Below are 72,089 nucleotides of genomic sequence, written 5' to 3'. Positions count from 1 at the left end.
TCTGTACCGGTACCCCCTGTATATTATGTACCGGTACCCCCTGTTTATAGCCTCCACATTGACTCTGTACCGGTACCCCCTGTATATCATTGACTCTGTACGGTACCCCCTGTATATAACCTCCACATTGACTCTGCTGTTTATAGCCTCCACATTGACTCTTATAGCCTCCACATTGACTCTTGGTACCCCCTGTATATGGCCTCACATTGACTCTGTTACGGTACCCCCTGTATATAACCTCCACATTGACTCTGTTCCGGTACCCCCTGTTTATAGCCTCCACATTGACTCTGTACCGGTACCCCCTGTATATGGCCTCCACATTGACTCTGTACCGGTACCCCCTGTATATAGTCTCGCTATTGTTACTTTAATACTCTTTAATTATTTGTTACTTTATTTCTCATTTTTTAACTTTTTTTTAACTGCATTGTTGGTTAAGTGCTTGTAAGTCAGCATTTCACTGTAAATTCTACATTGTAGTCGGCAGATGTGACTAAGATTTGATTTGATTAGCCTCATTATTCATTATAGATTTTGATTTGATGGTCCTGAAACATGATCTCTGCAACCGCTAATAACCTGCTTGTCGTCTCTATCCGTCCGCATGGCCCTGAAACATGATCCCTTGATAACCTGCCTGTCGTCTCTAGCCGTCCGGATGGGAAACATGATCCCTGCTACCATTGGGGGCCAGAGCATGGCCCTGAAACATGATTTTGACTGGGCTGTCCGCATGGCCCTGAAACATGATACCTCCTCAGCCTGCCTGGTAGGGATGGCTGAAACATGGCCTAAGAGCCTGTGGATGAACCGGTGGCCCCTTGGTGTAGGGCCTAGCCGATCATGGCCCTGACATGATCCCTGCTACCGCTAACAGCCTGCCTGTCGTCTCTATCCCTGGCCCTGAAACATGACTCTGTTCCGGTAACAGCCTGCCTGTTTATAGCCTCCATGGCATTGATGATCTGCTACCGCTAACAGCCTGCCTGTTTATAGTCCCATCCACATTGACTCTGTACTAACAGCCCCCTGTATATGGCCTCCACATTGGCCCTGACTCTGTTCCGCTAACAGCCTGCCTGTATCTAGCCTCCCGGATGGCCCTGAAATTGACTCTGTACCGCTAACAGCCTGCCTGTGTTTATAGCCTCCATGGCCCTGAAACATGACTCTGTACCGCTAACAGCCTGCCTGTTTCTAGCCTCCACATTGAAACATGATCCCTGCTACCGCTAACAGCCTGCCTGTCGTATATGGCCTCCTGAAACATGATCCTCTGCTACCGCTAACAGCCTGCCTGTCGTCTCTAGTCCGGATGGCCCTGAAACATGATCCCTGCTACCGCTAACAGCCTGCCTGTCGTCTTAGCCGTCCGGATGGCCCTGAAACATGATCCCTGCTACCGCTAACAGCCTGCCTTCGTCTTAGCCGTCCGCATTTTGAAACATGATCCCTTTTAACAGCCTGCCATTGTTGGCATTGAAACATGATCCCTGCTACCGCTAACAGCCTGCCTGTAGCCGTCCGGATGGCCCAGCATTTCAGCCTGCCTAAATTCTAGCCGTCCGCATGGCCCTGAAACATGATCCCTGACTACAGCCTTTGATTCCGCATGCCCTGAAACATGATTAGCCAGCCTGCCATTGAAACATGATCCTTATAGCTAACAGCCTTTTGATTTGATGGTCCTGAAACATGATCTCTGCAACCGCTAATAACCTGCTTGTCGTCTCTAGCCGTCCGCATGGCCCTGAAACATGATCCCTGCTACCGCTAACAGCCTGCCTGTCGTCTCTAGCCGTCCGGATGGCCCTGAAACATGATCCCTGCTACCGCTAACAGCCTGCCTGTCGTCTCTAGCCGTCCGGATGGCCCTGAAACATGATCCCTGCTACCGCTAACAGCCTGCCTGTCGTCTCTAGCCGTCCGCATGGCCCTGAAACATGATCCCTGCTACCGCTAACAGCCTGCCTGTCGTCTCTAGCCGTCCGGATGGCCCTGAAACATGATCCCTGCTACCGCTAACAGCCTGCCTGTCGTCTCTAGCCATCCGCATGGCCCTGAAACATGATCCTGCTACCGCTAACAGCCTGCCTGTCGTCTCTAGCCGTCCGGATGGCCCTGAAACATGATCCCTGCTACCGCTAACAGCCTGCCTGTCGTCTCTAGCCGTCCGGATGGCCCTGAAACATGATCCCTGCTACCGCTAACAGCCTGCCTGTCGTCTCTAGCCGTCCGCATGGCCCTGAAACATGATGATCCCTGCTACCGTCCGCATGGCCCTGAAACATGCCTGCCTACAGCTAACAGCCTGCCTGTCTCTAGCCGTCCGGATGGCCCTGAAACATGATCCCTGCTACCGCTAACAGCCTGCCTGTCGTCTCTAGCCGTCCGGATGGCCCTGAAACATGATCCCTGCTACCGCTAACAGCCTGCCTGTCGTCTCTAGCCGTCCGCATGGCCCTGAAACATGATCTCTGCTACCCCTAACATCCACATGGTCTTACTTTCCATGCTGCCGGACAATCCTCTCCTCCTCTGCTCCGTTTCATGAACAAAACAAAAACATTAACAAAGGCGCTGGGGGGGTGGGGGAAACAGTAGCGCCGTTTCCCCGAATGTTGGTTTTTATAATTTCGGGCTCTATTCTAAATCTCATTCAATCTTGGCTTTTGTGGAAGGGAATTACATTTACATTTAGCTCTCACATCCCAATGGATAGACATTGCTATGCCTGTGAGGATTGTTGAGAAACTGTTCCTGAAACTGCATCTGAAACTGCATCTGAAACGGCATCATATGAAATATAACAGCAGCAGCCGAGGTAGGGTTGGCCCAAACACACACTTCCTGTACTGACACATGGGACACATAAACCAGCTGAAAATAATGATACACACACCCTGGTGCAGATACTCACACACACACACGATCTCATGTGGGTTGCTGCTGTGTACACGTTGTCACATAGGGGCAGTAATGTAACGATCAACAGACAGAAACCAGGGAAAGAAAACAGTGTGTAACTGTCAGAAGAGGGGGTGAAAGATGTCCTTCACATGTTAACAACATACACATTTCTTCCATACTTAAGTGTCCAAAACAGTCATGATTGATATCAATATGAGAAAAACGTTACCGGCTAACTCTCTGATCAGCAGTTTGACCAGTAGCTGAGGACATTTTCCACGAGACGGAATAGGGACTTCCCTCTATTTATATTAAAAAGGCCAATAGTTAACCAAGGCCAGAAGCAGAATAGTCGAATGGCTATTGTCCAGACCCCAAGGGTATGTCCACTCCATGGTTACCCCGAGGGTATGTCCACTCCATGGTTACCCCGAGGGTATGTCCACTCCATGGTGATATGGTTAACCCGAGGGTATGTCCACTCCATGGTTACCCCGAGGGTATGTCCACTCCATGGTTACCCTGAGGGTATGTCCACTCCATGGTGATATGGTTAACCCGAGGGTATGTCCATTCCATGGTGATATGGTTAACCCGAGGGTATGTCCATTCCATGGTTACCCCGAGGGTATGTCCACTCCATGGTTACCCCGAGGGTATGACCACTCCATGGTGATATGGTTACCCCGAGGGTATGTCCACTCCATGGTTACCCCGAGGGTATGTCCACTCCATGGTTACCCCGAGGGTATGTCCACTCCATGGTTACCCCGAGGGTATGTCCACTCCATGGTTATGTCCCTCCATGGTTACCCCGAGGGTATGTCCACTCCATGGTTACCCCGAGGGTATGTCCACTCCATGGTTACCCCGAGGGTATGTCCACTCCATGGTTACCCCGAGGGTATGTCCACTCCATGGTGATATGGTTACCCCGAGGGTATGTCCACTCCATGGTTACCCCGAGGGTATGTCCACTCCATGGTTACCCCGAGGGATGTATCCATGGTTACCCCGAGGGTATGTCCACTCCATGGTTACCCCGAGGGTATGTCCACTCCATGGTTACCCCGAGGGTATGTCCACTCCATGGTGATATGGTTACCCCGAGGGTATGTCCACTCCATGGTAACCCCAAGGGTATGACCACTCCATGGTGATATGGTTACCCCGAGGGTATGTCCATTCCATGGTTACCCCAAGGGTATGTCCATTCCATGGTTACCCCGCGGGTATGACCACTCCATGGTGATATGGTTACCCCGAGGGTATGACCACTCCATGGTGATATGGTTACCCTGAGGGTATGACCACTCCATGGTGATATGGTTACCCCGAGGGTATGTCCACTCCATGGTGATATGGTTACCCCGAGGGTATGACCACTCCATGGTGATATGGTTACCCCGAGGGTATGTCCATTCCATGGTTACCCCGCGGGTATGACCACTCCATGGTTACCCCGAGGGTATGACCACTCCATGGTGATATGGTTAACCCGAGGGTATGACCATTCCATGGTTACCCCGAGGGTATGTCCACTCCATGGTGATATGGTTACCCCGAGGGTATGTCCACTCCATGGTAACCCCAAGGGTATGACCACTCCATGGTGATATGGTTACCCCGAGGGTATGTCCACTCCATGGTTACCCCGAGGGTATGTCCACTCCATGGTTACCCCAAGGGTATGTCCACTCCATGGTTACCCCGAGGGTATGTCCACTCCATGGTAACCCCAAGGGTATGACCACTCCATGGTGATATGGTTACCCCGAGGGTATGTCCATTCCATGGTTACCCCGAGGGTATGTCCATTCCATGGTTACCCCGAGGGTATGACCAATCCATGGTGATATGGTTACCCTGAGGGTATGACCACTCCATGGTGATATGGTTACCCTGAGGGTATGTCCACTTCACTGGTGTAGTCACCCTGTTACCTGGTGGCCCATCAAGCCTCTCTGAGCACAGTGAGATCCACTACTAATGTGTTGCTTACTGGTCCATACAAAATACAATAGCTTCCACTGCTACTCATGTGGTTTCCCAGTTTTCCTAGTTTTTCCCCATGTAGGCGAAGGTAACTTTATACCGTACATGCAGTGCATTTGGAAGGTATTCAGAATCCTTGACTTTTTCCACATTTTATTACGTTACAGTCTTATTCTAAAATGTTGTCAATTATTTTTTTCCCTCATCAAACTACACGCAATACTCCACAATGACAAAGCAAAAACTGGTTTGTCAAATTTTTTGCAAATTTCTAAAAGAAAGAGAAATATCACATTTATGTAGCGACAGGGTAGCCTAGTGGTTAGAGCGTTGGACTAGTAACTGAAAGTTTGCAAGTTCATATCCCCCAGCTGACAAGATACAAATCTGTCATTCTGCCCCTGAACAGGCAGTTAACCAACTGTTCCTAGGCCGTTATTGAAAATAAGAATTTGTTCTTAACTGACTTGCCTAGTTAAATAAAGGTAAAATAAAAATGTTTTTAAGTATTCAGACCCTTTACTCAGTACTTTGTTGAAGCACCTTTGGCAGTGATTACAGCCTCAAGTCTTCTTGGCTATGACACTGCAAGCTTGGCACATCTGTATTTGGGGAATTTCTCTCATTCTTCTCTGCACATTCTCTCAAGCTCTGTCTGGTTGGATGGGGAGCGTCGCTCACAGCTATTATCAGGTCTCTCCAGAGATGTTCGATTGGGTTCAAGTCCGGGCTCTGGCTGGGCCACTCAAGGACATTGAGAGACTTGTCCCGAAGCCACTTCTGTATTGTCTGGTTATGTGCTTAGGGTCTTTGTCCTTTTGGAAGGTGAACCTTCGCACCAGTCTGAGGTCCTGAGCGCTCTGGAGCAGGTTTTCATCAATGATCTCTCAGAACTTTGCTCCGTTCATCTTTCCCTCGATCCTGACTAGTCTCCCAGTCCCTGCCACTGAAAAACATCCCCACAGCAAGATGCTGCCACCACCATGCTTCACCGTAGGGATGGTGCCAGGTTTCCTCCAGACGAGATGCTTGGCATTCAGGCCAAAGAGTTCAATCTTGGATTCATCAGACCAAAGAATCTTGTTTCTCATAGTCTGAGAGTCTTCAGGTGCCTATTGGCAAACTCCAAGCGGACTGTGGTGCCTTTTACTGAGGAGTGGCTTCCATCTGGCCACTCTACCATAAAGGCCTGATGTTTTGGTATCATTACCCAGATCTGTGCCTCGACACAGTGGGGTTATAAAAGTGGGTGGGGTTATATCCTTCCTGTTTGGCCCTGTCCGGGGGTGTCCTCGGGTGGGGCCACAGTGTCTCCTGACCCCTCCTGTCTCAGCCTCCAGTATTTATGCTGCAGTAGTTTATGTGTCGGTGGGCTGGGGTCAGTTTGTTATATCTGGAGTACTTCTCCTGTCCAATTCGGTGTCCTGTGTGAATCTAAGTGTGTGTTCTCTAATTCTCTCCTTCTCTCTCTCGGAGGACCTGAGCCCTAGGACCATGCCCCAGGACTACCTGACATGATGACTCCTTGCTGTCCCCAATTCACCTGGCCGTGCTGCTGCTCCAGTTTCAACTGTTCTACCTTATTATTATTCGACCATGCTGGTCATTTATGAACATTTGAACATCTTGGCCATGTTCTGTTATAATCTCCACCTGGCACAGCCGGAAGAGGACTGGCCACCCCACATATGCTCTCTCTAATTCTCTTTCTTTCTCTCTCTCAGAGGACCTGAGCCCTAGGACCATGCCCCAGGACTACCTGACATGATGACTCCTTGCTGCCCCAGTCCACCTGGCCGTGCTGCTGCTCCAGTTTCAACTGTTCTGCCTTATTATTATTCGACCATGCTGGTCATTTATGAACATTTGAACATCTTGGCCATGTTCTGTTATAATCTCTACCCGGCACAGCCAGAAGAGGACTGGCCACCCCACATAGCCTGGTTCCTCTCTAGGTTTCTTCCTAGGTTTTGGCCTTTCTAGGGAATTTTTCCTAACCACCGTGCATCTACACCTGCATTGCTTGCTGTTTGGGGTTTTAGGCTGGGTTTCTGTACAGCACTTTGAGATATCAGCTGATGTACAAAGGGCTATATAAATAAATTTGATTTGATTTGATTTGCCTCTGAGCTCTACGGACATTTCCTTCAAACTTATGGCTTGGTTTTTGCTCTGACATGCACTGTCAACTGTGGGACCTTATATAGACAGGTGTGTGCCTTTCCAAATCATGTCCAATCAATTGAATTTACCACAGGTGAACTCCTATCAAGTTGTAGAAACATCAATGAAATTATCAATGAAAAAAGGATGCACCTAAGCTCAATTTTGAGCCTCATAGCAAAGGGTCTGAATACTTAGGTTTTTTAAAATCCATTTTAGAATAAGGCTGTAACGTAACAAAATGTCGCAAAAGTAAAGGGGTCTGAATACTTTCCGAAAGCCCTGTAAATATACAACCGTCTATGATAGAATCAGAGAACAGAAACACTTTCACAAAGTATTTTTCCCAAAGTAAAAAATCTGAGGTTACAGCTATTTGTTTGATTTGCGGTCCATGGCAGCCTTGCTGGGGTAGGAATAATATTTGATCTGAAAAGCACTTCTCAGCCTCCTGTTCTTTCAGAGATCTGGGACTACAAAGGGTCAGCTTCTCCTGAGAACATTCTCACTGAAGAAATGTGAGGATAATTTTCTAACAAGATGTCAGCGTTATATTTGTATCTTTCACACCTGAACGGTTCAGAGACATCTTCATTCTGTCATCCTCTCTCTCTCTCTCTGTTCTCTCTCTCTCTCTTTTCTTTCTGGTAGCCCCCATGGTGTGCTTCAACAAAGCTTAGTAGATAGTTGGCAGACTTACAAACAGCCTTACAGACAGCCCTGCAGACAGACGGACAGAGACAGACAGACAGACAGACAGACAGACAGACAGACAGACAGACAGACAGACAGACAGACAGACAGACAGACAGACAGACAGACAGACTTACAGCCCTACAGAAAGCCCTACAGACAGCCCTACAGACAGCTCTACAGACAGACTTACAGACTTACAGACAGCCCTACAGACAGACAGCCCTACAGACAGACAGCCCTACAGGCAGGCAGACAGACAGACAGACAGACAGACAGACAGACAGACAGACAGCCCTACAGGCTTACAAACAGCCTTACAGACAGACCTACAAGCAGACAGGCTTACAAACAGCCTTACATAGAGACAGCCTTACAGACAGCCTTACAGACAGACAGACAGACAGACAGACAGACAGACTTACAGCCCTACAGACAGACCTACAGAAAGCCCTACAGACAGCCCTACAGACAGCTCTACAGACAGACTTACAGACTTACAGACAGCCCTACAGACAGACAGCCCTACAGACAGACAGCCCTACAGGCAGGCAGACAGACAGACAGACAGACAGACAGACAGACAGACAGACAGACAGACAGACAGACAGACAGCCCTACAGGCTTACAAACAGCCTTACAGACAGACCTACAAGCAGACAGGCTTACAAACAGCCTTACAGAGAGACAGCCTTACAGACAGCCTTACAGACAGACAGACAGACAGACAGACAGACAGACAGACACTGTTGTAGTTTTGTCTGACCTGTATTAATATTCTAAATGATTGGCTTATTATAGGCACCACTCCATTGAGCAACACTCGATATGTATTTAATCTATTAGGAAAGCCTAGAGGGTAAGTTCATGTAAAACAACCAAGGATATGAAAGACAAAGATTCATGGAAACAGAACTATTGATACATATCGTGCACTGTCATCACTCCCCATTGAGTGAATAGCTACATAACAGCCTAAGCACTAAGTAGATCTTGTCATTTATACTAACCCATAACACTGACAACATTGTAGCTGTCTGACAAAGGTTTCCTACTGTGGGCCTCTCTCATACCACAACATTCTATCCATCCCTTATGTCAATATCATAATACCAAGAACAATCGATCACTATGAATAGGAAGCTGGTTCAGAGACACCACCTTCCAATGAGTTCACGTCGTTACCAAAATAACTGCTGAGTAAAAAGCCATTGACCTATCATGTAGCATTTGGTATAAATGTGGTCTACACTTAGTCAGTCCGTATGTTAGCCTATGAAGCTACAACGACATAGTATAAATGCAAACAACTTATATAAATAGCCTGGCAATATGATAATAATTCATTTAGGTTGGTTATGGTTGGTTACCTTCCATGCCTCCTTCGCAGTGATGATGATTATGTTGCGCGTCGCTGCGGTCCGTGTAGTTGTAGTCCATTTGAGTTACTTTGGCATTCCATCCGAATCAAAAGATTTTGGTTGTGGAATGAGAACCTTCAGGGTTCCACCGGCAGCAAGTAGTGGCTGAAACCCGTCATGTTCTAAAAGATGGAAAAACCCGACTGAGCTCATTTCCGCTGGGGAAAGTAGCAGGCTGTTCGATTCTCCCTCTCTTCGCTTGTTCCTCATATCAAATCAAATCCATTTGTATTTGTCACATGCGCCGAATATAACAGGTGTAGGTAGACCTTACGGTGAAATGCTTACATGTCCGTAATCAAATATTCTGCTTTGTGTCGAAAATCGTTAAATAACTTGATTCCTCTTGGGCGTCAATTCACTATGTTGCATCAAGATACACTTTGACAACCATAGAAAGAAGGTTAATTTCAGATAAAATGGGAACCAACTCGTTCAAAACGACAAAACGCTAGAAAACGCGCTATTATTATAAAAGTGGATTACTGTAGCATGTGTCAATACCGTTATAATCCAACCGAAGAGGAATAAAGCCCTCCTTTATTCTGCCTGTTGATGCGGACCCGTTATGCGTCGTGGTGGAAGAAGAAAGAAACGTGAGGTGCTGCTTCCTACGTGAGATGGAATTTGACTCCTTCGCCTTCAGGCCGCCTTTTAAAAGGGCAAGACAAGAGCCAATAGCTGAGAATGCTGAGATATATTAGTTTACAGAAATGCATGGTTACTTGTATTGACTTAGAATAAATGAAAATAGCCTAATAATAACGTTTTAATAATATTGTTGTCGCCAACTGTATTATTGATGTATTCTAGTGCGCAACCAGACTGGTCTCATAGACTAGACATAGTCCATTTCATTCCCGTAGTATATGTTATGTTTGGTATGGTTCCATGAGATAAAAGGACCTGTTAGATGTAAAGTTCCCTGTTTAGGGGACCTGCGTAGTTACTGATTCCGATCGATATTTTCGCTGATAAATCGATCTGTGGACACCGTCTATCCAAAAGGCTCTCACCGACACAGTGGTTCAAAAAGCCAAGCTCGAGCGCTGTGAGACGGAGACGTTTTGATCAAGAGAGATCTTCAGAAAAAAAATAACATTTTCTCCAACACTAAACAAATATCCATTTTACAGTTATAAGGAATGTGAAACCTTATAGTTAGTCGTTTTATAAATTGGTAATACTATATTTAGAAAGCATGTCAGTCATTTCAGGCCTGACTCATACAGTTTTGTATGAGTTTGTAATGAGGTGCGTACTGGCGGCAGAGAAGTCAGGCGCAGGAGAGCGGAAACTGATTTACAACGGTGTCGTTTAATCAACATGAACCAGCGTCAACAGAACAATACAATACAATACAATACAATACAATACAATACAATACAATACAATACAATACAATACAATACAATACAATACAATACAATACAATACAATACAATACAATACAATACAATACAATACAATACATGGGTCAAACAAACCCGGTAATACCAGCATACCGTGCACAAGCAGTACAAGAAACAATTATGGACAAGGACATGGGGGGAACAGAGGGTTAAATACACAACATGTAATTGATGGAATTGGAACCAGGTGTGATGGAAGACAAGACAAAACCAATGGGAAATGAAAAGTGGATCAGTGATGGCTTGAAGGTCGGTGACTTCGACCGCCGAACGCCGCCCGAACAAGGAGTGGGACCAACTTCGGGCGGAAGTCGTGACAGAGCTGGAAATACATGATCACATATTTAATATTTTCACATTTGTATTATATTTGTACTATGTACTTGAGCTTGTGTCCTCAAAAGTGACTACACCTCAGCAATGTATTTTACCAGAAAAGTGAACGTTTTACCTTTCTGTGAGTATGCAGCATGACTAGTTATTGTTCATGGCTCTCTCATGATAAATAATTATTTTTGGGGATTACATAGATTACATTTTAGATAACATGTAGTTACATTGATCTGGTTTTAAGTAAGGGAAAAGCAAAAGGGTGGATGGGTGTTTAACCAAAAGGTTGCATGTTTGAAACTCATCACAAACAACTTTAGCAACTACTTAACATGTTAGCTAACCCTTCTCCTAACCCTAACATGTTAGCTAACCCTGCATCTAACCTTAACATGTTAGCTAACCATTCATCTAACCTTAACATCCTTAACATGTTAGCTAACCCTTCATCTAACCCTAACATGTTAGCTAACCCTTCATCAAACCTTAACATGTTAGCTAACCCTTTATCTAACCTTAACATGTTAGCTAACCCTTCATCTAACCCTAACATGTTAGCTAACCCTGCATCTAACCTTAACATGTTAGCTAACCCTTCATCTAACCTTAACATGTTAGCTAACCCTTCATCAAACCTTAACATGTTAGCTAACCCTTTATCTAACCTTAACATGTTAGCTAACCCTTCATCTAACCTTAACATGTTAGCTAACCCTTCATCTAACCTTAACATGTTAGCTAACCCTTCATCTAACCCTAACATGTTAGCTAACCCTTCATCTAACCCTAACATGTTAGCTAACCCTTCATCTAACCTTAACATGTTAGCTAACCTTAACCTTTTAACCTAACTCTTAACCTTACCCCTAACCCCTAGAGTTAACGTTAGCCAGCTAGCTAACATTAGCCACCTAGCGAACGTTTAGTCACAACAAATTGTAATTTGTAACTTAACATACGTTTTGCAAATATGTAACATATTGTACATTTTGTAAATTCATAACATATTGCACAAATTGCAATTCGTAACTCGTGTACGAATTGCAATTTGTAACACATCATACATATTGTAATTTGTAACGAAATGGATGATGAACCATCCACAAATGAATGCATACCATACGAAACGTAACATATCATACTACATGGGTTTCTCGGATTTACAAATGGAATAATAGGAAATGCTCTGAGACCCCGTTGGTGGAATAGGCATATGTCCAATTGGACGAGGACTCCTTATAAGTCCATTTAGAAAAAGCAACACCGTATCCAATAATGATTCCATGATAAGATATTTTTAAATACATTTTTGTCATGGAAACTTTGTCAAATTATGTTGCTTTATTCTGTCGATATCATTATGAATAACATAGGCTACTGCGGAAATATTGCCTTCAAGGCTTTTACTTCCCATGGAGAAAGTCTCCTTGCCCCGCCACAGAGTTTCTTTACGCTGTGTTCCATCCCCAGACCCCTCTGTCACCCAGCTTCACTGGTCACCGCCTCCCAGTAGTGTTTCTAGACAAGGGGTTTGACAGTCAGAGCAGTCAATTAGTCAGTCAGCCGACACAACAGTAGGTCTTTGTTACTGACCTTATCCTCTGTCTCTATATTGGGACTCTGGTGCCCTGACTGGGTTCAATGTCTAGTGACTGTCTATTTAAGGCAAAATGGCAGGCCCATGCAGTTCTAAGTCCTTGTCCTACATGGTTTAGAGCCACTTACTGTCGCCGGGCAGATCAAACCAACCAGCTGTCTGATCACCAGACCTAGACTCATGACCTCATATCCCATGGCAGGACACAACCTAGTCTCAGAGCAACTCGTATTGTTCTGTACGTAAATCGGTTAAGGTTAGGTTTAAGGTTAGGAGTTAGGTTAAAGGGTTAAGGTTAGTGTAAGAGGAAGGGTTAGCTGAAAGGCTTAAGGTTAGGGGTAGCTAACATGCTAAGTATTTGCAAAGTAGCAAAAAAGTAGTAAGTAGTTGAAAAGTTGCTAATTAGCTAAAATACTAAGGTAGCCCATGATGAGATTCAAACACTAAACGTTCTCATTATCCTTTCATTTCTGCGTAAAAAAACAGTTTAATGTAACTAAATGTATTTTTTTTAAATGAATCTATGTAATCCCCCAAAAGACTTATTTATCATGACAGTGACATAAACAATAACTAGTAATGTTGCATACTCCAAGAAAGGTAAAAATAGTTCTACATTGCTGAGGTGTAGTCACTTTAAAGAAACAAGTTTAAGTACACAGTACAAATATGATAAAAATATGAAATATTTTATATAATGTTTTTCCTATTCAACAAACCTGTATGAATAAGGCTTGACATGACTAACAGTTGAAGTCTGAAGTTTACATACACTTAGGTTGGAGTCATTAAAACTAGTTTACATACACTTAGGTTAAGTCATTAAAATTAGTTTTTCAACCACTCCACAAATTTCTTGTTAACAAACTATAGTTTTGGCAAGTCGGTTAGGACATCTACTTTGTACATGGCGCAAGTAATTTTTCCATTAATTGTTTACAGACAGATTATTTCACTTATAATTCAGTGTATCACAATTCCAGTGGGTCAGAAGTTTACATACACTAACTTGACTGTGCCTTTTAACAGCTTGGAAAATTCCAGAAAATGTTGTCATGGCTTTAGAAGCTTCTGATAGGCTAATTGACATAATTTGAGCCAATTGGAGGTGTACCTGTGGATGTATTTCAAGGCCTTCCTTCAAACTCAGTGCCTCTTTGCTTGACGTCATGGGAAAATCAGAAGAAATCAGCCAAGACCTCAGAAAAAAATTGTAGACCTCCACAAGTCTGGTTCATCCTTGGGAGCAATTTCCAAATGACTGAAGGTACTACGTTCATCTGTACAAACAATAGTACGCAAGTATAAACACCATGGGACCACGCAGCTGTCATACCGCTAAGGAAGGAGACGCGTTCTGTCTACTAGAGATGAACGTACATTGGTGTGAAAAGTGCAAATCAATCCCAGAACAACAGCAAAAGATCTTGTGAAAATGTTGGAGGAAACAGGTACAAAAGTATCTATATTCACAGTAAAACGAGTCCTATATCAACATAACCTGAAAGGCCTCTCAGCAAGGAAGAAGCCACTGCTCCAAAACCGCCATAGTGCTTTAAAAAAAAAAAATCAGGCTTAGGTTTGCAACTGCACACGTTTTTTTGGCAGAAATGCTCGGACATGTGAACTTTCATGTGCCTTAATGTCAAACGTCTACATCATCTGTAAATACGAATAAAATTGTTAAATTACGGACCTTGTTGGTTTAGCCATAGAGAAAGACAGCAACCTTCCCGCTAGCCTAGTGGTTAGGACAGTAACTGAAAGGTGGCTAGATCGAATCCCCAAGCTGACACGGTATAAATCTGTCTTTCTGCCCCTGAACAAGGCAGTTAACCCATTCTTCCTAGGCCGTCATTGTAAATAAGAGTTCTGAACTGACTTGCCTAGTTAAATAAAGGTTAAACAAAAAAACAAAACTAAGGGGACTAAGTGGACTTCAGGAAACAGCAGAGGGAGCACCCCCCTATCCACATTGAAGGGACAGCAGTGGAGAAGGTGGAAAAATTTAAGTTCCTGGGCGTACACATCACAGACAAACTGAAATGGTCCACCCACACAGACAGTGTGAGGAAGAAGGTGCAACAGCGCCTCTTCAACTTAGGAGGCTGAAGAAATTTGTCTTGTCACCCAAAGATTACCAGACAGGTGTAAAGGCTACTTTAGATTAACAGACTGATGTAAAAGCTACTCTATATTACCAGACAGGGGTAGTCTACTTTAGATAATCAGACAGGTGTAAAGGCTACTTTACATTACCAGACAGGTGTAAAGTCTACTTTAGATAATCAGACAGGGGTAGTCTACTTTAGATTACCAGACAGGTGTAAAGTCTACTTTAGATTACCAGACAGGTGTAAAGTCTACTTTAGATAATCAGACAGGTGTAAAGGCTACTTTACATTACCAGACAGGTGTAGTCTACTTTAGATAATCAGACAGGGGTAGTCTACTTTAGATTACCAGACAGGTGTAGTCTACTTTAGATAATCAGACAGGTGTAGTCTACTTTAGATTACCAGACAGGTGTAGTCTACTTTAGATTACCAGACAGGTGTAGTCTACTTTAGATAATCAGACAGGTGTAGTCTACTTTAGATTACCAGACAGGTGTAGTCTACTTTAGATAATCAGACAGGTGTAAAGGCTACTTTACATTACCAGACAGGTGTAGTCTACTTTAGATAATCAGACAGGGGTAGTCTACTTTAGATTACCAGACAGGTGTAGTCTACTTTAGATAATCAGACAGATAGGCTAATTGACATAATTTGAGCCAATTGGAGGTGTACCTGTGGATGTGGCCTTCCTTCAAACTCAGTGCCTGTCTACTTTAGATAATCAGACAGGTGTAGTCTACTTTAGATAATCAGAAGGTGTAGTCTACTTTAGATTACCAGACAGGTGTAGTCTACTTTAGATAATCAGACAGGTGTAGTCTACTTTAGATAATCAGACAGGTGTAGTCTACTTTAGATAATCAGACAGGTGTAAAGTCTATTTTAGATTAACAGACAGGTGTAAAGGCTACTTTAGATAATCAGACAGGTGTAGTCTACTTTAGATAATCAGACAGGTGTAAAGTCTATTTTAGATTACCAGACAGGTGTAGTCTACTTTAGATAATCAGACAGGTGTAGTCTACTTTAGATAATCAGACAGGTGTAGTCTACTTTAGATAATCAGACAGGTGTAGTCTACTTTAGATTACCAGACAGGTGTAGTCTACTTTAGATAATCAGACAGGTGTAGTCTACTTTAGATAATCAGACAGGTGTAGTCTACTTTAGATAATCAGACAGGTGTAAAGGCTACTTTAGATAATCAGACAGGTGTAGTCTACTTTAGATTACCAGACAGGTGTAAAGTCTATTTTAGATTAACAGACAGGTGTAAAGGCTACTTTAGATTACCAGACAGGTGTAAAGGCTATTTTAGATTACCAGACAGGTGTAAAGTCTACTTTAGATAATCAGACAGGTGTATAGGCTACTTTAGATTACCAGACAGGTGTAAAGGCTATTTTAGATTACCAGACAGGTGTAAAGGCTGCTTTAGATTACCAGACAGGTGTAAAGTCTACTTTAGATAATCAGACAGGTGTATAGGCTACTTTAGATTACCAGACAGGTGTAAAGGCTGCTTTAGATTACCAGACAGGTGTAAAGGCTACTTTAGATTACCAGACAGGTGTAAAGTCTACTTTCGATAATCAGACAAGTGTAAATCTTACTTTAGATTACCAGACAGGTGTAAAGTCTACTTTCGATAATCAGACAAGTGTAAATCTTACTTTAGATTACCAGACAGGTGTAAAGGCTACTTTAGATTACCAGACAGGTGTAAAGGCTACTTTAGATTATCAGACAGGTGTAGTCTACTTTAGATTACCAGACAGGTGTAAATCTTACTTTAGATTACCAGACAGGTGTAAAGGCTACTTTAGACTATCAGACAGGTGTAAAGGCTACTTTAGATTACCAGACAGGTGTAAAGTCTACTTTCGATAATCAGACAAGTGTAAATCTTACTTTAGATTACCAGACAGGTGTAAAGGCTACTTTAGATTATCAGACAGGTGTAGTCTACTTTAGATTACCAGACAGGTGTAAAGGCTACTTTAGATTACCAGACAGGTGTAAAGGCTACTTTAGATTATCAGACAGGTGTAGTCTACTTTAGACTCCCAGACAGGTGTAAAGGCTACTTTAGATTACCAGACAGGTGTAGTCTACTTTAGACTCCCAGACAGGTGTAAAGGCTACTTTCGATAATCAGACAAGTGTAAATCTTACTTTAGATTACCAGACAGGTGTAAAGGCTACTTTAGATTATCAGACAGGTGTAGTCTACTTTAGATTACCAGACAGGTGTAAAAGCTACTTTAGATTACCAGACAGGTGTAAAGGCTACTTTAGATTATCAGACAGGTGTAGTCTACTTTAGATTACCAGACAGGTGTAAAGGCTACTTTAGATTACCAGACAGGTGTAGTCTACTTTAGACTCCCAGACAGGTGTAAAGGCTACTTTAGATTACCAGACAGGTGTAGTCTACTTTAGATTACCAGACAGGTGTAGTCTACTTTAGATTACCAGACAGGTGTAGTCTACTTTAGATTACCAGACAGGTGTAGTCTACTTTAGATTACCAGGCAGGTGTAAAGGTTACTTTAGATTACCAGACAGGTGTAGTCTACTTTAGACTCCCAGACAGGTGTAGTCTACTTTAGATTACCAGACAGGTGTAGTCTACTTTAGATTACCAGACAGGTGTAGTCTACTTTAAATAGTGATAGAGAGACCCAGCCTCACACACACAATAATGCCTGAGAGTGTCTACTTCACAACACTTTTTGAACTTTATTGAAAAATACTAAATTAAGAGTGACATTTTACATGCTATATCTTGACGACCTTCAGATTGGGACAGCGGAGATTGTGACGACACTGATCAGAGTCAGAACAAACAGCAATGAACAATGTTTGAATGAAACAACAGTTGACACCAAATACCATAACAAACGCATTATCCAGACCAACATCAGATGTCACCACAGAACAATAACAAACCAGGGTACAACGTTGTGGAACTTTCAGATAGAAATGTACTTTGTAGAACAAACATGCCTCTTGAACATCTAGAAAAAGGAATCATCACATCTTTATAGATTTCTATCTGCAAAGTTCCACAACATTTTGCCTATTAAACATGACCCTGACTGCATAACAGGGCTCGGGGTGAAGTTTCCCCTAGGTACAGACCACGCCCATCATTTAACCCTACCCCTTTCCAGATCATTACACCCCACCTCCACCATTAAACCCCACCCCCATCGCTAGGCCAGTCCTTCATCCTGGTCCATCATGGCTGTCCTGCTTGAGAAGACGTCAGCCAGCATGTGTTTGGGGATCTCTGACCCCCGCACCTTCAGGGTATAGCAGGCATCCTCCACCTTGGACAGACTCTGTCTCAGCGTGTGGAGCTTCTTACTGACCTGGGATAGATCAATTCATTAAATTAGCCAATCAATCAATCACAAAATGTACTGCCCCAGCCAGACATAGAGTGAGCAGCTTCTTACTGACCTCATAAGGACCAGTGTTACCGATGTAGGAGAAACCATCGTGGATCTGACGCAGGAACATGGACACCTGGGATAGAGCAATCAGATGGATTTATAAAGCACTTTCTACATGAGGAGTTGTCACAGTGTTTTACAGTGACAACAATATCTAGATCCAGTCTGTCTGTCAGTCAGCCTTTTTACATCAGTAGTTGTCTGTGTTTTTACAGTGACGAGGCTTACAAAAGTCTGGTAACTTTACCAAAATTCCCAGAAATCCTTCTTGGATTATTCCTGGATTTCCTGCTTATTCCCTCCTGAGTCTGGGAATACTCTAACAGAAATTTCTGAAAAAAAAAAATTGCAACCCTAACACAGATACAGGAATATGCTGACCTGGAAGGGCGTGTCCATGTCCCCGTTCCCCACGCTACTGATACACATCCTCATCAGCTCACCTGTCAGGTCGGCCACGCCCAACAGGTAGTCTGTAGGGGTCACCTGAAAGGTCAGCACTTGGGGGGTTCCCATTGGCTGCTGGCCCTCTGGGGTGTCCTATAGGTCAGAGGTGAGTCACGGTTAGTTAGTGACTATACTTTCACATTCCTTATCATTATTCTGTCAGTAATACCACGCAGTCTGTCGTCCCTGAGGAACACTATGATACACTGACTGACTGTAGAGAGGAAAGAGCAAGCAGCAGATCATCTTGATATTGACAAACTTGGCTATATACACAATAACTTGGCTAAATACACAATAACTTGGTTATATACACAATAACTTGGCTAAATACACAATAACTTGGCTAAATACACAATAACTTGGCTATATACACAATAATTTGGCTCGATACACAATAACTTGGCTATATACACAATAACTTGGCTATATACACAATAACTTGGCTAAATACACAATAACTTGGCTATATACACAATAATTTGGCTCAATACACAATAACTTGGCTATATACACAATAACTTGGCTAGATACACAATAACTTGGCTATATAAACAATAACTTGGCTAGATACACAATAACTTGGCTATATACACAATAACTTGGCTAAATGCACAATAACTTGGGCTCTCAAGTGGCACAGTGGACTAAGGCACTCCATCTCAGTGCTTGAGGCGTCACTACAGACACCCTGGTTCGATTACAGGCTGTATCACAACCGGCCTTGATTGGGAGTCCCATTGGGCAGCACACTATTGACCCAACATCGTCCGGGTTTGGCCAGTGAAGGCCGTCTTTGTCAATAAGAATTGAATAATAAAAAAGGAAAATCCGAAACATACAATATAGTTGCAGTGAAGCTGCTCAACAACTACACCACACCAGTCATCTAACAGACTCCCATTCAGAGTGACACACAGAAGCATCCAGGGTCAATGCCCTGCTCAAGGGCATGTTGACCAATCTCCCACCACGCCAAAAAACGTGAACCCGAACCCTCCAAGATCCCCCCCACAGTTCCCCAATAGCTGTCCCTCAACCTTTCGAGAAAGGAAAGACAGGAAAGACCTGTGTGTTGTCCTTGTTAATGGAGACAAAGAAGAGCTCCAACTTCTTAATCATAGCCCCAATTGTGTCCCGCACATTGAATATAGTTGTGGAGACTCCCTGTAATCCTAGATTCAGATCATTCAGGTGATAAAAAAACATCACCCAGATAGGCCAGTCGTGTGAGAAACTCGTCATCATTCAAGCGGTCAGACAAGTGAAAATGATGGTCAGTATAGAGAACTTTAAGCTCATCTCTCAATTCAATACGTGTCAATATTTTGCCCCTTGATAACCAGCGCTCTTCTGTATGTTGTAAAAGCGTTACATGGTCGCTGCCCATATCATTGCATGATGTAGAAAATACACAAGAGTTCAGGGGTCTTACTGAAACAAAGTTAACCATTTTCACTGGTGTCCAAAACATCTTTCAAGCTGCCAGGCATTCCTTTGGCAGCAAGAGCCTCTCGGTGGATGCTGCAGTGACCCAAATGGCGTCGGGAGCAACTGCTTGCACGCGCGTTACCACTCCACTGTCTCCCTGTTATGGCTTTTGCACCATCAGTACAGATACCAACACATCTTGACCACCAAAGTCCATTTGATGTCACAATGATGTCCAGTACTTTATAAATACCCTCTCCTGTTGTCCTGGTTTCCAGTGGTTTGCAAAAGAGGATGTCTTCCTTAATTGACCCCCCATAAACGTAACGGACATATACCAGGAGCTGTCCCAGGCCCACCACGTCTGTTGACTCATCCAGCTGTAACGCATATAATTCACTGGCTTGTATGCGAAGCAATAATTGTTTCAAAACATCGCCTGCCATGTCATTGAAGCATCGTAAAACAGTGATGTTTGATGAAGTCATTGTCTGTATAGTTTTTGGGCCTTTTCCCCCCAGCATTGTCCCAGCCATATCTGCGGCAGCAGGAAGAATGAAGTCCTCCTCAATAGTATGGGACTTGTCTGTCCTAGCCACTCCTCCACAATAGTATGGGACTTGTCTGTCCTAGCCACTCCTCCACAATAGTATGGGACTTGTCTGTCCTAGCCACTCCTCTACAATAGTATGGGACTTGTCTGTCCTAGCCACTCCTCTACAATAGTATGGTGCTTGTCTGTCCTAGCCACTCCTCTACAATAGTATGGGACTTGTCTGTCCTAGCCACTCCTCTACAATAGTATGGGACTTGTCTGTCCTAGCCACTCCTCTACAATAGTATGGGACTTGCCTGTCCTAGCCACTCCTCCACAATAGTATGGGACTTGTCTGTCCTAGCCACTCCTCTACAATAGTATGGGACTTGTCTGTCCTAGCCACTCCTCTACAATAGTATGGGACTTGCCTGTCCTAGCAACTCCTCAATAGTATGGGACTTGTCTGTCCTAGCCACTCCTCCACAATAGTATGGGACTTGTCTGTCCTAGCCACTCCTCCACAATAGTATGGGACTTGTCTGTCCTAGCCACTCCTCCACAATAGTATGGGACTTGTCTGTCCTAGCCACTCCTCCACAATAGTATGGGACTTGTCTGTCCTAGCCACTCCTCCACAATAGTATGGGACTTGTCTGTCCTAGCCACTCCTCCACAATAGTATGGGACTTGTCTGTCCTAGCCACTCCTCCTCAATAGTATGGGACTTGTCTGTCCTAGCCACTCCTCTACAATAGTATGGGACTTGCCTGTCCTAGCCACTCCTCTACAATAGTATGGGACTTGTCTGTCCTAGCCACTCCTCCACAATAGTATGGGACTTGTCTGTCCTAGCCAATCCTCTACAATAGTATGGGACTTGCCTGTCCTAGCCACTCCTCCACAATAGTATGGGACTTGTCTGTCCTAGCCACTCCTCCACAATAGTATGGGACTTGTCTGTCCTAGCCACTCCTCTACAATAGTATGGGACTTGTCTGTCCTAGCCACTCCTCTACAATAGTATGGGACTTGTCTGTCCTAGCCACTCCTCTACAATAGTATGGGACTTGTCTGTCCTAGCCACTCCTCTACAATAGTATGGGACTTGTCTGTCCTAGCCACTCCTCTACAATAGTATGGGACTTGTCTGTCCTAGCCACTCCTCTACAATAGTATGGGACTTGTCTGTCCCTAGCCACTCCTCTACAATAGTATGGGACTTGTCTGTCCTAGCCACTCCTCTACAATAGTATGGGACTTGTCTGTCCTAGCCACTCCTCCTACAATAGTATGGGACTTGTCTGTCCTAGCCACTCCTCTACAATAGTATGGGACTTGTCTGTCCTAGCCACTCCTCCTACAATAGTATGGGACTTGCCTGTCCTCCTCTACAATAGTATGGGAGCCACTCCTCCACAATAGTATGGGACTTGTCTGTCCTAGCCACTCCTCCACAATAGTATGGGACTTGTCTGTCCTAGCCACTCCTCCACAATAGTATGGGACTTGTCTGTCCCTAGCCACTCCTCCTCAATAGTATGGGACCTGTCCTAGCCACTCCTCTACAATAGTATGGGACTTGCCTGTCCTAGCCACTCCTCTACAATAGTATGGGACTTGTCTGTCCTAGCCACTCCTCCACAATAGTATGGGACTTGCCTGTCCTAGCCACTCCTCCTCAATAGTATGGGACTTGTCTGTCCTAGCCACTCCTCTACAATAGTATGGGACTTGTCTGTCCTAGCCACTCCTCTACAATAGTATGGGACTTGTCTGTCCTAGCCACTCCTCCTCAATAGTATGGGTCTTGCCTGTCCCAGCCACTCCTCTACAATAGTATGGGACTTGCCTGTCCTAGCCACTCCTCTACAATAGTATGGGACTTGTCTGTCCTAGCCACTCCTCCACAATAGTATGGGACTTGTCTGTCCTAGCCACTCCTCTACAATAGTATGGGACTTGTCCTGTCCTAGCCACTCCTCCTACAATAGTATGGGACTTGCCTGTCCTAGCCACTCCTCCTACAATAGTATGGGACTTGTCTGTCCTAGCCACTCCTCCTACAATAGTATGGGACTTGCCTGTCCTAGCCACTCCTCCACAATAGTATGGGACTTGTCTGTCCTAGCCACTCCTCTACAATAGTATGGGACTTGTCTGTCCTAGCCACTCCTCCTACAATAGTATGGGACTTGTCTGTCCTAGCCACTCCTCTACAATAGTATGGGACTTGTCTGTCCTAGCCACTCCTCCTCAATAGTATGGGACTTGTCTGTCCAGCCACTCCTCTACAATAGTATGGGATAGCCACTCCTCTACAATAGTATGGGACTTGTCTGTCCTAGCCACTCCTCCTACAATAGTATGGGGGACTTGTCTGTCCTAGCCACTCCTCTACAATAGTATGGGACTTGTCTGTCCTAGCCACTCCTCCACAATAGTATGGGACTTGTCTGTCCTAGCCACTCCTCCTCAATAGTATGGGACTTGTCTGTCCTAGCCACTCCTCTACAATAGTATGGGACTTGTCTGTCCTAGCCACTCCTCCACAATAGTATGGGACTTGTCTGTCCTAGCCACTCCTCTACAATAGTATGGGACTTGTCTGTCCTAGCCACTCCTCTACAATAGTATGGGACTTGTCTGTCCTAGCCACTCCTCTACAATAGTATGGGACTTGTCTGTCCTAGCCACTCCTCCTCAATAGTATGGGACTTGCCTGTCCTAGCCACTCCTCCTACAATAGTATGGGACTTGTCTGTCCTAGCCACTCCTCCTCAATAGTATGGGACTTGTCTGTCCTAGCCACTCCTCTACAATAGTATGGGACTTGTCTGTCCTAGCCACTCCTCCTCAATAGTATGGGACTTGCCTGTCCTAGCCACTCCTCTACAATAGTATGGGACTTGTCTGTCCTAGCCACTCCTCTACAATAGTATGGGACTTGCCTGTCCTAGCCACTCCTCTACAATAGTATGGGACTTGCCTGTCCTAGCCACTCCTCTACAATAGTATGGGACTTGCCTGTCCTAGCCACTCCTCCTACAATAGTATGGGACTTGTCTGTCCTAGCCACTCCTCCACAATAGTATGGGACTTGTCTGTCCTAGCCACTCCTCCTCAATAGTATGGGACTTGTCTGTCCTAGCCACTCCTCTACAATAGTATGGGACTTGTCTGTCCTAGCCACTCCTCTACAATAGTATGGGACTTGCCTGTCCTAGCCACTCCTCCACAATAGTATGGGACTTGTCTGTCCCAGCCACTCCTCCACAATAGTATGGGACTTGTCTGTCCCAGCCACTCCTCCTCAATAGTATGGGACTTGTCTGTCCTAGCCACTCCTCTACAATAGTATGGGACTTGTCTGTCCAATAGTAGCCTGTCCTAGCCACTCCTCCTCAATAGTATGGGACTTGCCTGTCCTAGCCACTCCTCTACAATAGTATGGGACTTGTCTGTCCTAGCCACTCCTCCACAATAGTATGGGACTTGCCTGTCCTAGCCACTCCTCTACAATAGTATGGGACTTGTCTGTCCTAGCCACTCCTCTACAATAGTATGGGACTTGTCTGTCCTAGCCACTCCTCTACAATAGTATGGGACTTGTCTGTCCTAGCCACTCCTCCTACAATAGTATGGGACTTGTCTGTCCTAGCCACTCCTCCTCAATAGTATGGGACTTGTCTGTCCTAGCCACTCCTCTACAATAGTATGGGACTTGTCTGTCCTAGCCACTCCTCTACAATAGTATGGGACTTGTCTGTCCTAGCCACTCCTCTACAATAGTATGGGACTTGCCTGTCCTAGCCACTCCTCTACAATAGTATGGGACTTGTCTGTCCTAGCCACTCCTCTACAATAGTATGGGACTTGCCTGTCCTAGCCACTCCTCTCAATAGTATGGGACTTGCCTGTCCTAGCCACTCCTCTACAATAGTATGGGACTTGTCTGTCCTAGCCACTCCTCTACAATAGTATGGGACTTGTCTGTCCTAGCCACTCCTCCTCAATAGTATGGGACTTGTCTGTCCTAGCCACTCCTCTACAATAGTATGGGACTTGCCTGTCCTAGCCACTCCTCTACAATAGTATGGGACTTGCCTGTCCTAGCCACTCCTCTACAATAGTATGGGACTTGTCTGTCCTAGCCACTCCTCTACAATAGTATGGGACTTGTCTGTCCTAGCCACTCCTCTACAATAGTATGGGACTTGTCTCCTAGCCACTCCTCCCAATAGTAGCCACTCCTCCACAATAGTATGGGACTTGTCTGTCCTAGCCACTCCTCTACAATAGTATGGGACTTGTCTGTCCTAGCCACTCCTCTACAATAGTATGGGACTTGTCTGTCCTAGCCACTCCTCTACAATAGTATGGGACTTGTCTGTCCTAGCCACTCCTCCACAATAGTATGGGACTTGTCTGTCCTAGCCACTCCTCCTCAATAGTATGGGACTTGTCTGTCCTAGCCACTCCTCCACAATAGTATGGGACTTGTCTGTCCTAGCCACTCCTCTACAATAGTATGGGACTTGTCTGTCCTAGCCACTCCTCCTCAATAGTATGGGACTTGTCTGTCCTAGCCACTCCTCTACAATAGTATGGGACTTGTCTGTCCTAGCCACTCCTCCTCAATAGTATGGGACTTGTCTGTCCTAGCCACTCCTCTACCTGTCCTAGCCACACAATAGTATGGGACTTGTCTGTCCTAGCCACTGTCCTAGCCACTCCTCCACAATAGTATGGGACTTGTCTGTCCTAGCCACTCCTCTACAATAGTATGGGACTTGTCTGTCCTAGCCACTCCTCCACAATAGTATGGGTCTTGCCTGTCCTAGCCACTCCTCCTCAATAGTATGGGACTTGTCTGTCCTAGCCACTCCTCTACAATAGTATGGGACTTGTCTGTCCTAGCCACTCCTCCTATGGTCCTAGCCACTCCAATAGTACAATAGTATGGGACTTGTCTGTCCTAGCCACTCCTCTACAATAGTATGGGACTTGCCTGTCCTAGCCACTCCTCCTCAATAGTATGGGACTTGTCTGTCCTAGCCACTCCTCTACAATAGTATGGGACTTGCCTGTCCTAGCCACTCCTCTACAATAGTATGGGACTTGTCTGTCCTAGCCAGTCCTCTACAATAGTATGGGACTTGCCTGTCCTAGCCACTCCTCTACAATAGTATGGGACTTGCCTGTCCTAGCCACTCCTCCTCAATAGTATGGGACTTGCCTGTCCTAGCCACTCCTCTACAATAGTATGGGACTTGCCTGTCCTAGCCACTCCTCCTACAATAGTATGGGACTTGCCTGTCCTAGCCACTCCTCTACAATAGTATGGGACTTGTCTGTCCTAGCCACTCCTCTACAATAGTATGGGACTTGCCTGTCCTAGCCACTCCTCCTCCAATAGTATGGGACTTGCCTGTCCTAGCCACTCCTCCTCAATAGTATGGGACTTGCCTGTCCCAGCCACTCCTCCTGGGACAATAGTATGGGACTTGTCTGTCCTAGCCACTCCTCTACAATAGTATGGGACTTGCCTGTCCTAGCCACTCCTCCTACAATAGTATGGGACTTGTCTGTCCTAGCCACTCCTCCTACAATAGTATGGGACTTGTCTGTCCTAGCCACTCCTCTACAATAGTATGGGATGGGACTTGTCTGTCCTAGCCACTCCTCCTCAATAGTATGGGGCTTGCCTGTCCTAGCCACTCCTCTACAATAGTATGGGACTTGCCTGTCCCAGCCACTCCTCTACAATAGTATGGGACTTGCCTGTCCTAGCCACTCCTCCTCAATAGTATGGGACTTGCCTGTCCCAGCCACTCCTCTACAATAGTATGGGACTTGCCTGTCCTAGCCACTCCTCCTCAATAGTATGGGACTTGCCTGTCCTAGCCACTCCTCCTCAATAGTATGGGACTTGCCTGTCCCAGCCACTCCTCTACAATAGTATGGGACTTGCCTGTCCCAGCCACTCCTCTACAATAGTATGGGACTTGTCTGTCCTAGCCACTCCTCTACAATAGTATGGGACTTGCCTGTCCTAGCCACTCGGTAGCTCACCATATAAGACACTTCTAGCCCCTTCATATTAATGGTATCTGTTGCTTTTATACATGACTTACTACTCAAAAGTCGTGTTAATTCTCGCTCCAAAAAACTTCCGTGGTTTATTTGTCAAATTGTCATGTTTATTTTCTAAATGTCCGCGTAAGAGTGACGGTTTCCCGTGAGAGAGTAACGGTTAACGTGACTGGATGTTCATTATTTGACAAGGCTACTCGTAATTGACATTGTGTTGTTATTTCCCTGAGTACTAGATGGTTTCATTTGTTTTGGGCTATTCAGGCGAGAAAGAAAACTCACCCAAATGTATAGCCTCATTGGAAAATATAAATAAACTGTTAGAATTTTTATTTTAAAGAAAACCCCTTGAATGAGTAGGTGTTCTAAAACTATTGACCTGTAGTGTATCTCCACCAGAAGGACATTAGTTATACAGTTATCATAATTTACAATGACTTAGCCCAAGTAGTTGCTAAATCCGGGTTGACCATTGGCAGTAATGTGTCAACCATATCCAGACAGTATATCAGGTTCTTGGTATGCAGCTAGCATACTATGATTCATTATAATGTTCATGGTTCTTCCATGTCTATTCACTCAGTTCAATGTTACTCAATGTTCTTCCCTCTGATATAAGGGTCAACTAATATCAAGAATTGTGATATGATCCAGTCCACCTTTAGTGTAGCATGTTCATACCTCAGGCTCCTTGACGAAAACCAGCTTGGTGTTAATCTCCTCCAGGCTGATGAGAGTACGATGTCTGATGAAGTGATGGAACGACACAGCCTCCACGTACTCCTGGATACCTGAGGGAGGGAACAATGATCATTGACTACATAACATGTATCCACCTGAACACGCCCACTGACTCATGACTGTCCATCCCTGGCTAAACTAAACAGAATATGACATCAAAAGGTGCTAGAGTCTAAAGCCATCAGGCCTCTAAACAGGAACTACAACATGATCATTCACCTTGGAACAGAACCGTTACCAGAACCACAGAGGAATGACGAGATGAATAACATCAAACGATACCTGAAGGAAAGGCTGAGGGAAGCCCATTGGAACGAGCTGAGAGGGGAAACGAACCTGAAGGAAAGGCTGAGGGAAGCCCATTGGAACGAGCTGAGAGGGGAAACGAACCTGAAGGAAAGGCTGAGGGAAGCCCATTGGAACGAGCTGAGAGGGGAAACGAACCTGAAGGAAAGGCTGAGGAAGCCCATTGGAATGAGCTGAGAGGGGAAACGAACCTGAAGGAAAGGCTGAGGAAGCCCATTGGACGAGCTGAGAGGGGAAACGAACCTGACGGAAAGGCTGAGGGAAGCCCATTGGACGAGTCCCAGCTGAGAGGGGAAACGAACCTGAAGGAAAGGCTGAGGGAAGCCCATTGGAATGAGCTGAGAGGGAAACGAACCTGAAGGAAAGGCTGAGGGAAGCCCATTGGAACGAGCTGAACCTGAAGGAAACTGAGGGAACCTGAAGGAAGGAAAGGCTGAGGGAAGCCCATTGGAATGAGCTGAGAGGGGAAACGAACCTGAAGGAAAGGCTGAGGGAAGCCCATTGGAACGAGCTGAGAGGGGAAACGAACCTGAAGGAAAGGCTGAGGAAGCCCATTGGAACGAGCTGAGAGGGGAAACGAACCTGAAGGAAAGGCTGAGGAAGCCCATTGGAACGAGCTGAGAGGGGAAAGAACCTGAAGGAAAGGCTGAGGAAGCCCATTGGAACGAGCTGAGAGGGGAAACGAACCTGAAGGAAAGGCTGAGGAAGCCCATTGAACGAGCTGAGAGGAGAAACGAACCTGAAGGAAAGGCTGAGGAAGCCCATTGGAACGAGCTGAGAGGGGAAACGAACCTGAGGAAAGGCTGAGGGAAGCCCATTGGAACGAGCTGAGAGGGGAAACGAACCTGAAGGAAAGGCTGAGGGAAGCCCATTGGAACGAGCTGAGAGGGGAAACGAACCTGAAGGAAAGGCTGAGGGAAGCCCATTGGAATGAGCTGAGAGGGGAAACGAACCTGAAGGAAAGGCTGAGGGAAGCCCATTGGAATGAGCTGAGATTTGGGGAAACGAACCTGAAGGAAAGGCTGAGGGAAGCCCATTGGAAAGCTGAGAGGGGAAACGAACCTGAAGGAAAGGCTGAGGGAAGCCCATTGGAACGAGCTGAGAGGGGAAACGAACCTGAAGGAAAGGCTGAGCGAGGAAGCCCATTGGAACGAGCTGAGAGGGGAAACGAACCTGAAGGAAAGGCTGAGGAAGCCCATTGGAACGAGCTGAGAGGGGAAACGAACCTGAAGGAAAGGCTGAGGAAGCCCATTGGAACGAGCTGAGAGGGGAAACGAACCTGAAGGAAAGGCTGAGGGAAGCCCATTGGAACGAGCTGAGAGGGAAACGAACCTGAAGGAAAGGCTGAGGGAAGCCCATTGGAACGAGCTGAGAGGGGAAACGAACCTGAAGGAAAGGCTGAGGGAAGCCCATTGGAACGAGCTGAGAGGGGAAACGAACCTGAAGGAAAGGCTGAGGGAAGCCCATTGGAATGAGCTGAGAGGGGAAACGAACCTGAAGGAAAGGCTGAGGGAAGCCCATTGGAACGAGCTGAGAGGGGAAACGAACCTGAAGGAAAGGCTGAGGGAAGCCCATTGGAATGAGCTGAGAGGGGAAACGAACCTGAAGGAAAGTCTGAGGGAAGCCCATTGGAACGAGCTGAGAGGGGAAACGAACCTGAAGGAAAGGCTGAGGGAAGCCCATTGGAACGAGCTGAGAGGGGAAACGAACCTGAAGGAAAGGCTGAGGGAAGCCCATTGGAATGAGCTGAGAGGGGAAACGAACCTGAAGGAAAGGCTGAGGGAAGCCCATTGGAACGAGCTGAGAGGGGAAACGAACCTGAAGGAAAGGCTGAGGGAAGCCCATTGGAACGAGCTGAGAGGGGAAACGAACCTGAAGGAAAGTCTTCTGTCCCTAGTTATAAACAAGTTATCATCAAATAGGCATTGATTAAATGTTCAATATCCTCACCCACGTGGAAATTCTATAAGAGTAATATATATATATATATATATATATATATATATATATATATATATATATATATATGCCAATTATGTGATGATCTGACCGCATTGTCACCTATCAACACTTATTTTCAACTTCTGGTAGTGGGAATGACATAAGAAAGTAGTCAAGATGGCTTGAATGAGCCTCCACCATGTACAGTGCCTTGCGAAAGTATTCGGCCCCCTTGAACTTTGCGACCTTTTGTCACATTTCAGGCTTCAAACATAAAGATATACAACTGTATTTTTTTGTGAAGAATCAACAAGTGGGACACAATCATGAAGTGGAACGACATATATTGGATATTTCAAACTTTTTTAACAAATCTAAAACTGAAAAATTGGGTGTGCAAAATTATTCAGCCCCTTTACTTTCAGTGCAGCAAACTCTCTCCAGAAGTTCAGTGAGGATCTCTGAATGATCCAATGTTGACCTAAATGACTAATGATGATAAATACAATCCACCTGTGTGTAATCAAGTCTCCGTATAAATGCACCTGCACTGTGATAGTCTCAGAGGTCCGTTAAAAGCGCAGAGAGCATCATGAAGAACAAGGAACACACCAGGCAGGTCCGAGATACTGTTGTGAAGAAGTTTAAAGCCGGATTTGGATACAAAAAGATTTCCCAAGCTTTAAACATCCCAAGGAGCACTGTGCAAGCGATAATATTGAAATGGAAGGAGTATCAGACCACTGCAAATCTACCAAGACCTGGCCGTCCCTCTAAACTTTCAGCTCATACAAGGAGAAGACTGATCAGAGATGCAGCCAAGAGGCCCATGATCACTCTGGATGAACTGCAGAGATCTACAGCTGAGGTGGGAGACTATCCATAGGACAACAATCAGTCGTATATTGCACAAATCTGGCCTTTATGGAAGAGTGGCAAGAAGAAAGCCATTTCTTAAAGATATCCATAAAAAGTGTCGTTTAAAGTTTGCCACAAGCCACCTGGGAGACACACCAAACATGGGGAAGAAGGTGCTCTGGTCAGATGAAACCAAAATTGAACTTTTTGGCAACAATGCAAAACGTTATGTTTGGCGTAAAAGCAACACAGCTCATCACCCTGACCACACCATCCCCACTGTCAAACATGGTGGTGGTAGCATCATGGTTTGGGCCTGCTTTTCTTCAAAAATTTCTTCATCAATTTTCTTTAAAATTGATGGGAAGATGGATGGAGCCAAATACAGGACCATTCTGGAAGAAAACCTGATGGAGTCTGCAAAAGACCTGAGACTGGGACGGAGATTTGTCTTCCAACAAGACAATGATCCAAAACATAAAGTAAAATCTACAATGGAATGGTTCAAAAATAAACATATCCAGGTGTTAGAATGGCCAAGTCAAAGTCCAGACCTGAATCCAATCGAGAATCTGTGGAAAGAACTGAAAACTGCTGTTCACAAATGCTCTCCATCCAACCTCACTGAGCTAGAGCTGTTTTGCAAGGAGGAATGGGAAAAAAATTCAGTCTCTCGATGTGCAAAACTGATAGAGACATACCCCAAGCGACTTACAGCTGAAATCGCAGCAAAAGGTGGCGCTACAAAGTATTAACTTAAGGGGGCTGAATAATTTTGCACGCCCAATTTTTCAGTTTTTGATTTGTTAAAAAAGTTTGAAATATCCAATAAATGTCGTTCCACTTCATGATTGTGTCCCACTTGTTGTTGATTCTTCACAAAAAAATACAGTTTTATATCTTTATGTTTGAAGCCTGAAATGTGGCAAAAGGTCGCAAAGTTCAAGGGGGCGAATACTTTCGCAAGGCACTGTATATCTAGTATCAGCTACATTTATGCCTTTACTAAACTATGGGGATATTTTATATATGAATGCTTCCGCTCAGTGTTTGAGATCAATTGACACCCTTTACCATGGTGCTTTGATATGTATTTTAAAGTGCAAAACCCTTACGCATCACTGCACTTTGTATACCAAGGTTGGCTGGCCTTCTCTAGTCACTCGTAGGCTCAGTCACTGGTATACTTTTATTTACAAAGACATTTTGGGTTTACTACCTTTTTATTTGTGCATTTTTATTGTTCAGAAATGTGGTGGGTACTCTCTTCGTTCGCTTGACTTTATCCTGCTAACTGTTCCAAATGTCCGAAACTGAAATTGGTAAAAGGGCTTTTATGTACTCTGCGCCATCGGCTTGGAACGCCTTACAAAATACTTTTCAACTAGATGAACTTGTCCCGATTGGTGTTTTTAAATCACTGATGAATGATCTTGAGACTGATTCCCTGACCTGTCAATGTTTTTAATTTGCTGTTTTTGATTTTGTTATACTCTTGTGAATTCTATGGTTTTTACCAGATTACTTGTAGTTTTTCATGTTGTTTGTCTGTAATTTTTGTAATGACTTGGTGCTGCCTATCTTGGCCAAGACACTCTTGAAAAATAGATTTAAAATCTCAATGAGCCCTTCCAGGTTAAATGAAGGTTTAATAAAGAAATTATAATAATAAAATCTCACTAGGTCAGGATAATAAACCTCCCTATATCCACTAGCTCCAATATATCCATGACATTTGTGATTTCCTTTAAGTGCCCAAGGGTGATAGTTTGTAGTGTGACTTCCTTCACAGTCCATTGAGTTATTAAAACCGTATTTTAATCTCCCACCATAATAATAGAGTATTGGTGGTAGGTTTCATAAATAATTATAAACACTGCCGGTCAAACATATTTTAGTGATTGTAGTGGGTGTGTCTATATCATATTGTAGTGGGTGTGTCAATATCATATTGTAGTGGGTGTGTCAATATCATATTGCAGTGGGTGTGTCAATATCATATTGTAGTGGGTGTGTCTATATCATATTGTAGTGGGTGTGTCTATATCATATTGTAGTGGGTGTCTATATCATAATTTCGTGGGTGTGTCTATGTCATATTGTAGTGGGTGTGTCTATATCAAATTGCAGTGGGTGTGTCTATATCATATTGGAGTGGGTGTGTCTATATCATATTGTAGTGGGTGTGTCTATATCCTATTGTAGTGGGTGTGTCTATATCATATTGTAGTGGGTGTGTCTATATCCTATTGTAGTGGGTGTGTCTATATCATATTGTAGTGGGTGTGTCTATATCATATTGTAGTGGGTGTCTCTATATCATATTGTAGTGGGTGTGTCAATATCATATTGTAGTGGGTGTGTCTATATCATATTGCAGTGGGTGTCTATATCATATTGCGGTGGGTGTGTCTATATCATATTGCAGTGGGTGTGTCTATATCATATTGTAGTTGGTGTGTCTATATCATATTGTAGTGGGTGTGTCTATATCATATTGAGTCTGGTCTTCATTCACAAAATCAGGAGGTTAACTAGAAACCGGAGGACTGCGTGTCCTGCCGTTGTGTCCTCTGTGTCTGTCCGTCCGTCCGTCCATACCTGGTGTGAAGGCTCTATGGAACTGGTGCAGGTCCTCTCCTCTGAGCTCCTCAGCAATCATTCTGATGTTCAGTCTCACTCCATCCAGCTTCAGATCCGCTTCTGTGAGGACCTCCTCCACATCTGGGACACTGCAGGGACAATACATTCACATCAGGCTAGTCCATCTACTGTTAGGACAATACATTCACATCAGGGTAGTCCATCTACTATTAGTCCATCTATTATTATTATTATTATTATCTACTGTTAGGACAATACATCCACATCAGGGTAGTCCATCTACTGTTGGGACACTGCAGGGACAATACATTCACATCAGGGTAGTCCATCTACTGCAGGGACAATACATTCACATCAGGGTAGTCCATCTACTGTTAGGACAATACATCCACATCAGGGTAGTCCATCTACTGTTGGGACACTGCAGGGACAATACATTCACATCAGGGTAGTCCATCTACTGCAGGGACAATACATTCACATCAGGCTAGTCCATCTACTGTTAGGACAATACATTCACATCAGGGTAGTCCATCTACTGTTAGGACAATACATTCACATCAGGGTAGTCCATCTACTGTTGGGACAATACATTCACATTAGGCAAGTCCATCTACTGTTGGGACAATACATCTACATCAGGCTAGTCCATCTACTGTTAGGACAATACATACACATCAGGGTAGTCCATCTACTGTTGGGACAATACATCTACATCAGGGTAGTCCATCTACTGTTAGGACAATACATTCACATCAGGGTAGTCCATCTACTGTTGGGACAATACATTCACATTAGGCAAGTCCATCTACTGTTGGGACAATACATCTACATCAGGGTAGTCCATCTACTGTTGGGACAATACATCCACATCAGGGTAGTCCATCTACTGTTGGGACACTGCAGGGACAATACATTCACATCAGGGTAGTCCATCTACTGTTGGGACAATACATTCACATTAGGCTAGTCCATCTACTGTTAGGACAATACATCCACATCAGGGTAGTCCATCTACTGTTGGGACAATACATCCACATCAGGGTAGTCCATCTACTGTTGGGACAATTCATTCACATCAGGGTAGTCCATCTACTGTTGGGACAATACATTCACATTAGGCAAGTCCATCTACTGTTGGGACAATACATTCACATCAGGGTAGTCCATCTACTGTTGGGACAATACATCCACATCAGGGTAGTCCATCTACTGTTGGGACAATACATCTACATCAGGGTAGTCCATCTACTGTTAGGACAATACATCCACATCAGGGTAGTCCATCTACTGTTGGGACAATTCATTCACATCAGGGTAGTCCATCTACTGTTGGGACAATACATTCACATTAGGCAAGTCCATCTACTGTTGGGACAATACATTCACATTAGGCAAGTCCATCTACTGTTAGGACAATACATCCACATCAGGGTAGTCCATCTACTGTTGGGACAATACATTCACATTAGGCAAGTCCATCTACTGTTGGGACAATACATCTACATCAGGGTAGTCCATCTACTGTTGGGACAATACATCCACATCAGGGTAGTCCATCTACTGTTGGGACAATACATTCACATTAGGCAAGTCCATCTACTGTTGGGACAATACATCTACATCAGGGTAGTCCATCTACTGTTGGGACAATACATCTACATCAGGGTAGTCCATCTACTGTTGGGACACTGCAGGGACAATAGATTCACATCAGGCAAGTCCATCTAATGTTGGGACAATACATCCACATCAGGCTAGTCCATCTACTGTTGGGACAATACATTCACATCAGGGTAGTCCATCTACTGTTAGGACAATACATTCACATCAGGGTAGTCCATCTACTGTTAGGACAATACATTCACATCAGGGTAGTCCATCTACTGTTAGGACAATACATACACATCAGGGTAGTCCATCTACTGTTGGGACAATACATCTACATCAGGCTAGTCCATCTACTGTTAGGACAATACATACACATCAGGGTAGTCCATCTACTATTGGGACAATACATCTACATCAGGCTAGTCCATCTACTGTTGGGACAATACATCTACATCAGGGTAGTCCATCTACTGTTAGGACAATACATTCACATCAGGGTAGTCCATCTACTGTTGGGACAATACATTCACATTAGGCAAGTCCATCTACTGTTGGGACAATACAACTACATCAGGGTAGTCCATCTACTGTTGGGACAATACATCCACATCAGGGTAGTCCATCTACTGTTGGGACAATACATTCACATTAGGCAAGTCCATCTACTGTTGGGACAATACATCTACATCAGGGTAGTCCATCTACTGTTTGGACAATACATCTACATCAGGGTAGTCCATCTACTGTTGGGACAATACATCCACATCAGGGTAGTCCATCTACTGTTGGGACAATACATTCACATTAGGCAAGTCCATCTACTGTTGGGACAATACATCTACATCAGGGTAGTCCATCTAATGTTGGGACAATACATCCACATCAGGCTAGTCCATCTACTGTTGGGACAATACATTCACATCAGGGTAGTCCATCTACTGTTAGGACAATACATTCACATCAGGGTAGTCCATCTACTGTTGGGACAATACATTCACATCAGGGTAGTCCATCTACTGTTAGGACAATACATTCACATCAGGGTAGTCCATCTACTGTTGGGACAATACATTCACATTAGGCAAGTCCATCTACTGTTGGGACAATACATCTACATCAGGGTAGTCCATCTACTGTTGGGACAATACATCCACATCAGGGTAGTCCATCTACTGTTGGGACAATACATTCACATTAGGCAAGTCCATCTACTGTTGGGACAATACATCTACATCAGGGTAGTCCATCTACTGTTGGGACAATACATCTACATCAGGGTAGTCCATCTACTGTTGGGACAATACATTCACATTAGGCTAGTCCATCTACTGTTAGGACAATACATCCACATCAGGGTAGTCCATCTACTGTTGGGACAATACATCCACATCAGGGTAGTCCATCTACTGTTGGGACAATTCATTCACATCAGGGTAGTCCATCTACTGTTGGGACAATACATTCACATTAGGCAAGTCCATCTACTGTTGGGACAATACATTCACATCAGGGTAGTCCATCTACTGTTGGGACAATACATCCACATCAGGGTAGTCCATCTACTGTTGGGACAATTCATTCACATCAGGGTAGTCCATCTACTGTTGGGACAATACATTCACATTAGGCTAGTCCATCTACTGTTGGGACAATACATCTACATCAGGGTAGTCCATCTACTGTTAGGACAATACATTCACATCAGGGTAGTCCACATCTACTGTTAGGACAATACATCCACATCAGGCAAGTCTGTTGGCTTCTTATAGGATGGGCATGACATTTAAAGGAGCAACTTGCAGAAATCACTCCACCATTTCCTGCTTGCTAAAATTCTAATAGCAATCCTAATTTCAGGTTGAGACAAAACAAGCAAGTATAGTGTAGCGAATCATTGTACCATCTAAACCGCTGTGAAATATATTTTCTATTAGCAAAAATATAGTATTTTCAGCTGTTTGATGCTGGTGTACAAAACCGAAAGTAAATACACATGGTTATCAGATGTTATTGGTCACATGGTTATCAGATGTTATTGGTCACATGGTTAGCAGATGTTAATGGTCACATGGTTAGCAGATGTTAATGGTCACATGGTTAGCAGATGTTATTGGTCACATGGTTAGCAGATGTTATTGGTCACATGGTTATCAGATGTTATTGGTCACATGGTTATCATATGTTAATGGTCACATACACATGGTTAGTAGATGTTATTGGTCACATGGTTATCAGATGTTATTGGTCACATGGTTATCAGATGTTAATGGTCACATGGTTAGCAGATGTTAATGGTCACATGGTTAGCAGATGTTATTGGTCACATGGTTAGCAGATGTTATTGGTCACATGGTTATCAGATGTTATTGGTCACATGGTTATCATATGTTAATGGTCACATACACATGGTTAGTAGATGTTAATGGTCACATGGTTAGTAGATGTTAATGGTCAAGTACACATGGTTATCAGATGTTAATGGTCACATGGTTATCAGATGTTATTGATCACATGGTTAGCAGATGTTATTGGTCACATGGTTAGCAGATGTTATTGGTCACATGGTTATCAGATGTTATTGGTCACATGGTTAGCAGATGTTAATGGTCATGTACACATGGTTATCAGATGTTATTGGTCACATGGTTAGCAGATGTTAATGGTCATGTACACATGGTTATCAGATGTTATTGGTCACATGGTTAGCAGATGTTAATGGTCATGTACACATGGTTATCAGATGTTAATGGTCACATGGTTATCAGATGTTAATGGTCACATGGTTAGCAGATGTTATTGGTCACAGGGATAGCAGATGTAATTGGTTACATGGTTAGCAGATGTTAATGGTCACATACACGTGGTTAGCAGATGTTACTGGTCACATACACATGGTTAGCAGATGTTAATGGTCACATACACATGGTTAGCAGATGTTAATGGTCACATACACATGGTTAGTAGATGTTAATGGTCACATGGTTATCAATGTTAATGGTCACGTACACATGGTTATCAGATGTTAATGATCACATGGTTAGCAGATGTTATTGGTCACACGGTTATCAGATGTTATTGGTCACAGGGTTAGCAGATGTTATTGGTCACATGGTTAGCAGATGTTAATGGTCACATGGTTAGCAGATGTTAATGGTCACATACACGTGGTTAGCAGATGTTACTGGTCACATACACATGGTTAGCAGATGTTAATGGTCACATACACATGGTTAGCAGATGTTAATGGTCACATACACATGGTTAGTAGATGTTAATGGTCACATGGTTATCAATGTTAATGGTCACGTACACATGGTTATCAGATGTTAATGATCACATGGTTAGCAGATGTTATTGGTCACACGGTTATCAGATGTTATTGGTCACAGGGTTAGCAGATGTTATTGGTCACATGGTTATCAGATGTTATTGGTCACATGGTTATCATATGTTAATGGTCACATACACATGGTTAGTAGATGTTATTGGTCACATGGTTATCAGATGTTATTGGTCACATGGTTATCAGATGTTAATGGTCACATGGTTAGCAGATGTTAATGGTCACATGGTTAGCAGATGTTATTGGTCACATGGTTAGCAGATGTTATTGGTCACATGGTTATCAGATGTTATTGGTCACATGGTTATCATATGTTAATGGTCACATACACATGGTTAGTAGATGTTAATGGTCACATGGTTAGTAGATGTTAATGGTCACGTACAAATGGTTATCAGATGTTAATGGTCACATGGTTATCAGATGTTATTGGTCACATGGTTAGCAGATGTTATTGGTCACATGGTTAGCAGATGTTATTGGTCACATGGTTATCAGATGTTATTGGTCACATGGTTAGCAGATGTTAATGGTCATGTACACATGGTTATCAGATGTTATTGGTCACATGGTTAGCAGATGTTAATGGTCATGTACACATGGTTATCAGATGTTAATGGTCACATGGTTATCAGATGTTAATGGTCACATGGTTATCAGATGTTAATGGTCACATGGTTAGCAGATGTTATTGGTCACAGGGTTAGCAGATGTTAATGGTCACATACACATAGTTAGCAGATGTTACTGGTCACATACACATAGTTAGCAGATGTTTATGGTGACATACACATGGTTAGCAGATGTTAATGGTCACATGGTTAGCAGATGTTAATGGTCACATACACATGGTTAGCAGATGTTACTGGTCACATACACATAGTTAGCAGATGTTACTGGTCACATACACATAGTTAGCAGATGTTTATGGTGACATACACATGGTTAGCAGATGTTACTGGTCACATACACATAGTTAGCAGATGTTACTGGTCACATACACAGGGTTCGCAGATGTTAATGGTCAAATGTTAATGGACAACCGGAAAAATGGCGGACGGAAGACAGGGTGGTGCGGTAGGTACCGCTTCTCATTCGAATGCTGTAATTTTATCTAAACCATCAGGTGTACGCCGATCCCAGCTAAGTAACTCATGCAAAGAGTTAAAGCGCAATTATGTGTTTTATCTCCAGTACTCTGCCTTGATTGTCAGTTATGTAGCTGTTCTACTGATAATCTCTGCGTCCTTGCTGGGATGACACAATCAGTCTACTACCGGAGAATATCAACACCAAACACATTGGTTCACCGTTCCACGGGAGCGGACAGTACACAGCATACCATAATGTTCTGAATAATGGCCAAGTCTACCTCGCTTCTTATTCTACTGAACCGCTTAGGCGTAACAAACACAAGTCCAACATTTATCGGAAACTGTTAAACTACCTGTTCACTACCCTCCTGCTCTCCGGGGATGTACAACTCAATCCTGGGCCTAACGTCACAGAGCCAGTGATACGCACCGGAGTGGAGAGCGGTGGATGGCCTCGTCCACTGGTCGTCGCCGCTGTGGAGGTGGGTGAGTGCTATGGTCCTATGGTTTCTCTCGACTCACCCGACTCCAGGATAGATTTTGACTCTTCAAACATACCAGAGTCGCTATATGCGATCCCTGACTCTGCTTCTGGTACGCAAGCTATTTTAATTAGTTCCCCGCATCCAGTGCAGGCGGGAGGGATTGTTAATTGCGCTACCGAACTGGCCCTAATCAAAACGAAACAAAACGGCCTAAACCCAGCCGTCAGAAAACACAGAAAATTTAACTTTTTTCAGTGTGTCAATCACTCTCGAGTCATCTGGGACCCACGAGCTAAGCCCAAGGGACTACTAGGGGGCATCTTCACAGAACATCTCAGAGACATGGCTCTATAAACACTCTCCATAGTGTCATTCCAAAAAGTGATCAAATTCAACATCTACTCACAGACTCCAACCTTGACTTTCTCTGCCTCTCAGAGACATGGCTCTATAAACACTCTCCATATGCTGCTTTGATTGTGCCTGGCTACAATGTTTTCAGGAGAGACAGGATTGAAGGAAGAGGAAAACACAGAAAATTTAACTTTTTTCAGTGGTGTGATGATTTACCTAGGATAGGATAAAGTAATCCTTCTCCATATGCTGCTTTGATTGTGCCCCAATGTTTTCCTTGAAGGAAAATGATTTAGATGCACTATTGTAAAGTGGCTGTTCCACTGGATGTCAGAAGGTGAATTCACCAATTTGTAAGTCGCTCTGGATAAGAGCGTCTGCTAAATGACTTAAATGTAATGTAAATGTAAATGTACATTAAAGAACATATCCGATGTAAACAAATTGAGTGGTCATGTGATAATGAACTAGAATGTATCGGCCTGAAAGTTACACTGTCTCCCCAAATGTCTTTTACCCTCATTGGAATGTATAGGCCACCTTCCACCAAAAGTGTGTTTTTTGATCAGTTTAATACCATGCTTATGGAATGTGATTTTGGGAAAGAGGTCATCTTAATGGGAGATTTTAACATTAATTATGAAGACAAGTGTTGTAGGGAAACCCTCAAACGGATCACTAATACCTTTGACCTTACACAGCTAGTTAAAGGGCCAACCAGGGTGACTTGTTGCTCTGAAACACAGATTGATTTGGTGTTCAGTAATAAACCAGAGAGAGTGACTCAATCATTCAATATGGTTACTGGGCTGTCTGATCATAATCTGACACTTATAGCCAGAAAGCTGTCTAAGAGCAGGTTTAACCTCTCTACTGCTAGAAAGCCGGATCAACTCAGAATACCTAAGAGTGAATTAAACTATTTTGAAAAAGCAATTAAGGGAATAAACTGGAATGATCTCTTGTCCTATACAGACGTGGAAGCTGATAGTCAGGTTTTTCTATCCACAATCCAGACTACAATAAATGGCTTCCTAAAGAAAATCAAATCCAAACCTGGCCAAAAGAGCACTCTTCCTTGGCTAAATGGAGAAATCTGGAAATTGATGAAAGAACGAGATTATGCTCTAAAAATAGCCCTAAAATCTAAATTAGAGCATGACAGACGTAGGTTTACCATGTTGAGATATAAGATGATGAAAGAAATCAGACAGGCCAAGGCAAACTTTTTTATTAACATAATTGGTGAAGCAAAGGGAAATTCTAAATTGATATGGGAGAATCTAAAAAAGTTAACAGGGAAAGACCATAGTAACACTGCAAAAAGACTAGAAATCATGGTGAATAACAATCTAACACAGGATGCAGTCGAAATAGCAATAGCCTTCAATTCCTACTTTATTGACTCTGTCAGGGCACTGACACAGAACCCCTCCACCGGTTTCTTGGGCTCAGTGCTAGTGAATGACACTCAACCTGTCTTCATCATAAGGGAGGTTTCTGAGTCAAAGGTGAACAAGGTGATTAGCTCACTAAAGAACTCTAAAGCCAAAGATGTGTTTGGGATGGACTCTACCTTTCTTAAAAACTACAAAGAGTCACTCATTGGCCACATTACTAAGGTCACCAACACATCTATTGGTCTCGGTGTGTTTCCAAGGGTATGGAAGTCGGCCATAATAACGGCCATCTTTAAATCAGGCGACCCTGCTGACGTGAGTAACTACAGGCCCATTAGTATACTACCTGTGGTGTCAAAGGTTGTTGAAAAGTGTGTAGCAGAACAACTGACTGCCCACCTCAACAACAGCCCCTTCACATTACACTCCATGCAGTTTGGCTTCAGAGCGAAACACTCCACAGAAACGGCCAACTGCTTTCTTCTGGAAAATGTGAAGTCCAAGATGGACAAAGGGGGTGCTGTTGGGGCTGTGTTTCTGGACCTAAGGAAGGCTTTTGATACTGTTAACCATGAGATTCTCATCACAAAATTGTCAAAGTTCAACTTTTCCCCTGATGCCTTGAGATGGATGAAATCATACCTTGAAGGCAGAACTCAGTGTGTCAGAGTGAGCAATGAGCTGTCGCCCTATCGTAGCTATGATGTGGGCGTGCCCCAAGGGTCAATACTGGGGCCCCTCCTGTTCAGCCTGTACATTAATGATCTGCCTTCTGTCTGTACTGGGTCTGAAGTTCAAATGTATGCAGATGATACAGTGATATATGTGCATGCAAAGAGCAAACAACAAGCTGCACAAGAACTCACTACTGTAATGGTCCAGGTTACAAAGTGGCTCAGTGACTCGTGTTTGCATCTCAATGTGAAAAAAACTGTTTGCATGTTTTTTACAAAGAGGGCAACAGATGCTACTGAGCCAGATGTCTATGTGTCAGGGGAGAAGCTCCAGGTGGTATCCGATTTTAAGTACCTTGGCATCATACTTGATTCCAACCTCTCTTTTAAAAAGCATGTGAAAAAGTTAATTCAAATAACTAAATTCAACCTAGCTAATTTCCGATTTATACGAAATTGTTTGACAACAGAGGAAGCAAAACTGTGGAAAGTGTGGAAACACTTTGTTGCTTTTATGAATTTTGTCTTGCTGCTTTTTGCTCTATGTTGCTCTGTCTGTATGCTACGTCTTGCTTGTCCTATGTTGCTATGTCTTGCTTGTTCTATGTTGCTATTGTCTATATTGTAATTGTTTTTAATAACCTGCCCAGGGACTGCGGTTGAAAATTAGCCGGCTGGCTAAAACCGGCACTTTTACTGAAACGTTGATTAATGTGCACTGTCCCTGTAAAAATAAAAAATAAACTCAAAAAACTCAAATCAAATCAAACGTATTTGTCACATACACATGGTTAGCAGATGTTAATGCGAGTGTAGCGAAATGCTTGTGCTTCTAGTTCCGACAATGCAGTAATAACCAACAAGTAATCTAGCTAACAATTCCAAAACTACTACCTTATAGACACAAGTGTAAGGAGATAAAGAATATGTACATAAAGATATGTGAATGAGTGATGGTACAGCGGCATAGGCAAGATACAGTAGATGGTATCGAGTACAGTATATACAGTACCGAAATGTGGAACATTGTCTGTGGACCTATTTGGGCGGTAAGCAAATTGGAGTGGGTCTAGGGTGTCAGGTAGGGTGGAGGTGATATGGTCCTTGACTAGTCTCTCAAAGCACTTCATGATGACGGAAGTGAGTGCTACGGGGCGATAGTCGTTTAGCTCAGTTACCTTAGCTTTCTTGGGAACAGGAGCATTGATGACCCTCTTGAAGCATGTGGGAACAGCAGACTGAGATAGGGATTGATTGAATATGTCTGTATACACACCAGCCAGCTGGTCTGCGCATGCTCTGAGGGCGCGGCTGGGGATGCCGTCTGGGCCTGCAGCCTTGCGAGGGTTAACACGTTTAAATGTTTTACTCACCTCGGCTGCAGTGAAGGAGAGTCCGCATGTTTTCGTTGCAGGCCTTGTCAGTGGCACTGTATTGTCCTCAAAGCGGGCAAAAAAGTTATTTAGTCTGCCTGGGAGCAAGACATCCTGGTCCGTGACGGCGCTGGTTTTCTTTTTGTAGTCCGTGATTGACTGTAGACCCTGCCACATACCTCTTGTGTCTGAGCCGTTGAATTGAGATTCTACTTTGTCTCTATACTGACGCTTAGCTTGTTTGATTGCCTTGTGGAGGGAATAGCTACACTGTTTGTATTTGGTCATGTTTCCGGTCACCTGGCCCTGATTAAAAGCAATGGTTCGCGCTTTCAGTTTCACGCGAATGCTGCCATCAATCCACGGTTTCTGATTTGGGAATGTTTTAATCGTTGCTATGGGAATGACATCTTCAACGCACGTTCTAATGAACTCGCACACCGAATCAGCGTATTCGTCAATGTTGTTGTCTGTTGCAATACGAAACATATCCCAGTCCACGTTATGGAAGCAGTCTTGGAGTGTGGAATCAGATTGGTCGGAAATGATGTAAAATATATCACTAGCCACTTTAAACAATGCTACCTAATATAATGTTTACATACCCTACATTATTAATCTCATATGTATACGTATATACTGTACTCTATCATCTACTGCATCTTTATGTAATACATGTATCACTAGCCACTTTAACTATGGCACTTTACATACTCATCTCATATGTATATACTGTACTCGATACCATCTACTGTATCTTGTCTATGCCGCTCTGTACCATCACTCATTCATATATCCTTATGTACATATTCTTTATCCCCTTACACTTGTGTATAAGACAGTAGTTTTGGAATTGTTAGCTAGATGACTTGTTGGTTATTACTGCATTGTCAGAACTAGAAGCACAAGCATTTTGCTACACTCGCATTAACATCTGCTAACCATGTGTATGTGACAAATAAATGTGATTTGATTTGATATGAGATGAGCAATGTAGGGTATGTAAAAATGATATTGTTTAAACAATGGCATAGTTTAAAGTGGCTCGTGATACATTTATTACATCCAATTTTTCCAATATTAAAGTGGCTAGAGATTTGAGTCAGTATGTTGGCAGCAGCCACTCAATTTTAGTGGTGGCTGTTTAACAGTCTGATGGCCTTGAGATAGAAACTGTTAACCACTTATTAGACTCACTTTCAATGAGAATGATAGATCTGTAACTCACATTTCTATGTGCATTTGGTCAGGTCACCAAAAGAGCAACACATTGCAGCTTTAATCAATGCATCCACAAATATTTATTAGAAAAATAAACCTAGATGATATTTAACACTGCATTTGATTTTAAAACCATTAGAAGTGGCCAACTATATGAGATTCCTTTTTTTCTTCCACCTTGCTGCTGAGGACCCCCTTAAGGACCCTGGCAGACCACATTTTGTAGTTCAGACAATTTACCTGGTGACTCTGTGCAGTAGAAATATTGTCCTCTTGCTTTCAATGGTGATGTCTCTGCTGAGTTTGACCAGGCGCTCATGCTTGTCATGTTTGGTGTCTAGCTCCTGCTGGAACACTGGCATGGAAGAAATATCTGATTAGTAGTCGATATAAGAATATTTTGAAGGTAAATACACAACGCAGAGGATAAGAGAGGACAAATAGGGATTGGACAATAGGACAATAGGGATTGGCCATTGGCTCAGTTGTACTGCAAGGATTTCTGATTGGTCAACCCAAGGCTAGGGTGGGGGGTTATAAATGGCATCATGTTTCTTAGTTCTGTGGAAAAAAGCTGAGGAGAGGGGAGACTGAATATCTACCTCCCAGCATAACATGTATGATTTGTCCTCTCTAAATAAACCTAATTTTCTCCCCCTGATTTGCTTTGGGGATTGTGTTACTGAAGAATAACAGAAACTGCTAACAGCTGCATCTCTCTCTCTACCTACCACAACTATAATGTTATGATTCGTAGGCTGCATCTCTCTCTCTACCTACCACAACTATAATGTTATGATTAGTAGGCTGCATCTCATTCTCTACCTTCCACAACTATAATGTTATGATTAGTAGTGAAGAGAGAGGGGAGGTGAAGAGGGTGGAGGGGGAAGGAGTGAAGAGGGAGGTGGAAGGAGTGAAGAGGAGAAGGAGGAGGTGGAGAGGGGGGAGGGGAAGGAGTGAAGAGGGAGGAGGTGAAGGGGGGTGAAGAAAGAGGAGGTGAAGAGAGAGGTGAAGAGGGGGGAGGTGAAGAGAGAGGAGGTGAAGAGGGGGAGGTGAAGAGGGCGGAGGTGAAGAGAGAGGAGGTGAAGAGGGGGGTGAAGAGAGAGGAGGTGAAGTGAGAGGTGAAGAGGGGGGAGGTGAAGAGGGGGAAGGTGAAGAGGGAGGAGGTGAAGAGAGAGGAGGTGAAGAGGGGGGAGGTGAAGAGGGGGAAGGTGAAGAGGGAGGAGGTGAAGAGAGAGGAGGTGAAGAGGGGGGAGGTGAAGAGGGGGGAGGTGAAGAGGGGGGGGGAGAAGGAGGAGTGTACTCTGGGCTGAATGTAAATTCAGGTACCACAGAAAATGATCTAGTAGATACCTTTGAATGCAGCCATCACAGGTGATGTCAGGTTAGCTCCTGTGTCGCGGTCATCTGTTTTCTGACTTGTCTTCATCCTCCGAGGATACCCTTCACCTGAGGAGGGGCGGCAGGTAGCCTAGTGGTTAGAGTGCAATGGTCTAGTAACCGAAAGGTTGCAAGATCGAAACCCAGAGCTGACAAGGTACAAATCTGTAGTTCTGCTCCTGAACAGGCAGTAAACCCACTGTTCCTAGGCCGTCAAAGAAAATAATAACTTGTTCTTGACTGCCTTGCCTAGTTAAATAAAAATACATAAAAAGGAGACAGGGAGATTACAAATAGAATTTTATTTGTCACATACACATGGTTTGCAGATGTTAATGCGAGTGTTACGAAATGCTTGTGCTTCTAGTTCTGACAATGCAGTAATAACCAACAAGTAATCTAGCTAACAATTCCACAACTACTACCTTATACACACAAGTGTAAAGGGATAAAGAATATGTACATAAAGATATATGAATGAGTGATGGTACAGAACGGCATAGGCAAGATGCAGTAGATGGTATCGAGTACAGTATATACAGTGGGGCAAAAAAGTATTTAGTCAGCCGAAATGAGAAAAAAAATCCAGAAAATCACATTGTAGGATTTTTAATGAATTTATTTGCAAATTACGGTGGAAAATAAGAATTTTCCACCATTTTGTCTGTCATAGTTGAAGTGTACCTATGATGAAAATTACAGGCCTCTCTCATCTTTTTAAGTGGGAGAACTTGCACAATTGGTGGCTGACTAAATACTTTTTTGCCCCACTGTAATTTGGAATTTTTGTCTGCGTTGTCGTGATCGCTATTTCCGGTGGATTGCTGGGCATAACGCACCAAACTAATGGAGGTATTTGGATATAAAAAATATCTTTATGGAACAAAAGGAACATTTGCTGTCTAACTGGGAGTCTCGTGAGTGAAAACATCCAAAGATCATCAAAGGTAAACGGTTAATTTGATTACTTTTCTGATTTTCGTGACCAAGCTTCCTGATGCTAAGTGGAAATAATGCTATGCTATCGATACGCTTGTATTGGTTTCGCTGTAAAGCATAATTTCAAAATCTGAGACGACAAGGTGAATAACAAAAGGCTTAGCTGTGTTTCAAAATATTTCACTTGTGATTTCATGAATATGAATATTTTCTAGTAATATTTTTTGACTGTTGCGCTATGCTATTCGGGAGGGGTAGTTCTAATAGGTTTTGAATGCAAGTAAAACTAAATGCATGCTCTTCAATCGATCGCTACCAGCACCTGCCTGCCCGTCCAGCATCACTATTCTGGACGGTTCTGACTTGGAATATGTGAACATTTACAAATACCTAGGTGTCTGGTTTGACTGTAAACTCTCCTTCCAGACTCACATTAAGCATCTCCAATCCAAAATTAAATCTAGAATCGTCTTCCAATTTCGCAACAAAGCCTCTTTCACTCATGCTGCCAAACATACCCTTGTAAAACTGACTATCCTACCGATCCTTGACTTTGGTGATGTCATTTACAAAATAGCCCCCAACACTACTCAGCAAATTGGATGCAGTCTATGACAGTGCCATCCATTTTGTCACCAAAGCCCCATATACTACCCACCACTTTGACCTGTATGCTCTCATTGGTTGGCCCTCGCTTCATACTCGTCGCCAAACCCACTGGAACCAGGTCATCTATAAGTCTATGCTAGGTAAAGCCCTGCCTTATCTCAGCTCATTGGTCACCATAGCAGCATCCACCCATAGCACGCGCTCCAGCAGGTATATCTCACTGGTCATCCACAAAGCCAATTTCTCCTTTGGCCGCCTTTCCTTCCAGTTCTCTGCTGCCAATGACTGGAACGAACAGCAAAAATCACTGAAGCTGGAGACTCATATCTCCCTCACTAGCTTTTGTTTTTTTTTTGCTGCTTTTGCACCCCAGTATCTCTACTTGCACATTCATCTTCTGCACATCTATCACTCCAGTGTTTAATTGCTAAATTGTAATTATTTCGTCACTATGGCCTATTTTTTGCCTTTCTTCCCTTATCTTACCTCATTTGCACACACTGTATATAGACTTTTTTCTATTGTGTTATTGACTTGTTCTCAACTTGCCTACCTGGTTAAATAAAGGTGAAATAAAAATGTACAAATTAAATTCCCATGTAAAGTTTCCGCCTCTGAATATTCCCCAAACTGTGCAACCCTAGGTATGATAAAACATTTATTTTTACTGCTCTAATTACGTTGGTAACCAGTTTATAACAGCAATAAGGCACCTTGGGGGTTTGTGGTATATAAGGACCATATATAATACCACGGCTACGGGCTGTATCCAGGCACTTCGCATTGCTTCCTGCTGAAGAACAGCCCTTCGCAGTGGTATATTGGCAATATATAGATATGTAGACTAAAAATTTAAAATTTGATTTGAATATACCACACCTCCTTGGTCCTTATTACTTAAATATACCACAACTTTCAGCCAATCAGCATTCAGGGTTCAAACCACTAGGTTTATAATTTACATTATAAATGGTATTACAAAACATTTATTTTTACTGGTTTAATTACGTTGGTAACCAGTTTATATTAGCAATAAGGCACCTCGGTAGTTTGTTGTATTTGACCAATATTCCGCGGCTAAGGGCTGTATCCGGGCACTCCGCGTTGCGTAATGTAGGAAAGTATATTGTCCATCTACAACACCCCATTGGGGCTTATCGCATAAATATAGCGAGTGAAGGCTTTATGGAAACACACGTGATTAGCTAGCTAGCATTGTGAATTCCACATGTGGAGCTGAATTGATGCGAAATTAGGAGTCCGGATCAAATCCAGACCATTGCGACTTTACACATCATACATAATGTTAATAATGCATTTGATTACCTTCCCGCTTGCTCATAACTTCTATATAATCGTAGTATCGTACAGGAATGTTCTTATTTTACAGTTACCGAGCTAGCAGCATTTGATTACAACCTGAAGTGACTGTTTATTTGTGATTGTGTGCAAGTTGAAGAAGCATGATACCCATATAAATCGCCTTAACCATTAGAGTTATTTTGATTCATCAAATATATTTTCAGAAGAACAGAAGGATACTGGAAGAATACTGAAAAACCCTACACAATGTTTGCATTATTTTATATAATATAGAATAGTAAACACAAAGCTTTGTTGTATTCATATTTTCCGGCATTCCTAGGGAAACCCCCTTCTTTTGGAGCGATGCATTTTGGGAAATGTAGTTTCTGGTAGAACAGCCGTGGAGTCCGTGATGATCCGTTTAAAAAAAATGTATTTGTCAACTTTTGTTCAAAATTGATAGGCTACATAAGCATCATTGCCATTTGCATATAGCCTATGTAATAAATCAGCCTACAGCAAAGATTCCTCGGCTTTGTAATACTTAAGTTCAGACGACAGAGCACCAACATTACAAGGACAATATTAATAGGCCAGAAATAACAGAATAATCCCTTATTTTTTGTTTTTATTTTATTTACAAATCTATTTTAGTCTACATATCTGTTAAATAGATAGTAGACATACATAACAAAGCTGGAACTTTGTAACCTCTATTATTGGACAGATCAGATTCTCTCTCAATTCAATTTAAGGACTTTATTGGCATGGGAAACATAATGACAATGAAAAAGCAAGTGAAATAAGTAATAAACAAAAGTGAAATAAACATTAAAAATGAACAGTAAACATTACACTCACAACATTTCCAAAAGGTTAAAGACATGTTAAATCACGGACTACAAAAAGAAAACCAGCCCAGTCACGGACCAGGATGTCTTGCTCCCAGGCAGACTAATTAACTTTTTTGCCCGCTTTGAGGACAATACAGTGCCACTGACATGGCCCGCAACCAAAACATGCAGACTCTCCTTCACTGCAGCCGACGTGAGGAAAACATTTAAACGTGTCAACCCTCGCAAGGCTGCAGGCCCAGACGGCATCCCCAGCCGTGCCCTCAGAGCATGCGCAGACCAGCTGGCTGGAGTGTTTACGGACATATTCAATCAATCCTTATCCCAGTCTGCTGTTTCCACATGCTTCAAGAGGGCCACCATTGTTCCTGTTCCCAAGAAAGCTAAGGTAACTGAGCTAAACGACTACCGCCCCGTAGCACTCACTTCCGTCATCATGAAGTGCTTTGAGAGACTAGTCAAGGACCATATCACCTCCACCCTACCTGACACCCTAGACCCACTCCAATTTGCTTACCGCCCAAATAGGTCCACAGACGATGCAATCTCAACCACACTGCACACTGCCCCAACCTGGACAAGAGGAATACCTATGTGAGAATGCTGTTCATCGACTACAGCTCGGCATTTAACACCATACTGCCCTCCAAGCTCGTCATCAACATCTCCCCGCCCTGTGCCACTGGGTACTAGACTTCCTGACAGGCCGCCCCCAGGTGGTGAGGGTAGGCAACAACATCTCCACCCCGCTGATCCTCAACACTGGGGCCCCACAAGGGTGCGTTCTGAGCCCTCTCCTGTACTCCCTGTTCACCCACAACTGCGTGGCCACGCACGCCTCCAACTCAATCATCAAGTTTGCGGACGACACAACAGTGGTAGGCTTGATTACCAACAACGACGAGACGGCCTACAGGAAGGAGGTGAGGGCACTCGGAGTGTGGTGTCAGGAAAATAACCTCACACTCAACGTCAACAAAACTAAGGAGATGATTGTGGACTTCAGGAAACAGCAGAGGGAACACCCCTCTATCCACATCGATGGAACAGTAGTGGAGAGGGTAGTAAGTTTTAAGTTCCTCGGCGTACACATCACAGACAAACTGAATTGGTCCAACAACACAGACAGCATCGTGAAGAAGGCGCAACAGCGCCTCTTCAACCTCAGGAGGCTGAAGAAATTTGGCGTGTCACCAAAAGCACTCACAACTTCTACCGATGCACAATCGAGAGCATCCTGTCGGCCTGTATCACTGCCTGGTACGGCAACTGCTCCGCCCACAACCGTAAGGCTCTCCAGAGGGTAGTGAGGTCTGCACAACGCATCACCGGGGGCAAACTACCTGCCCTCCAGGACAACTACACCACCCAATGTCACAGGAAGGCCATAAAGATCATCAAGGACAACAACCACCCGAGCCACTGCCTGTTCACCCCGCTATCATCCAGAAGGCGAGGTCAGTACAGGTGCATCAAAGCTGGGACCGAGAGACTGAAAAACAGCTTCTATCTCAAGGCCATCAGACTGTTAAACAGCCACCACTAACATTGAGTGGCTGCTGCCAACACACTGATTCAACTCCAGCCACTTTAATAATGGGAATTGATGGGAAATGATGTAAAATATATCACTAGCCACTTTAAACAATGCTACATAATATCATGTTTACATACCCTACATTATTCATCTCATATGTATACATATATACTGTACTCTATATCATCTACTGCATCTTTATGTAATACATGTATCACTAGCCACTTTAACTATGCCACTTTGTTTACATACTCATCTCATATGTATATACTGTACTCAATACCATCTACTGTATCTTGCCTATGCCGTTCTGTACCATCACTCATTCATATATCTTTATGTACATATTCTTTATCCCTTTACACTTGTGTGTATAAGGTAGTAGTTGTGGAATTGTTAGCTTGATTACTTGTTGGTTATTACTGCATTGTCGGAACTAGAAGCACAAGCATTTCGCTACACTCGCATTAACATCTGCTAACCATGTGTATGTGACAAATAAAATTTGATTTGATTTGATGTCTATATATACAGTGTTGTAATGACGTGCAAATAGTTAAAGTACAAAAGGGAAAATAAATCAACATAAATATAGGTTGTATTTACAATGGTGCTTGTTCTTCACTGGTTTCCCTTTTCTTGCGGCAACAGGGCACACATCTTGCTGCTGTGATGGAACACTGGTATTTCACCCAAAAGATATGGGAGTTTATCAAAATGGGGTTTGTTTTCGAATTCTTTGTGGATCTGTGTAATCTGAGGGAAATGCCTGTCTCTAATATGGTCATACATTTGGCAGGTTAGGAAGTGCAGCTCTGTCCCGAGGAAACCCGACTGTGTACGTGCCACCCGCCTGGTGCCGTCTTGGAGAGCTGCCATGCGTCCTTGTGGGCTGCACTGAACAGGGAACAGGCCTCTCTTTGCAAATTAATTAATTAAAAATCCTACAATGTGATTTTCTGGATTTTTTTTCTAATTTTGTCTGTCATAGTTGAAGTGTACCTATGATGAAAATTACAGGCCTCTCACATCATTTTAAGTTGGAGAACCTACACAATTGGTGGCTGACTAAATACTTTCCCCCCCCACTGTAGATGCAGAGTAGATGCCAGTTCAGTTGCACTGAGCAGTTATGGCAATGCATTAAATGTATTTACTTTCATTTATTTTTTCTATGCATAGCTAACTTTCAAAATGTTGAATTATTCTATGCACATTTTAATGCCCAATGTAGGCCAATAAAAACAGAGAGGAGATTTTGAGGACATAATAAGGTTATTTTTGTAATATCTTAGCACACTGAGGCAGGGATGCGGGGAGAAGAACCACGTTTATCAGATGTCATGGGTCAAGTGCAAGTACAGATGATCACATGTAGCACCACCCTCATACACTCCAGGTAAATTCATGTACATACGTGACACTTTTTGTATTCTCGGTCCAGAGGAAGAGGGAGACCCAACTCGAGGAAAAAAATGTGTCTCCCTCCAGCAGGTGGCGTTTTCCTGTTGTTTCACCCACCAAGCAAGGAGATTTTAAAATGCTGTCAATGAGAGTAGAATTTGGTCAACAAAGAAATTAATGGCTTATTTGCTACGTGAGGTTTATTTGATCGATTAGAGGTTTCTTAATGCTTAAGTTGTTACGAGTGTACGGCTATAAGTAGGACACGTGACATCCCGGTAAAAAAAACACTTATAGTTCATATTTGTATCATAACGGTCGTGAATGGGAGTCCCATAGTGCGGCGCACAATTGGCTCAGCGCGGTCCGGGTTTGACCAGTGTAGGCAGTCATTGTAAACAATAATGTTTTCTTGACTGACTTGCCTTGTTAAATAAAGGTTTCAAAATATATATATGTTGTCTCGAGATGGCTATGCATATTCATGAGACTAGTAGCATAATACAGGCGGTTGACGTCAACAACCCGAATCAAATGTTAAAAAATTGATTACAATAATGAGATGTATCCACCAATTCAAAGAAAGGAGAGACGGGAGCAAGACAGACTGCCGTGTCGCTTTGTGGACACGATTGTTAGCGCAGAGGGACAGGTATCTTGTCAGTGTATCCATAATATTTGCATAGCCCAACGTTTTGCAACTAAAGCTAGAGTTTCTACTGGACACATTCAGGCTCCCCGCTGTCTTCCGTTGAAGAAACGTTTTGCTACGGAATGGCGTGATGAATAAGCCCCGAAGAGAGGGAGCGCGGAGCTGAATATACATACTGTCATCCGTGTAGGACACCGACTGGCGCACACGGGGAAGGGCACCATGCGGGACAGATGGTTAGCGCCTCGCTACAAAACGACCCGGAGACTTGGATTTATCGATATGTTGGGCTCGAACGCACCGACCCTCCTATTAAAGTGTAATATAAAGTAAACAACATAATACCTGTGATGAAATGATCGGGTCTTATGTCGTCGGGAGATGGTTTTCGGGTTCACTCTGTGTGTATTACATCCACATTGATCAGTTGAAGGACGCGTGAAAAGGATTAGATTTTAAGACCGTAACATTAGTCAACTTTACTTCCAACTGCACACATGGAGACTAAACATAAGACTGTAGCCCAGACTACTCAGGACTTGGAGCGAGAAAGACAGTATTGTGAACTTTGTGGGGAAATGGAAAATCTCCTCAAGTGCGGCCGGTGTCGAAACTCGTTTTACTGCAGCAAGGAGCACCAGAAGCAGCACTGGAAAATGCACAAGGTGAATTGTAAAGAATCCGAGGCGAAGTCGCAGGTTTCAAAACAGAAACCTGCTGGACGTCAGGCACCGTGTCGGGGGATAGAGGGACAGACACTACCGCAACAAAACACCCGCGCTGCATCTCGGAGTGGAGAGACTATAATGAAAGGGTTCATAACGAGCGCGGTGTCCTCGTTCTATAAGCCCAGCTGGTTGAATAACCATACTGTAGCGACCCGCACAGACAGCTGTGTGTTATGTGTTAGGCTAGGAGGTGGTTGTGTTGTACTGACCAGTACCCGGTGTTCGCGGGGTCCGACATGTCAATCAACCTGCTATCTGCCAATCACGGGAATGCCTGGAATGTTCTGATGCCGGGCATCCTGGTGGTTGGCGGAGTGGCGTGGAGGGGGGTTGGGCAGGGGGGTGGAGCATTGGAAGTTAAGACCAGGTTCAGCCTTTATTCTCTCTCTCTTACGTCTGGGCTTCCCAAGAGAAGGTCACGATTGGCTTGTGGGTTATGTCATCTTTTTGGCGTGTGCTACGGCCCAAACAGATGCCCACCCAGACCCTCCCTGATAGGTCACGCCCTGGCCATAGTTTACTTTGTATGTTTGTATGTTTTGATTGGTCAGGGTGTGATCTGAGTGGGCATTCTATGTTGGATGTCTTGTTTGTCTATTTCTATGTCTGGCCTGATATGGTTCTCAATCAGGGGCAGCTGTTAGTCATTGTCTCTGATTGGGAACCATATTTAGGTAGCCTGGGTTTCACTGTGTGTTTGTGGGTGATTGTCCCTGTCTCTGTGTTTTGCACCAGATAGGACTGTTTCGGTTTTCGTATGTTTGTTATTTTGTTAGTTTATCGTGTATAGTTTCCGTATTAAATAAAATGAATCACAACTACGCTGCATTTTGGTCCGCTCCTCCTTCCCACAACGAAAGTTGTGACAAAGCCAGTATAGTTTAAACACATCCTTCAGAGATGTATTAAAAACGTTTCCTGTCTAAAAGTGATATCCCAAGTATAAATACAGTAAAGTGCACTAAAGGGTAAAGAAATATGGAAAGAAGGTGTAGAGAAGCTATAGAGAAGGTGTAGAGAACTAGAAGCACAAGCATTTCGCTACACTCGCATTAACATCTGCTAACTATGAATGTATGTGACAAATAAAATGTGATTTGATTGACATATACCCAGCCCCAAAGAGCAATGCAGATGTAGAAACCTAGAGAGAAACCAGGCTGCGAGTGCTACGCTGGATATAGCCAAGAACAGTGGCTTGCCAAAGTATTCACCCCCCTTGGCATTTTTCCTATTTTGTTGCCTTACAACCTGGAATTAAAATGGATTTTGGGGGGGTTTGTATCATTTGATTTACACAACATGCCTTCCACTTTGAAGATGCAACATATATTTTATTGTGAAACAGCTGCAAGTCTCTTGGGGTATGTCTCTATAAGCTTGGCACATCTCGCCACTGGGATTTTTGCCCATTCTTCAAGGCAATACGGCTCCAGCTCCTTCGTGTTGGATGGGTTTCTCTGGTGTACAGCAATCTTTAAGTCATTCGACAGATTCTCAATTTTATTGTGGTCTGGGCTTTGACTAGGCCATTCCAAGACATTTAAATGTTTCCCCTTAAACCACTCAAATGTTGCTTTAGCAGTATGCTTAGGGTAATTGTTCTGCTGGAAGGTGAACCTCTGTCCCAGTCTCAAATCTTTGGAAGACTGAAGCAAGTTTCCTCAATAATTTCCCTATATTTAGCGCCATACATCATTCCTTCAATTCTGACCGGTTTACCAGTCCCTGCAAATAAAAACATCCCCACAGCATGATGCTGCCACCACCATGCTCCACTGTGGGGATGGTGTTCTCGGGTGATGGGAGGTGTTGGGTTTGCACCAGACATAGCATTTTCATTGATGGCCAAAAAGCACAATTTGAGTCTCATCTGACAAGGTCAAGCTTCATCCATATGTTTGGGGAGTCTCCCACATGCCTTTTGGCGAACACCAAACATGTTTGCTTATTTTTTTCTTTAAGCAATGGCTTTTTTCTGGCAACTCTTATGTAAAGCCCAGCTTTGTGGACTGCTTAAAGTGGTTCTATGGACAGATACTCCAATCTCTGCTGTGGAGCTTTTCAGCTCCTTCAGGGTTATCTTTGGTCTCTTTGTTGCCTCTCTGATTAACGCCCTCCTTGCCTGGTCCGTGAGTTTTGGTGGTTGGCCCTCTCTTGGCAGGTTTGCCATATTCTTTCCATTTTTTAATAATGGATTTAATGGTGCTCCGTGGAATGTTCAAAGTTTCTGACCTTTTTTTATTACCCAACCCTGATCTGTACTTCTCCACAACTTTGTCCCTGACCTGTTTGGAGAGCTCCTTGGTCTTCATAGTGCTGCTTGCTTGGTGGTGCCCCTTGCTTAGTGGTGTTGCAGACTCTGGGGCCTTTCAGAACAGGTGTATAATACACTGCTCAAAAATAAAGGGAACACTTAAACAACACAATGTAACTCCAAGTCAATCACACTTCTGTGAAATCAAACTGTCCACTTAGGAAGCAACACTGATTGACAATAAATTTCACATGCTGTTGTGCAAATGGAATAGACAACAGGTGGAAATTATAGGCAATTAGCAAGACACCCCAATAAAGGAGTGGTTCGGCAGGTGGGGACCACAGACCACTTCTCAGTTCCTATGCTTCCTGGCTGATGTTTTGGTCACTTTTGAATGCTGGCTTTCACTCTAGTGGTAGCATGAGACGGAGTCTACAACCCACACAAGTGGCTCAGGTAGTGCAGCTCATCCAGGACGGCACATCAATGCGAGCTGTGGCAAGAAGGTTTGCTGTGCAGAGCCCTGTAAAATGACCTCCAGCAGGCCACAAATGTGCATGTGTCTGCTCAAACGGTCAGAAACAAACTCCATGAGGGTGGTATGAGGGCCTGACGTACACAGGTGGGGGTTGTGCTTACAGCCCAACACCGTGCAGGACATCTTTCATTTGCCAGAGAACACCAAGATTGGCACTGGCCACTGGCGCCCTGTGCTCTTCACAGATGAAAGCAGGTTCACACTGAGCACATGTGACAGACGTGACAGTCTGGAGACGCCGTGGAGAATGTTCTGCTGCCTGCAACATCCTCCAGCATGACCGGTTTGGCGGAGGGTCAGTTATGGTGTGGGGTGGAATTTCTTTGGGGGGCCGCACAGCCCTCCATGTGCTCGCCAGAGGTAGCCTGACTGCCATTAGGTACCGAGATGAGTTCCTCAGACCCCTTGTGAGACCATATGCTGGTGCGGTTGGCCCTGGGTTCCTCCTAATGCAAGACAATGCTAGACCTCATGTGGCTGGAGGGTGTCAGCAGTTCCTGCAAGAGGAAGGCATTGATGCTATGGACTGGCCCACCCGTTCCCCATACCTGAATCCAATTGAGCACATCTGGGACATCATGTCTCGCTCCATCCACCAACGCCACGTTGCGCCACAGACTGTCCAGGAGTTGGCGGATGCTATCCACTGAGTTGTTTAACTACAGCACGCAATGTGGTTCAATGTGCCAATAAATAAGCACAATCTACTTCATATATATGTTTTTATTGTAGCTAAAATAAGGATCATGTATACTATGCTAATGACAATGCACAGAAAATATGAATGGAGAGCAATACAATACGACCAAGTTATTAAAAGATGAATGAAGAGCAATACAATACGACCAAGTTATTAAAAGATGAATGAAGAGCAATACAATACGACCAAGTTATTAAAAGATGAATGAAGAGCAATACAATACGACCAAGTTGTTAAAAGATGATTGAAGAGCAATACAATACGACCAAGTTATTAAAAGATGATTGAAGAGCAATACAATATGACCAATACGCCATCTTTATGTACCTCCATTATTGCATTACTAGCACTCCTCTCTTGCCATTGTGGATGGTAACTGTCGATAACAAGGTACTTTTATTCAGGTCAGAGGAATTTAGCATATGTAGCTTTATTCCCGTCAGGGGAATTTAGCATTTGAACTTTGTTCACGTCAGGGGAATTTAGCATATGTAGCTTTATTCCCGTCAGGGGAATTTAGCATTTGAACTTTGTTCACGTCGGGGGAATTTAGCATTTGAACTTTGTTCACGTCGGGGGAATTTAGTGTGAGCGAAGGACTTTCAGTGAAGCTCTATATGGCGTGTCTTACCCATTTACACACCCCAGAATGACAAAGTGAAAACGTATTCAACCTCCCTGAGTCAATACATGATAGAATCACCTTTGGCAGCGATTACAGCTGTGAGTCTTTCTAGGTAAGTCTCTAAGAGTGATGACAGCTGTGAGTCTGTCTGGGTAAATCTCTAAGAGTGATTACAGCTGTGAGTCTTCTGGGTAAGTCTCTAAGAGTGATTACAGCTGTGAGTCTGTCTGGGTAAGTCTCTAATAAGAGTGATTACAGCTGTGAGTCTGTCTGGGTGAGTCTCTTAGAGTGATTACAGCTGTGAGTCTTTCTGGGTGAGTCTCTTAGAGTGATTACAGCTGTGAGTCTGGGTAAATCTCTAAGAGCTTTGCACACCTGGATTGTACAATATTTGCACATTATTATTTTACAAATTCTTCAAGCTCTGTCAGGTTGGTTGTTGATCATTGCTAGACAGCCATTTTCAAGTCTTGCCGATTTAAGTCAAAACTATAACTAGGCCACTCAGAAACATTCAATGTTGTCTTGGTAAGCAACTCCAGTGTGTAACTGAGTGTACAAAACATTAGGAACACCTTCCTAATATTGAGTTGCAACACCTTTAGCCCTCAGAACAGCCTCAATTTTTAAATGTTACCTTTATTTAACTTTGCAGATCCGTTAAGAACAAATTCTTATTTTCAATGACGGCCTAGGAACAGTGGGTTAACTGCTTTTTTCAGGGGTAGAACAACAGATTTTTACACACTACAAGGTGTCGAAAGCTTTCCACAGGGATGCTGGCCCATGTTCACACATATGTTAAGTTGGCTGGATGTCCTTTGGGTGGTGGTCCATTCTTGATACACACGGGAAATTGTTGAGTGTGAAAAACCCAGCAGTGTTGCAGTTCTTGACACACTCAAACCCATGAGCCTGGCACCAACTACCATACCCCGTTCAAAGGCACTTAAATATTTTGTCTTGCCCATTCACCCTCTGAATGACACACATACACAATCCATGTCTCACTTGTCTCAAGGCTAATAAATCCTTCTTTAACCTGTCTCCTCCACCTTCATCTACACTGATTGAAGTGGATTTAACAAGTCACAATAAGGGATCATAGCTTTCACCTGGATTCACCTGGTCAGTATGTCAAAGAGCAGGTGGTCCTAATGTTTTGTACACTCAGCGTTTGTGGCTAAGTTCACTTCAACGGAACTGAGCCAAGAGTGAACTTGGTATTTGTCTATTAATGTTCTGTATTATGTTTCATGTTTTGTTTGGACCCCAGGAAGAGTAGCTGCTGCTTTAGGTAGTGGGGATCCTAATAAACTACTATAGTAAATACTAAATTCTCTCGTCATTTGCTATAAAAAGTATTCAGTAAAAAAAGTCAATTGTCATTTTTCAGAAAGAAAAATTGTGACTTGCTGTCGAAAGTTTTTTTTTGGTTGTCAAAGAAGTTTAGAAGGTTACATTTGCTTGAGTTTAAAAATGGAGAGCGACATAGAAATAAGCAGGGAAGAGAATAAGAATAAAATTGTACATCATAACATGTATCGATAAGACCCCGGCCTCTGTAGGGCATGGGTAGGTTTCTCTCCATTGGACGTTAAGACCCCGGCCTCTGTAGGGCGTGGGTAGGTATCTCTCCATTGGACGTTAAGACCCCGGCCTCTGTAGGGCGTTGGTAGGTATCTCTCCATTGGACGTTAAGACCCCGGCCTCTGTAGGGCGTTGGTAGGTATCTCTCCAGTGGACGTTAACACCTCGGTCTCTGTAGGGCATGGGTAGGTATGTCTCCAGTGGACGTCAAGACCCCGGCCTCTGTAGGGCATGGGTAGGTATCTCTCCAGTGGACGTTAAGACCCCGGCCTCTGTAGGGCATGGGTAGGTATCTCTCCAGTGGACGTTAAGTCCCCGGCCTCTGTAGGGCATGGGTAGGTATCTCTCCAGTGGACGTTAAGACCCCGGCCTCTGTAGGGCATGGGTAGGTATCTCTCCAGTGGACGTTAAGACCCCGGCCTCTGTAGGGCATGGGTAGGTATCTCTCCAGTGAACGTTAAGACCCCGGCCTCTGTAGGGCATGGGTAGGTATCTCTCCAGTGGACGTTAAGACCCCGGCCTCTGTAGGGCATGGGTAGGTATCTCTCCAGTGGACGTTAAGACCCCGGCCTCTGTAGGGCATGGGTAGGTTTCTCTCCAGTGGACGTTAAGACCCCGGCCTCTGTAGGGCATGGGTAGGTATCTCTCCAGTGGACGTCAAGACCCCGGCCTCTGTAGGGCATGGGTAGGTATCTCTCCAGTGGACGTAAGACCCCGGCCTCTGTAGGGCATGGGTAGGTATCTCTCCAGTGGACGTTAAGACCCCGGCTAACCCCGGCCTCTGTAGGGCATGGGTAGGTATCTCTCCAGTGGACGTTAAGACCCCGGCCTCTGTAGGGCATGGGTAGGTATCTCTCCAGTGGACGTTAAGACCCCGGCCTCTGTAGGGCATGGGTAGGTATCTCTCCAGTGGACGTTAAGACCCCGGCCTCTGTAGGGCATGGGTAGGTATCTCTCCAGTGAACGTTAAGACACCCGGCCTCTGTAGGGCATGGGTAGGTATCTCTCCAGTGGACGTTAAGACCCCGGCCTCTGTAGGGCATGGGTAGGTATGTCTCCAGTGGACATTAAGCCCCGGCCTCTGTAGGGTATGGGTAGGTATCTCTCCAGTGGACAGTATCTCTCCAGTGGACGGTAAGACCCCGGCCTCTGTAGGGCATGGGTAGGTATCTCTCCAGTGGACGTTAAGTCCCCGGCCTCTGTAGAGCGTGGATAGGTAGGTATCTCTCCAGTGGACGTTAAGACCCCGGCCTCTGTAGAGCGTGGATAGGTAGGTATCTCTCCAGTGGACGTTAAGACCCCGACCTCTGTAGGGCATGGGTAGGTATCTCTCCAGTGGTGCTGTAGGGCTGGCTCTCCAGTGTAGAGCATGGGTGGATAGACCCCGGCCTCTGTAGGTGCATGATAGGGTTGATATCTCTCCAGTGGACGTTAAGACCCCGGCCTCTGTAGGGCATGGGTAGGTATCTCTCCAGTGGACATTAAGGACCCCGGCCTCTGTAGGGCATGGGTAGGTATCTCTCCAGTGGACGTTAAGACCCCGGCCTCTGTAGGGCATGGGTAGGTATCTCTCCAGTGGACGTTAAGACCCCGGCCTCTGTAGGGCATGGGTAGGTATCTCTCCAGTGGACGTTAAGACCCCGGCCTCTGTAGGGCATGGGTAGGTATCTCTCCAGTGGACATTAAGACCCCGGCCTCTGTAGGGCATGGGTAGGTATCTCTCCAGTGGACGTTAAGACCCCGGCCTCTGTAGGGCATGGGTAGGTATCTCTCCAGTGGACGTTAAGACCCCGGCCTCTGTAGGGCATGGGTAGGTTTCTCTCCAGTGGACGTTAAGACCCCGGCCTCTGTAGGGCATGGGTAGGTATCTCTCCAGTGGACGTTAAGACCCCGGCCTCTGTAGGGCATGGGTAGGTATCTCTCCAGTGGACGTTAAGACCCCGGCCTCTGTAGGGCATGGGTAGGTATCTCTCCAGTGGACGTTAAGACCCCGGCCTCTGTAGGGCATGGGTAGGTATCTCTCCAGTAGACATTAAGACCCCGGCCTCTGTAGGGCATGGGTAGGTATCTCTCCAGTAGACATTAAGACCCCGGCCTCTGTAGGGCATGGGTAGGTATCTCTCCAGTGGACGTTAAGACCCCGGCCTCTCTGTAGGTTAAGACCCCGGCCTCTGTAGGGGGTAGGTATCTCTCCAGTAGACATTAAGACCCCGGCCTCTGTAGGGCATGGGTAGGTATCTCTCCAGTGGACGTTAAGACCCCGGCCTCTGTAGGGCATGGGTAGGTATCTCTCCAGTGGACGTTAAGACCCCGGCCTCTGTAGGGCATGGGTAGGTATCTCTCCAGTAGACGCCTCTTAAGACCCCGGCCTCTGTAGGGCATGGGTAGGTATCTCTCCAGTAGACATTAAGACCCCGGCCTCTGTAGGGCATGGGTAGGTATCTCTCCAGTGGACGTTAAGACCCCGGCCTCTGTAGGGCATGGGTAGGTATCTCTCCAGTAGACGTTAAGACCCCGGCCTCTGTAGGGCATGGGTAGGTATCTCTCCAGTAGACGTTAAGACCCCGGCCTCTGTAGGGCATGGGTAGGTATCTCTCCAGTAGACGTTAAGACCCCGGCCTCTGTAGGGCATGGGTAGGTATCTCTCCAGTGTAGACCCCGGCCTCTTAAGATCCCCGGCCTCTGTAGGGCATGGGTAGGTATCTCTCCAGTGTACGTTAAGACCCCGGCCTCTGTAGGGCATGGGTAGGTATCTCTCCAGTGTACGTTAAGACCCCGGCCTCTGTAGGGCATGGGTAGGTATCTCTCCAGTGTACGTTAAGACCCCGGCCACGGTGGAGTTCCACATGCTGACAGGTGAACACACGAACCGCCTCGGGGTGATCATGGGTCAGGACCTACAGGATGATCATACACTTTATAACAGTAATGTCCTCAATGTCATCTTTCAGGAAACTGGCGTTGTGCAGCATCTCTCTATCATCAGAGAAGAAGAGAATATTTCTCAAATGGGTTGTAATCATTTCCACTACAAGAAGAAAGCAGACATTTTATTTTTCAACTTCAGCACATCTGTCTCATGTTTTTTCATTTACAGCAGTTTTACACGTGTCATAATAAAATGCATAACAGTGAAAACACTGAATAGAAGGAAAACCTCTATTGCTGCATCTCAAGAGGTTCCTATAACCCCATGGAATAGACATTGGATAGAGAAACAGGGCAGATTGAGGTCCATCAACATCATAGCAGACATATTACAGGTCACCTCTTTCTGACTTAAAAACAGAGTACAGAGAATCTCAATGTCTCTTTTACTCGACTACTCCTCGAAACCCATTGGATGAGAAGGTCAGAGGTCATCCATGGGTTTTGAGAAGGAGGCAAGTAAAGAGGAATTAAAGAAATGCAATTGAGATTCTCCTGTACTGTCTAGTCATTTTCAGTAGAGTCCTGCTGTGGTGTTGTATCTCAGCTATTCTACAGTAGAGTGAGCTATCTGACATGTTGTGTCTCAGCTATTCTACAGTAGAGGGAGCTATCTGACATGTTGTGTCATCTATTCTACAGTAGAGGGAGCTATCTGACATGTTGTGTCTCAGCTATTCTACAGTAGAGTGAGCTATCTGACATGTTGTGTCAGCTATTCTACAGTAGAGGGAGCGACCTGACATGTTGTGTCATCTATTCTACAGTAGAGGGAGCTATCTGACATGTTGTGTCTCAGCTATTCTACAGTAGAGTGAGCTATCTGACATGTTGTGTCTCAGCTATTCTACAGTAGAGGGAGCGACCTGACATGTTGTGTCATCTATTCTACAGTAGAGGGAACTACCTGACATGTTGTGTCTCAGCTATTCTACAGTAGAGGGAGCTATCTGACATGTTGTGTCATCTATTCTACAGTAGAGGGAGCGACCTGACATGTTGTGTCTCAGCTATTCTACAGTAGAGTGAGCTACCTGACATGTTGTGTCTCAGCTATTATACAGTAGAGGGAGCTACCTGACATGTTGTATCTCAGCTATTCTACAGTAGAGTGAGCTATCTGACATGTTGTATCTCAGCTATTCTACAGTAGAGTCCTGCAGAGTCCAGTAGAGTGAGCTACCTGACATGTTGTGTCTCAGCTATTCTACAGTAGAGGGAGCTATCTGACATGTTGTGTCTCAGCTATTCTACAGTAGAGTCCTGCAGAGTCCAGTAGAGTGAGCTATCTGACATGTTGTGTCTCAGCTATTCTACAGTAGAGGGAGCTACCTGACATGTTGTATCTCAGCTATTCTACAGTAGAGTGAGCTATCTGACATGTTGTATCTCAGCTATTCTACAGTAGAGTCCTGCAGAGTCCAGTAGAGTGAGCTACCTGACATGTTGTGTCTCAGCTATTCTACAGTAGAGGGAGCTATCTGACATGTTGTATCTCAGCTATTCTACAGTAGAGGGAGCTATCTGACATGTTGTATCTCAGCTATTCTACAGTAGAGTGAGCTACCTGACATGTTGTGTCTCAGCTATTCTACAGTAGAGGGAGCTATCTGACATGTTGTGTCATCTATTCTACAGTAGAGGGAGCTACCTGACATGTTGTGTCTCAGCTATTCTACAGTAGAGGGAGCTATCTGACATGTTGTATCTCAGCTATTCTACAGTAGAGGGAGCTACCTGACATGTTGTATCTCAGCTACTCTACAGTAGAGTGAGCTATCTGACATGTTGTATCTCAGCTATTCTACAGTAGAGGGAGCTACCTGACATGTTGTATCTCAGCTATTCTACAGTAGAGGGAGCTACCTGACATGTTGTGTCTCAGCTATTCTACAGTAGAGTGAGCTATCTGACATGTTGTATCTCAGCTATTCTACAGTAGAGGGAGCTACCTGACATGTTGTATCTCAGCTATTCTACAGTAGAGGGAGCTACCTGACATGTTGTGTCTCAGCTATTCTACAGTAGAGGGAGCGACCTGACATGTTGTGTCTCAGCTATTCTACAGTAGAGGGAGCTACCTGACATGTTGTGTCTCAGCTATTCTACAGTAGAGGGAGCTATCTGACATGTTGTGTCTCAGCTATTCTACAGTAGAGGGAGCTATCTGACATGTTGTGTCATCTATTCTACAGGAGAGGGATCTATCTGACATGTTGTATCTCAGCTATTCTACAGTAGAGGGAGCTATCTGACATGTTGTGTCTCAGCTATTCTACAGTAGAGGGAGCTATCTGACATGTTGTGTCTCAGCTATTCTACAGTAGAGGGAGCTATCTGACATGTTGTATCTCAGCTATTCTACAGTAGAGGGAGCTATCTGACATGTTGTGTCTCAGCTATTCTACAGTAGAGGGAGCTACCTGACATGTTGTATCTCAGCTATTCTACAGTAGAGGGAGCTACCTGACATGTTGTATCTCAGCTATTCTACAGTAGAGGGCGCTATCTGACATGTTGTATCTCAGCTATTCTACAGTAGAGGGAGCTATCTGACATGTTGTATCTCAGCTATTCTACAGTAGAGTGAGCTACCTGACATGTTGTATCTCAGCTATTCTACAGTAGAGGGAGCTATCTGACATGTTGTGTCTCAGCTATTCTACAGTAGAGGGAGCTATCTGACATGTTGTATCTCAGCTATTCTACAGTAGAGGGAGCTATCTGACATGTTGTATCTCAGCTATTCTACAGTAGAGGGAGCTATCTGACATGTTGTGTCTCAGCTATTCTACAGTAGAGGGAGCTACCTGACATGTTGTGTCATCTATTCTACAGTAGAGGGAGCGACCTGACATGTTGTGTCATCTATTCTACAGTAGAGGGAGCTACCTGACAAGGCTCTGCTTCAGTATGGTAGAGAGTGGGAGTGCCAGCTTGGTCAGAGATTCAGATTCACTGAGCTAGCAGACTGGCATACAGTCAATTTGGAGCCCTGGTTACATAAGGTGAAGCTAAAGACAGCAGTGTTTGACCTCCTCCTAGACAACAGGAGAAGCGGTAGTAGGGCTGATACTAACCTAGCCTGTGCCCCAAATGGCATGCCATGGGCCATGGTAAGAACTAGTGCACTACACAGGGTATAGGGAACCATTTGAGTAGTGCACTACACAGGGTATAGGGAACCATTTGAGTAGTGCACTACACAGGGTATAGGGAACCATGAGAGGAGTGCACTACACAGGGTATAGGGAACCATGAGAGTAGTGCACTACACAGGGTATAGGGAACCATTTGAGACACACACGGGCCTGCTGTTGAACCCAGACTAGACACTGTAGCAGCAGATTTACCCCAGTGTTTTATCCAAAAGGCTCAGAGGTTTCTGTTTCCATCTGCGCGGACCGGCACCCATGTCTTACTGGGCCATGGCCCCGGAAGAGCTGCTCCAACTTGGAGCCAAAGCCCGGGGTAGATTTCAGCTGTAATTTACATAAAAGCAACAGCCTTGATGATGCAGAGGTTGTTTGTTGATTCTGCTCGCCCCAAGTCCGTATTGTCACTCTCCTGAGTGACAGTCACTAGAGCTGCATTAATAAAAGATGAAAAATACGAACAATATGCAAAACAAGAACCGTAAAAAACCGAAACAGCCCTATCTGGTGCAACAAACACAGAGACAGGAAGAATCACCCACGAAACACTCAAAGAATATGGCTGTCTAAATATGGTTCCCAATCAGAGACAACGATAAACACCTGCCTCTGATTGAGAACCACTCTAGGCAACCATAGACTTACTGAGACTACTTCACTAAACCACAATCCCATAACCTACAAAAAAACCTGAGACAAAACACACCACATAAATACCCATGTCACACCCTAGCCTGACCAAAATAATAAAGAAAACACAAAATACTAAGGACAGGGGCGGCCAGTCAGGAACTCCAGGACCCAGTTGCATACGGCGGGGTTGAGACCCAGGGCCTCAAGCTTAATGATGAGCTTGGAGGGTACTATGGTGTTGAATGCTGAGCTATAGTCAATGAACAGCATTCTTACATAGGTGTGCCTCTTGTCCAGATGTGACAGGGCAGTGTGATGGTGATTGCATCGTCTGTGGTGGTAAGCAAATTGAAGTGAGTCTAGGGTGACAGGTAAGGCGGAGGTGATATGATCCTTGATTAGTTCAGTTATCTTTGCCTTCTTGGGTACAGGAAAAATGGTGGCCATCTTGAAGCATATAGGGGCAGCAGACAGTGAGAGATTGAATATGTCCTCGTCAGGAATCAGTTCAAATTCCCTGGGTGCTTCGGACAAAGATCTGATTCGGGAAAGTTGTATTCCTGTTCATAGTGCTGGTAAGATGATGTCGCTCTGATATACAATAGTTCTTCCCAGCTGTATGTAATAACACATAAGGTTTTCTGGGCAAACAATGTAAGAAATAATACATAAAAAAAGCGAAATACTGCAAAATATCCTAAGGATTAGAAGCGAGGCAGCCCTCAGTTGGTGCCATCTTGAAATACACTTTTGAAATGTACAGCGACAGAATTCCGAACATGGGCTATTCTTACAGTATTCTCCCTGTACACCAAGTCTGTACCGTAGTATAAATAAAGGGGACAATGAATAAGCAGACAATGAAAGCTCTAACAATATTCAATGATTACATTTTTTCTAAAATAGGCTACAGGCTACATGTGCACCACCAAGTCAGAACAGTAGGCTAAATTATGAGGCGGAAAGAGACCAAATTATTAGGGTGAGGAACATGGGCTAATAACAGCTTACTACACACCATATACTTAGTATTACTTACTTAGCTACAGTATACAAATAGTGCATTCTGAAGGTATTCAGACCCCTTGACTTGATTTGTTATGTTACAGTCTTATTTTAGAATGGATTAAATGAATGTATTTCCTCAAATCTATGCACAATAACTATAATGACAAAGCGAAAACAGTTTGACATTTTTGCAAATGTATTAAAAAATAAAAAACTGAAATACCTTACATAAGTATTCAGACCCTTTGTTATGAGACTCTAAATTGAGCTCATGTGCTTCCTGTTGCCATTGATCATCCTTGAGATGTTTCTACAACTTGGAGTCCACCTGTGGTAAATTCATTTGATTGGACATGATTTGGAAAGGCACACCCCTGGCTATATAAGGTCCCATAGTTGACAGTGCATGCAGAGCAAAAATCAAGCCATGAGGTCAAAGGAATTGTCCATAGAGCTCTGAGACAGGATTGTGTCGAGGCACAGATCTGGGGAAGGGTACCAAAAAACGTCTGCAGCATTGAAGGTCCCAAAGAACACAGTGGCCTCCATCAGTCTTAAATAAAAGAAGTTTAGAGCCACCAAGACTCTTCTTGGAGCTGGCCACCTGGCCAAACTGAGCAATCGGGGGAGAAGGGATCCCGATGGTCAATGAAAGAGCTCCAGCGCTTCTCTGTGGAGATGGGAGAACCTAACCCATGAGAATGATGGTGGTGAGAGACCAGTATAACCTTACCCATTAGAATGATGGTGGTGAGAGACCAGTATGATCTAACCCATTAGAATGATGGTGAGAGCCCAGTATAACCTAACCCATTAGAATGATGGTGGTGAGAGACCAGTATAACTTAACCCATTAGAATGATAATGGTGAGAGACCAGTATGACCTAACCCATTAGAATGATGGTGGTGAGAGACCAGTATAACCTAATCCATTAGAATGATGGTGGTGAGAGACCAGTATAACCTAACCCATTAGAATGATGGTGGTGAGAGCCCAGTATAGCCTAACCCATGAGAATGGTGGTGGTGAGAGACCAGTATAACCTAAAACATTAGAATGATGGTGGTGAGAGACCCGTATAACTTAACACATTAGAATGATGGTGTTGAGAGACCAGTATAACCTAACCCATTAGAATGATGGTAAGAGCCCAGCATAACCTAAAACATTAGAATGATGGTGGTGAGAGACCAGTATAACCTAACCCATTAGAATGATGGTGGTGAGAGACCAGTATAACCTAACCCATTAGAATGATGGTTAGAGCCCAGCATAACCTAACCCATTAGAATGATGGTGGTGAGAGACCAGTATAACCTAACCCATTAGAATGATGGTGGTGAGAGACCAGTATAACCTAACCCATTAGAATGATGGTGGTGAGAGACCAGTATAACCTAACCCATTAGAATGATGGCGGTGAGAGACCAGTATAACCTCACCAATTCGAATGATGGTGGTGAGAGACCAGTATAACCTCACCCATTAGAATGATGGTGGTGAGAGACCAGTATAACCTAACCCATTAGAATGATGGTGGTGAGAGACCAGTATAACCTCACCAATTCAAATGATGGTGGTGAGAGACCAGTATAACCTAACCCATTAGAATGATGGTGGTGAGAGACCATTATACCTAACCTATTAGAATGATGGTGTTGAGAGACCAGTATAACCTAACCCATTAGAATGATGGTGGTGAGAGTCCAGTATAAACTAACCCATTATAATGATGATGGTTAGAGACCAGTATAACCTAACCCATTATAATGATGATGGTGAGAGACCAGTAAAACCTAACCCATTATAATGATGATGGTTAGAGACCAGTATAACCTAACCCATTATAATGATGATGGTGAGAGACCAGTATAACCTAACCCATTATAATGATGATGGTGAGAGACCAGTATAACCTAACCCATTATAATGATGATGGTTAGAGACCAGTATAACCTAACCCATTATAATGATGATGGTGAGAGACCAGTAAAACCTAACCCATTATAATGATGATGGTTAGAGACCCGTATAACTTAACACATTAGAATGATGGTGTTGAGAGACCAGTATAACCTAACCCATTAGAATGATGGTGGTGAGAGACCATTATACCCTAACCTATTAGAATGATGGTGTTGAGAGACCAGTATAACCTAACCCATTAGAATGATGGTGGTGAGAGTCCAGTATAAACTAACCCATTATAATGATGATGGTTAGAGACCAGTATAACCTAACCCATTATAATGATGATGGTGAGAGACCAGTAAAACCTAACCCATTATAATGATGATGGTTAGAGACCAGTATAACCTAACCCATTATAATGATGATGGTGAGAGACCAGTATAACCTAACCCATTATAATGATGATGGTGAGAGACCAGTATAACCTAACCCATTATAATGATGATGGTTAGAGACCAGTATAACCTAACCCATTATAATGATGATGGTGAGAGACCAGTAAAACCTAACCCATTATAATGATGATGGTTAGAGACCAGTATAACCTAACCCATTATAATGATGATGGTGAGAGACCAGTATAACCTAACCCATTATAATGATGATGGTGAGAGACCAGTATAACCTAAAACATTAGAATGATGGTGGTGAGAGACCCGTATAACTTAACACATTAGAATGATGGTGTTGAGAGACCAGTATAACCTAACCCATTAGAATGATGGTAAGAGCCCAGCATAACCTAAAACATTAGAATGATGGTGGTGAGAGACCAGTATAACCTAACCCATTAGAATGATGGTGGTGAGAGACCAGTATAACCTAACCCATTAGAATGATGGTTAGAGCCCAGCATAACCTAACCCATTAGAATGATGGTGGTGAGAGACCATTATACCCTAACCCATTAGAATGATGGTGTTGAGAGACCAGTATAACCTAACCCATTAGAATGATGGTGGTGAGAGACCAGTATAACCTAACCCATTAGAATGATGGCGGTGAGAGACCAGTATAACCTCACCAATTCGAATGATGGTGGTGAGAGACCAGTATAACCTCACCCATTAGAATGATGGTGGTGAGAGACCAGTATAACCTAACCCATTAGAATGATGGTGGTGAGAGACCAGTATAACCTCACCAATTCAAATGATGGTGGTGAGAGACCAGTATAACCTAACCCATTAGAATGATGGTGGTGAGAGACCATTATACCCTAACCTATTAGAATGATGGTGTTGAGAGACCAGTATAACCTAACCCATTAGAATGATGGTGGTGAGAGTCCAGTATAAACTAACCCATTATAATGATGATGGTTAGAGACCAGTATAACCTAACCCATTATAATGATGATGGTGAGAGACCAGTAAAACCTAACCCATTATAATGATGATGGTTAGAGACCAGTATAACCTAACCCATTATAATGATGATGGTGAGAGACCAGTATAACCTAACCCATTATAATGATGATGGTGAGAGCCCAGTATAACCTAACCCATTAGAATGATGGTGGTGAGAGACCATTATACCCTAACCTATTAGAATGATGGTGTTGAGAGACCAGTATAACCTAACCCATTAGAATGATGGTGGTGAGAGTCCAGTATAAACTAACCCATTATAATGATGATGGTTAGAGACCAGTATAACCTAACCCATTATAATGATGATGGTGAGAGACCAGTAAAACCTAACCCATTATAATGATGATGGTTAGAGACCAGTATAACCTAACCCATTATAATGATGATGGTGAGAGACCAGTATAACCTAACCCATTATAATGATGATGGTGAGAGACCAGTATAACCTAACCCATTATAATGATGATGGTTAGAGACCAGTATAACCTAACCCATTATAATGATGATGGTGAGAGACCAGTAAAACCTAACCCATTATAATGATGATGGTTAGAGACCAGTATAACCTAACCCATTATAATGATGATGGTGAGAGACCAGTATAACCTAACCCATTATAATGATGATGGTGAGAGACCAGTATAACCTAACCCATTATAATGATGATGGTGAGAGACCAGTATAACCTAACCCATTAGAATGATGGTGGTTAGAGTCCAGTATAACCTAAAACATTAGAATGATGGTGGTGAGAGACCAGTATAACCTAACCCATTAGAATGATGGTGGTGAGAGACCAGTATAACCTAACCCATTAGAATGATGGTGGTGAGAGACCATTATACCCTAACCCATTAGAATGATGGTGTTGAGAGACCAGTATTACCTCACCCATTAGAATGATGGTGTTGAGAGACCAGTATAACCTAAAACATTAGAATGATGGTGGTGAGAGACCAGTATAACCTAACCCATTAGAATGATGGTGGTGAGAGACCAGTATAACCTAACCCATTAGAATGATGGTGGTGAGAGACCATTATACCCTAACCCATTAGAATGATGGTGTTGAGAGACCAGTATTACCTCACCCATTAGAATGATGGTGTTGAGAGACCAGTATAACCTAACCCATTAGAATGATGGTGGTGAGAGACCAGTATAACCTCACTAATTCGAATGATGGTGGTGAGAGACCAGTATAACCTCACCCATTAGAATGATGGTGGTGAGAGACCAGTATAACCTCACCAATTAGAATGATGGTGGTGAG

The 72,089-nt window shown here is 43.9% G+C and overlaps 2 protein-coding genes across 4 annotated transcripts in view; both read right to left on the bottom strand.

Moving 5' to 3' along the window:
• The window catches only part of LOC135523348 (disrupted in schizophrenia 1 protein-like), an 82,648-nt gene extending 72,890 nt beyond the window's left edge, over positions 1-9,758 (bottom strand). For all 3 annotated transcript variants that reach the window (XM_064949968.1, XM_064949969.1, XM_064949970.1), the window contains exon 1: positions 9,138-9,758. In XM_064949968.1, coding sequence (XP_064806040.1) covers positions 9,138-9,207 — 70 coding nt within the window. In that variant the 5' untranslated portion in view covers positions 9,208-9,758. The remainder of the gene's footprint in view (positions 1-9,137) is intronic.
• Positions 9,759-17,366: 7,608 nt separating this feature from the next.
• tsnax (translin-associated factor X) lies at positions 17,367-48,995 on the bottom strand. The gene is made up of 8 exons (XM_064949967.1): positions 48,880-48,995; positions 45,979-46,074; positions 44,863-44,977; positions 33,065-33,195; positions 27,299-27,408; positions 18,490-18,648; positions 18,116-18,181; positions 17,367-18,024 (listed from the first exon to the last, which is right to left on the bottom strand). The coding sequence occupies exons 1-8, from the start codon at positions 48,893-48,895 to the stop codon at positions 17,866-17,868; spliced, it is 852 nt and encodes a 283-aa protein (XP_064806039.1). The 5' UTR covers positions 48,896-48,995; the 3' UTR covers positions 17,367-17,865.
• Positions 48,996-72,089: the final 23,094 nt, after the last annotated feature.

The sequence above is a fragment of the Oncorhynchus masou genome, chromosome 31 (assembly GCF_036934945.1).
Source record: "Oncorhynchus masou masou isolate Uvic2021 chromosome 31, UVic_Omas_1.1, whole genome shotgun sequence".
Taxonomy (NCBI): Eukaryota; Metazoa; Chordata; class Actinopteri; order Salmoniformes; family Salmonidae; genus Oncorhynchus; species Oncorhynchus masou.
Note: the sequence above shows the minus strand (reverse complement) of the source record. Positions and strands in the feature narration are given on the sequence as shown.

Bases quoted from the DNA above. Each gene is read 5' to 3' on its own strand.
- tsnax (XM_064949967.1), bottom strand. The intron at 18,182-18,489 runs GTCAGCATATTC...GCTCTATCCCAG, and splicing joins ACATGGACACGCCCTTCCAG to GTGTCCATGTTCCTGCGTCA. The intron at 18,025-18,115 runs GTCAGTAAGAAG...GATCTATCCCAG, and splicing joins GTAACACTGGTCCTTATGAG to GTCAGTAAGAAGCTCCACAC.